The 72089-nt window shown below is 40.0% G+C and overlaps 1 pseudogene; it reads left to right on the forward strand.

Annotated features, from left to right (window-relative positions):
* The first annotated feature begins 32676 nt into the window (after positions 1-32676).
* LOC131249650 (annexin D3-like) lies at positions 32677-46886 on the forward strand (annotated as a pseudogene).
* The last annotated feature ends 25203 nt before the right edge of the window (positions 46887-72089 follow it).

Genomic DNA, 72089 nt, shown 5'->3' on the forward strand with positions numbered 1-72089 from the left:
GTACGTTTGTGGATACTATTTGGACTTGATTCTCGAGATGGTTGTCAAGCCCAGTAAGGCAGTCATAATCATATACTTTCATGGTAATCGGACTTTCGACGTGCGGTCCAGGTTCGATATAGAGTTTCAGTGTGCTCCCGAGTGCAACTGGGTTTTAAGATTGATCCTATGTTTTTAGGTAATGTTGGGTTAGCGATTCTACTGGATTTGGGTCTTGCAGTTCATATAGAAAGTAGCTCAAGCTAATCTGCTTATCAATTCATTTTAATACTAAATTAATTTTTGTCTAATTTCTAAAGGATTCGGTCCTTAGTGATTTCTGCCTGAGGTGATACTCGGGTCTTTGTACGGATTTTTTCGAGACATTACATATACATACATACATGCACACACACACACACATATACATATATATACATATACATATCTATATGTATATGTGTATATATATATGTAAATACATACGTATATATATGTGTGTATATATATATATATCTATATGTATAAACCCTACACATCCGGCCCTAACCTTTTCTTATCCTCTCTTTTCTCTATTTCCCTTACCTAACCTGCCGAAGCCCTCTCTCTCTCTCTCTCTCTCTCTCTCCCTCCTGATCTTCACTTGGCAACTCTGCCGGTATCTGCCCAACTCATCTCAGCCCACTCGGTCACTCATCCGACATATGCCCGGCTCATGTTAGCACGGCTCAGCACTCAGCCACTTGCTCCAGGTCTGTCACTCTCTCCCTCTCTCAACAATTAACACCCACCACAATGGTAGGTTACCTTCCTCTATCATAAATAATATTTTTTAATATATATATATATATATATATCTATATTAATATATGATTTTATGTTTGATTTGAGGTTAGGTTGGGCATTGGGTTGGGTCGGGTATGGGTTGGGGTCGAGTTGGGTGCTAAGTTGAGTCGGATTGGGCACTAGGTTGGGTTGGGTTGGGTGCTGGGTTGAGTCGGGTGGGGGTTTGGGTCGGGTTGGGTGCTGAGTTAAGTTTAGTGATGGTTTGGGTCTGGTTGGGCACTGGGTTGGGTGTGCAATACCAACCGGGTTTCAATTAAGTACAACACAACATTAGACTAATTAATCATTAACCTTAATGACATTTAATTCAACTAAATTATTGAATTATGGGTTATCAACATTATTTGAATCAATACCTAAATTTTTAATACATAATCATTATGAATTTGAATGAATAGATATTATAGATTACATTTGCATGAATTTTTTTAATTTGCTTATAACAATATTTTTCTTAACACAAAATGGTATGCAGTAATGTCTTCAGATGATCCATCAACTAATATTTGGGATTATGGATCCCAAGTTTACTCCCCAAACTCTGAAAGAACGAAGATTTAATGCAATTTATGTAGGGTTAGATTTGTTAATAAATAAATCAGCTTAGACTACACTTATTATGTCAAGGGAGATGTAAAACCATGTCTGAAAGCATCAAGAGAGGTATAATTTTTATTCCAGGCTCTTGTACACTACAATAAAAAGCGTTCCACCCCATCTCCCACACCGAATACAACTAGCTATAAGATAGACCATAACAAACATATTTTAATCAACAAAGAATCTGAAATAGAGAGAGTGAAGAGAATTAGTAGAGAAGAAGAAGAGAATGTAGCTAGGTTAAGAAGTTTGGAAGAAGAGTAATTACAAATAGCCTTGAAGTTAAGGAAGGAAGACCTCTGGTACACGGGTGTTACCTTTTAAACCTGCATCAACCAAGATCAGAATGGATTAACCAATTAGCTTAAACTCAACATATACAGGATGGGGATTCTGGTCGACATGAAGGCCATCCATCAGGATCTCCAGGAGCCAGAACGCGCCCTACAACATTCTAGAAGGTGAGGTTATTCGAACACTCTAAATTAAAACCCTTATGTTGATGGATACTATTACAACACACTTGTCACCAACACTTGAGAGTCAGCTAGTAACAAATCAAGCCTTCATCATAACCAGTACCTTATATTAACCGTTGAAAATAAGTATCAGGCCCACCCGATCAACAGATCCTGTCATATGGGCCGATAATAGCCCAAAGAAGTGTGTAACAGCCCACCTGGGCCTCACCATCGGCCCAAAGTGAGCCAGGATCCCTGTGTAGGGTTCCTAATGCAAATGGACGGAGTGGATTATGATACTAATGTCTCAGCGGGCCCTTACACGGTGCATGTGCATCGAGAGTGCTTGTGCACGAAGTGCACTGGAACCACTGGCTCGGTCAAATGATCTTTGACCAAGCCTTATTAAAAAAAGAGAGAGGTGGTTTCTCTCCCGCCATTTTTCTATTTCAAACAAAGATCTTCAGACCTCAAAGTGGCCCACCATGGCCACTTTCCGAGCCATCTGATCCATTCAAATTCTCCGTGGGGCCCAACTCAACAAAATCATATAGCCTTTCAATCCCTTGTAAACGGACGAAGGAGATGGGCTAGCACTGTCCAATGCATTACATGTGGAAGGCATCCGAGATGTGGGACCGTAATGAAATCTGTTGGATGGCTCACGATCGTTCCGATCGTGCAATCCTATCCATCCATTTTCCCGTTGGAGGCATGCTCTTTCTTTTACCAAAAATGGCCAGGCAAGGCCTGTGGAAGGAGAGAGGAGAGAAAACCTTCCTCTCTGGGAAAGATAGGGGCTAACACGATCTTGGCCATCCCTTGCCCACATGCAAATCCGACCGTTGGATGCTCTCTCTCGCTCTCTCTCAATGCTATAAAGAGCACTGTAGCTCTTGGGATTGACGCCAAGGAGAGAGAGAGGAGAGAAGAAAGAGAGCGGAAAGAGAGAGGGAAAACAGGGAGGCCGTTTCCTCCTGTTGCAGCTCGAGTGAAGGGGACAGTGTCCACCCACCTCAGGTGACCATTTTTTCTTCCGTCTCCTTATAATTTCGACTAGGATGAAGCAACGCTTGCTGGACCGAAGCCCGGCCCGGTAATAGTTGTGATTCGGTCCAGCAGCAGTGGTGTTTGGGTGATGGAGTCAAGCTAAGCAATGGCCCCGCTTCAGGCTGTAACGCAGTCAATCAGGAGCACTATTTCAGGCCCCATTTGAGCTTTGTTTTGAGCTCTCAGTAGAGCTTTGAAAATGGCTTAGGGACCAAGCCAAATAGTGGCTGTAGCTCGGGTTGAGAATAAGCCAATCCATGGCTGTATTTTAGACCCGAAGCAGAGCCAAAATATTAACATTTTAGGGGGCTGGAATGAAGCCATTTTTGTAGTTTCATTTCAGACCAGAGTTGGGGCCTTGAGACACCTTGTTTCAGGCACAAATCGGGCCAAACTTGCGGCAGTATTCCAAGCTGAAGCTTAGCGACGCATGAGCCTTGTTTCGAGCTGGATCTAGGCCAAGCTCCCAGGCTAATAATAGCAGCATTCGTGGGTTGGAACCAGGCCAAGTAAATGGCCGTGTTTCAGACCCAAACAAGGCCAAACAGTGACCTTGATTCAAACAGAGGGCCAAGCCAAACAGTGACTGGTTCTTGGGCTAAAAGCAGGTTAGGAAGTGTCTCCATTTGAGGATAGAACTGGCCCAGACAATGGCCGGTTTTGGAACCAGGAACGGACCCAAGTCCAGATCCTCACTAGGCCTCTCTCTAAGCTAAAATCAGGCTTGGAGAAGGTAGTGGGAATCAGTTCCAGTTGGGCTGAAATCGAGCTCTAATGGGCCATGTTTTTGGCTAAGAGTCGATGCCTAAAAGGGACCTAGGTTGAGCTCTCGGTAGAGCTTTGAAACGGGCCCAATCTGGACCGTAAATGGGTTGTAAATGAGCCCTAGATCAGGCCTCAAACTCAGCCGCAATAGGTCCTGATTCTGCCATCCAGACAAGCTAAAGATGGGCCCCATTGGGCCGTAATCGGATGCAAGTCAAGGTTTGTTCCAGCCCTTGCTACCCCAGCTGTGAACGACCTTCAATCTACCCTTAGAACGGGCTCTGAAATGAGCTGCGAACTTGACCGGTGATATGTTTTTCACCAGCCTTTGAGGCAAGCTGCAGTCGGCCCTTTATTTGGGCCCTGCGCAGGGCTCAAAACAGCCCTGATTGGGCTCTAAAATTCAATCAGAACGGGCCTTAAAATGGGCCACATGAGACGCTGGTGAGCCGCACCTTGTATTGAAACAGGTGGGCCGCACCATACTCAAAGCAGGGTGGGCCGCACCATATTCAAAGCACTGTGGGCCTCACCATGAATGCTGTGGTCCTCACCTTCCACAGCTAGTCACACCATATATAGCAGTGGGCTGTACATTGAATGTTGTGGGCCTCACTTCTTGGTGGGTTAAACCACAACACTTGTGGGCTGCACCTAGCATAAAGCTCAAGTGTGTTACAGCATGGCAGGCCCCACACTAACGCCTATGGGCTAGTGTCATGCCCCAGACTCGGTAACCGAACTCACAAGGAACCCGATGGCCGGTTCTAGCTGTAATAGCCTCCGTAGTACCCCATTCTCGGCTCCTGCGGTAGGTTCCGATCCTGGGATCCTACAAAGAGAATTTTCATAATAGTATAATCATTTTCGATGCGAGCGTACCTAAGATCACAACAAGTACATCTGAAAATAATAAATGATACACATCACAAAATCCATTAAGAATTTGAACTTTTACAAGCTTACATCAGGTCCAAAAGGACATACATAAGGTAATAAGAAAAGAGAGAGAAATCAGCAACATTGGAGTCCTCAAGCTCAGCTCTACTCCATGCTCTGCTGCTACGACGCTTGCCTAGGGTCTCCTGCACGCATCAATCGTGCATAAGCTTATAGAAGCTTAGAGGGTGGTGTTAGTGTGTGACAAAGGTGCACAAAAGAATAGCAGGAGGTACAGGGAAATAAACATGCTCAAGAAAATATCACTAGCCTTACCAAGGCTTATCATGAATACGATGTAATGAGTACTAGATGCTATACCAAGGTAATGCATGAAGGGGCTTACACAGCCAATGCTAATGCGATGCAAGTAATGCCAGTACTCATATCCAAACCACATATCAAGTACATTTCCAATCATAAGGAAATCACCGGGGTCCATTACACTGCTAAATGACTGCTGCTCTATAGATCTCGCACAGTTAAATGTGCATAAGAAACCTCACTACCCGCTTGTGGACAGCCAATCACCAACAAGGCTTGAAGGTAGTGGACCCATTTATGATCTGGTCAGACTCAGCCTAGCAATGCCTCCTCACACCAGGCAGGTAAGGCCACACCCCTATTCAACCGACTACACGACAGTGGGAGTCATGGCCTGACGATATAAGGCCCTCGTGCACTCACAGTTTTCACTCGGTCATGGCGTTGGAGCCGATCCTTGGTACCATAGAAGTTTTAGAAATTTCACCCATGGGCATCCTATGCACCCGGTATGCTTAAGTAATATTTCTGGTGTCCACACATACGGACATCCACGAATGTCCCTGTGGAGGCAAGGCCCTTATAAAGCAAGGGCAGTATCATCATGAAATGCGATGCTAATGCATGAGTCACATATACAGATCATGCGTAAGCTTCAGGTACTCAACGTGCACAAGGGGAGAAACTTCTTCTCTTAATGACCACTATACAATGTAATCAATTCATATAGATGATGCATATGGGTCACAATGATGTAAGTGTGCTACCTGTAAAATGTATTCCTCCTTCCCAAGGAGGGACAAGGACAAGATCTATGGACAAGTACTCTAAGGAGAAATAAAGTTCTCTTAGTGGGGGCCTAACAATTTGGGATGACTCACAAGCTAGGGGAGTCCTAAAACCTCAAGGAGGAAATGAGCCTAACAAGGTCCAAGGTGGGCCTTCAACCACCTATCAAGTCCTTATGGGCCTACCTTAGGGCCGCCAAGGAGGACGTCTAACCTCAACTAGGTCCCAAAAAAGTAGCCTGCTACGTTTGTAAAGAAAAGTCCAAGGCTCAAATCAATCCATGGCCTAGTGGGCCATACATTAAGCCCAATACATAGGCAACCTGGTGGGCCTTTAAGCAAGGTTAGGGCCCAACCTTAAGGGTCATGGGGTACTACGGAGGCTGTTACAGCCAGAACCGGCCATCGGGTTCCTTGTGAGTCCGGTTACCGAGTCTGGGGCGTGACAGCTGGGTATGCAGCACGTGGGCTGTCATGCTCAGGCCAAATAGGGCCCCCTATGGCCTAGTTTTGGATTGTTAGGTGTAGCAGAAGTGGGCCCTGATTGGGCCTAGTTTACACTGAAATAGGGGGCATGTGTTTGGTGGGCTTGATCGCCCTTGGTTGCAGCCCAAACAACCTTGATTTAGGGCCTTCCAACCCTCCCCCAATCCTCATGTATTAAACTTTGTGACTCATTGTCTAATGTAAATGAATTTGTACAGGGAGTTATGTTAGTGGTATAAAGTCACTATCTTTTCAAGAAAACTTGCATCTAGAAGCATTCTATGCTTTGTCTGGTGATGATTTCCTCCCCTTAAGCTTTCCATCCTTAGTTAGACTAGAAATAGTAGCTTTATTAATTTAATGGCTAGTTAGACTAATGATAAACTATGTGGAAATAAATTGCATTCACTTGACCTATTTATTTAATATGCTTACTATCATTTAGACTCTTGATTACTCTGAACTGCCTAGGTGAATAATCTAACCGTTTATGTCATGTATCTTATGTTAACTCAGTTAGTGTGTATGGATAGAAATATATGTATTATTCCTTATTCCCTATCCATGTTAAGATCTATGTTGCTGTTGTGATGATATGACAAACATACTGTTGGAATCTCTTCATGAGAAGTTCTAAGCAAAGGAGAGTCCGTGCTTAGGGTGTAATCGGACTAGTTGTGATGTGAGTAGGCCCCTGACATGGAGGTTTTGGTTGTTGGTATTTGACCATGGGGTTTACCATCCATGTGTGGTTTCACCTAACTAACTTGGGATGAACTTTACAACCTTTCTAATACCGCTGTTTACTCGTCTTTGAACCATTTATGTCGTCATGTTTTAATCGCCACATCTGGTAATTTTAGCATTTCATTCCCAGTCGGTGTTGGTGGTGGCCCCTTTATATTGAATTGATTGACCACATGTTGGTGGGTACTACACACACCCTAAAACAGTAGCCTCATGGGTCGGGGATGATAGTCATGGGATACTATGCCGGAGCTGTAGACCTACACTGGGCCACGAGCTCCCCGTAGTGACCGTGAGCTTCATTAAATTGGCTGAGGTAATTGGACTAATAATGGATTGGCTAACCATGCATACATGGCATAGACCAGCATTTATTGCTATCGTACGTAATGTACGTATTTTGTCCGACTGGATGAGAATTCTCAAGTCGATGATTGCATGGGTGACGAGCCCACTGTTCGCACGGATGAGCATCCCCGGGGTGATGATTGCATTTCATACATCCATGCACTTAATAAGACTGCATCTACTGTATTTTGGATTACCTGTATGTTTTTATGCTATTCCTTATTTAGGGCAGCAGTATGCAATCTTGAGGGGAGATCACACTGAGCTGGCCACTCATTCATCAATGTTCAACCATATAGAGGACACAGGTACATGAGCCGATGAGTATACGACAGACTTGGAGGGTGTGGCGGTTGAGGAGGAGCTCTATGACAAGGAGCCGCAGTAGGAGGCAGCCGCCTATTTTGGGCTGAATCAGTAGATTAGCCCTTTATCTTTATTTCAGTACATTTAGAATTTGAGAAACTTGAGGTTATATAACTTGCCCTCAGCTGGGTGGGCCAGAATATTGTTCCCATCTTTGGATCACATCTATGTTATGTGTTCATTTTTGCCATTTGTACTTTGATTCACTTATTGGTTATCATTATCATCAGTTAACTCCTGGGTTTTTAGAATGCGAGTCACGTACTCGGGTTCCGAAAACCGGGGCATTACAGTGTAATACCCACTGGGTTTCAATTAAGTACAACACAACATTAGACTGATTAATCATTAACCTTAATGAGATTCACTTCAAGTAAATTATTGAATTAAGGGTTATCAACATTATTTGAATCAATACCTAAATTTTTAATACATAATCATTATGAATTTGAATGAATAGATATTATAGATTACATTTGCATGAATTTTTTTAATTTCTTATAACAATATTTTTCTTAACACAAAATGGTATTTAGTAATGTCTTCAGATGATCCATCAACCAATATTTGGGATTATGGATCCCAAGTCTACTCCCCAAACTCTGAAAGAACGAAGATTCAATACAATTTGTGTAGGGCTAGATTTGTTAATAAATAAATCGGCTTAGACTATACTTATCATGTCGGGGGAGATGTAAAACCATGTCCGAAAGCATTAGGAGAGGTATGATTTTTATTCCAGGATCTTGTACACTACAACAAGAAGCCTTCCACCCCATCTCCCACACCGAATACAATTAGGTACAAGATATACCATAACAAACATATTCTAATCAACAAAGAATCTAAAATAGAGAGAGTGAAGAGAATTAGTAAAGAAGAGGAAGAAGAGAATGAAGCTAGATTAAGAAGTCTGGAAGAAGAGTAATTACAAATAGCCTTGAAGTTAAGGAAGGAATATGTAGAGGCATCTAGATATCAACGATGTGCTTCTCAACAACATGACACAAAAGCATGATCGAGCTCGACAAGTAAAAAGCCATTAAAGTTTATTCCCAAATTTGCCTCATTCTACAAGATCTTGGGTAGTCAGTATGAATCAATTCACCAAAAAAGTTTGAAAAAATTAGTTGAATCTATACAAGGGCATGGTGGAAAAGTCTCCCCACCTTCTGATTAAGTAGATGCTAATGAGCATATTAGAAAGGATACCACCAACCCGAACTTGGACGACGAAAATTATGGATCCAATCCAGGATCAGGAGAATATTAAAACTTAACTTTGATGTATTAAGTTTTTTAATTGTAAACTTGTAGTTGTATAGAGTAAATACATTAACTTAACTTTCCTACTATAATTCACTAACTTAACTTGCCTACTATAAATGTATTTTCTTGTTTGTTCTTAAGTTTTTTACTTGTATACTTGTAGTTGTAGGGAATAAATAGATTAATTTAACTTTCTTACTATAATGCACTAACTTAACTTGCCTACTATAAATGCATTATCTTCTTATTTGTTCTTAAGTTTTTTAATTACTCATAGACTCGTAATTGTATGTAACGCTCTGACTTTTCAGGACTCAAGTATACGACTTGTTTCCTAAAAACCCGAGTGTTAACCTTAAAGGATGGTCAAATTTAAGTGTGTGTATATACATATATATATATATATATATATATATATATATATATATATATATATATATATATATATATTTCAACTATCATCAGAGTTAATAGATGAGCGTAGGATGGACAAATCGACGTAAACGAAAATTTGCATTTACATTTGAAATATACAAGAGCTGCCCGTAATGACTTATACAAACCAATGTCTCAACGTTAACAATTACAAGATTTACATACATGAGAAATATAAAAATATATATATAACAAAGCCACAAGGTCGCGCAGCTTCCTTGACAGGTACAACCACGCATCCTTGACCATCATAACGGCTCCTCATCAGTCTGAAGCTGCATATCACTTAAGCCACCTGTACTACCTGTACGGTTGTATATTTGATGGATGAGTGACCAACTCAGTGTGAATTCCCCTCAAGATTACGCACCGCCGCATTAGGTAAGAAATAGTATAAAACATCCAGGTAGCTAAAACAGAGTAAATGCAGTCTTATTATCTGCATGGATGCATGAATGCAATCATTGTCTTGGGTAAGACATTCAGACGGACATTAGGCTCGTCGCTCATGCAATCATTGTCCCAGGTAAGACATCTAGACGGACATTGGGCACATCGCCCGTGAAATCATCGAGCTAGGTAAGACATTCAGACAGTCTGTGCCCTGGGTAAAACATCCAAACGGACAAATACGTACGATAACAATAGATGATGGTTTGTGCCTCGGGTAAGACATCCAGTCAGGCGAATCTGTATGTCACGTACAACAACAATAGATGTTGGTCTATGCTATGCATGCATGATTAGCCAATCCGTTATTAATCCAATTACAAACAACCAATTTAAATAAGCTCACGGTCACTACGGGGAGCACATGGCCTAGCGTAGGCTGACGGCTCGGCATACTGTCCCATGACTACCATCCCCGACCCATGAGACTACCATCTTAGGATGTTTGATGAAACCTGTGGACTAGGGGCCAATCATATTACAGTATATGGGGTTTACCATCGCATGGTTGCATAGAATAAAACATTGAACCCGTCTAGGGCAAGTACCAAAACAAAACCCATAGGGCGAGTATCAAAATATGTCACATAAGGCCGATATCAAAATCATACGATAATGACCATCCTTAAAAACCATTGGACACAACAATCCTAGATGGTAGGCCCACTTCAATAATCCATCTAGACCACCACTCAATAATCACTAGATCGAAGGTCCATTGCAATCACCGTTAATCGAGTTACACCCAAGTATGAGTGTACATTTATAAGTGAGGGTTTGCCACTAATATACCCGTTTAAGTTCCATAGCAATCTATAAATAGTCCACAGGCATGAAATAAATATGCAGGATAAACATTAAGCATGTAATATAGCAATTCAATCCGAACAGTTAACATGTGTGATTATAAAATGGAGATATCAATTATAAATTTAAATAAAACTATAACTTAAGCTAATGGAAAATTGAAAAACTCAAGGGGAAGAAATCATCACCTTATACTTTGAATCGCCTTCTAGTGTCGCTAAGTGCTTGCGCCCTTAGGATTTGTATCCTACCACAAATCATGAATTTGTACAATTAGGTCCAAGTTCTACGCACTACTTAGGTTTAAGATCATGACCTAGGATTTGCACATTTTATATTAGGGTTTAGTTTTAAATTTAGTTTTTAGGATTTGAACTCTAGTATTAGTTACCATTTAACGTTAATGATATAATTATTATTTGTGACCATGGTATTAGTCAGTATTACAATTGAAGTAAAATAGTACAACCTATTATTAGAGATAATATTTTCAAGTGATGGATACCATGCTAATTTCACTAAAAGTAGTTTCATTTTAGGGTTTAGTTTTAGGTTTAGATTTTAAGTGTTGATTATGAAATCCGAACCCTATTTTGTGTGGCCGTTAACGATATTATTAAAGGGACTAATGAATGAATAAAAATAATCAAATGGATTAGTCATTAATTTTTAGGAATTTTAACAATGCCTACTACCATATTAAATTATCTAACAACAACCCATGATGAATAATAATGCTAATAATTCCAAACAATTATCAATATTAGCAATATTCCTAATATTAGCTAACACAACCCTAATAATCATTTTGGTGAAAATGAATCGTATGTTCTAACGTCAATACAAATATTTAATAATGATAATTCTTATATGTAATAGCACATATCCATATAGATAGTTTATCAACTGCTATCCACTTCATGATTCTAATAGTGATAGAAATGACAGCAATGGAAATTTTAATTGAAAGGATTTCAATCTGGGAGGGGAAGGTGGGCTCACCTTGATGACTCGGTTCAACCCATGAGCTAGTTGGTTCGAGTTGAATCAACTTAGCTTGGCACCCGAGTTAACTCGGCTCAACACTTCCACCAACATCTCTCCTTCTCTTTCTTCTCTTCTTTTCTCCTTTTCTCTTCACTCTCTTCCCCTGGTTTCTCTTTCTCTCTACCCTGGAGTTCCAGCCAGACCCGGACTGAGTTCCAACTTAGTCAGCGACTCAGCGGTGGTAGGGTCGAGATGGCACGGTACAACAGCCACACCACCATTGTTTTCCTTTTCTTCTCTCTTCCTATTTCTCTCCCTTTCTTCTGCTATTTCTCTTCTTCTTTCTTCTCCCCGCTTACTGCTGGAAGCACCCATTCATGGCTGTCGAGTTCGGACAGACCCGACCGATTTGGTGTGGCGCAACGACAACACTTCCATCCTGCTCCTTCTTCCTTTCTTCCTCTAGTTTCTTTCTCTCTCTTTTCTTTCATGCTTCTCCTCTCTCTCTCTCTCTCTGGACTAAGACAGCTCGAACGATCACACCAAAATGTGCTAACTGAGGTGGGGAAGACGACCACTGTTAATGGCGGATTGTAAACGACAGCGATCTTCCCCCAATTCGGTCCTTTTAGAAGATTCGTATGGGTCTTAAGAAGCTTTTGGATGGGTTCTTTCGAAGCTATAAGAGGGTTTGGTTGGTGGGTTCGGATCAAGAAGATGGCGGCCGATTTTCGAGCGTGGCCGCCGAAAATGGAGAATGAACTCTACTTCTCGACTTTAACACTCTTATAATGGATTACAGATCTCGCTAGAGCCATCATATTGAGCTTAAACGGTCAAGATCCACTCTGACTGAAACCACCTCAAGTATGGCCGGCAAAACTAAAACCAGCGCTAGTTTTCTCTCTCTGGCATTGAGGGAGTGATGCTGGTTGAGATTTCTTTGCTTGGGACAGTCTAGATCCACCCAAACATCGCTCACGCGGAATGTCAAGCTGGCGCACGGAGACAATTTCCATTTCTGGAAACATGATTTTCTACAGTTCGTATGTGACTGGATTTGTGGCCACACACGTGCACATCTCCATGTGAAATAGCTAAGGTTTTGGCGGGGCCCAAGCCCCGGACACGATGGACGGATCAGATCTCCCATCTGATCTGAGATGGTGGGCCCCAATGCATCCCAAACGAATTTTGTCCGTCGACTGGCGCAACGAGAGAGAGAGAGAGAGAGAGAGAGAGAGAGAGATTCTCTCTGTTTTGAGAAGGCGCGGGTCAGCCGCATTTGACACGAGTCAACAGTCCGGTGCACCGCACATGCACACGCCCTATACACACACATCATATGAGTGGGGTCCACAGTGATGTTTGTGATAAATCCACTCCGTCCATGATGCCCTATGGGACTAAATGGGTCTCATGACCAAAGATCAGGCATTTTTAAGTCTTAGGTGGGCCATACTCTTAACTATAAAGCCCTAATTGAGGATTTCTGTTGGATCGGTGATCGGACCGTTCTGAAATTGGACATCAACGGCTAGAATGGTCTCAGGAATTTATCAGACGACTGGGTCCACCTATATTTTGATTTTAGGATATTAGTTGTTATTATTAGAATAAGTCTTAATGTTTTTCATTATTATTATTATTATTATTATTATTATCATTTTTATTTTTACTATTAATTTCATATGTGTGCACTGTTAATCATGTTGTGGGTCCTGCTCCATAGGTTATTAGGACTACATATCTCATGATTTTACATTATTATTATTATAGTACTTATTGTATACATCACTATTATATGTGTATTCCTAAATACTTATTTTGTTTATTTATCTATTTAATTTTTCTTGTAAGATCTGCCTTTAATCGAAGTCATAAATGATTTGAATAGTTCCATATCAAGCCATGTGCACACGCTACTCCAAAGATTTATGGTTGATTTTATAATCCGATGGTTGATTTATGAAAGTCGATCGTTAGATCGATCATTGAAACGTTGCAGACCTAATGATGGTGAAATATCTCTAGGGAGCCCTATTAGTGTGACCAAGCCACGTGTCAAGGGACAAGATGTCGTGGCCCCATTGATTCATACTTCACAACCTAAGATGTATGGTTAGGTTTAGCCTAATGAAGGTGAATGTTCAATGAACTAGGTTTACGTTACTAAATTAGATCTCCATGATAACACCTGAGTACTGGGAAGTACGGGGTGTTACATTGTATGAAGTAAATTTTTCTTATATATTTTAATATTTATTCTTTAAATGTTAATGCTTATGATTCTCTATGTCATCTGATGTTGTTAATTACTATTTATGTCACTTAGTGGTTTAACAATGTACCATCCATTTAGGAATTTATATTGAACAAGTATAGTCATTTGACTGAAAATGCTTGTTCTTTATATATATATATTCCTAAATTATCTCATTTTGGATAGTTCAGTACCATACTATATTCTTAGGTTGTCCTCATTTTCAATTTACATGTAGTTAGAATTTTAGTAGTGTCTCCCTATATTTTCTCTGGATATGTGGTTCTTTACTAGTTGATTTTCACTATCCGTGTGTAATGGATTATATGTGGCAACTAATTAATATTGAATTTTATATATATCTAGATAATATGGGGAGGTACTACCAAAATTTCAGCGCACATATAAACTGTATGAGGACAGTACATGGCTTGTTATCAAATGTGATAAAGACAATTAACACCTCTAAAAAGAGACAAGTAGGACTATATGAGATATTTAGAGATAATTAGTAAACAAAATTTGAAATAATTATGGACAATATATAGTTATGTATATGTATGTACCCTGTTGGATTTATTTATCAGGGAACTGTTTGAGACACTTGTGTCTTGTAGTTTATGGAGGGGCCTGATATTATTTTTATTATATATTTATATATATATATGTGATTGACTGATTACTTCAATCTATAAAAGCCCTGATCTTACCTGACACTACCCCTAGTGTTGGTGTGTCAGTCACATTTCCTTTTATCATGGAGGGAAATAAATTGGAAAACATAGTTGAATCAACTTCAAGTTCAGTGAAAGGGAAAAAAGATCAGCGGTATGGAGATTTTTTGATGAGATCATGCTACAAGATGGTTCAGTCAAGATTAGATGTAAGTATTATAAAACTCATTACAGCAAGCATTTCGGTTCTTTTACAACTCATTATCAGGGGCATCTTGATAAACATGTGAAGAGACTAATTAAGAATATTGAAGGGTGGAGTCCAGTAATTGCTTTCATTTACCGCTCCTGAAAATGGCAACTCTCAAGTTACTCTCTCCACCTATAAGTATGATCCGAAAAAGCTGAAAGATTGGTATGCAAGATTGGTTATAGTTAATAAGAAGCTATTTAGTATGGTAGAAAGCAAAGTTTTTATGAAATTTTACAAATTCTTTAATCCCAAATGTGAGAAGGCTTCTAGTATTGCTGTGAAAAGAGAGGACATGAAAATATATGCGATGGAGAAAGAAAACTTGAAAGCTCCTTTAGCATCCAAATCAAGAATAAGTTTGATTTCGGATATGTGGATGACATCGAATCAAAGAAATGGATATATGTCATTAACCAAAAATTTTGTTGATGTAGATTTGAAACTACAAAAGAATATTATAAACTTCCGCTACATTGCTCCTCCTCATACTGGTATGGTAATGTTTGACTGCATTTACAATTGTCTTTTTGAGTGGAACATTGAAAAGAAAATCTCTTCAATAAGTTTATATGATGCCTTTTCCAATGACACTTTGGTTTCTTTCTTACATAATCAATTCATGGTAGCTGAAAATTTATTCTTTTAGGGTAAAATATTCTAAGTCAGATGTTGTGCCCACATACTAAACTTGATTGTGCAAGAAGGGTTGAAAGCAATTGACTCCAGATAACCAACATACAACATAGTGTTAAATATATAAAGGGTCACCTTCAAGACTGAGTACATGGAATGATATAGTCTAATGTTTGGATTTAAAATCTAAAAATTAGTTGAAGTTGAATGTCTGTAGATGCTGGAATTCAACTTATGAAATGTTGGATACAACTTTAGAATTTAAAGTTGCATTCCCTAAACTTGCGACGCACGATTAAATGTACACAGACATACCTAGTGATGAAGACTGGATAAAAGCTAAACATGTTCATCAGTTTCTCAAAGTTTTTTTTCATGACTGTATGAAGATTTTTTTATAAAATAAGTATCATATGACAAATCAATTTCTTTCATAAATTATTTTCATTATAGACGCTAAAAAAGTGTGTTGATAAGGGTCTAAATTTTTTTACGGGTGATGGATCTAGGAATGCAGATGAAATTCGATAAGTATTAAGCTGATTGCCACTTGTTAATAGCCATTGTAGTTGTTATGAATCCACAGTACAAGATGACACTGGTTAGGTATATTTTTAGATCACTTTATTCCAATTATGAAAGAGTTTCAACGGAGACCGCCATTATTCATGTTGTAGTTGAATAGTTTTTCACTTCATATGTTGGTAGTTTGGCCGCAACATCTAGTGTAATAGTTACTCCTCAATCTACGGGGTCGGTTAGTACTTCTACTAGAGGAAAGCAACTTCGTGACTTTATTTCTTTTTTAGACGAAGAAGAAACGGAGACACATAAAACTTAATCAGAAGTGGAGAAATATCTAAAGGAACTGGTTATAAGGTTATAGGAAGATGATTTTACTACCAAAAAAAGGGGTAAAGGCTACGAATAAAATCCGTAGCCATAGACCTATGGCTACGGTTTTAGTCCGTAGCTAGTCCGTAACACGACCGTCGTTGTAAATGCCGTAACAATAGGTCTGGAACCTATGGCTACGGATTTAATCCGTAGCTATAGGTTAAACAGCTACAGATATAATTCATAGCAATTATATCTGTAGCGAAAACTTCAAATAACTACGGATATTATTTGTAGCTAAAAGTCCGTAGCAATATGCCAAAATTGAAAAGGCTACACCTGTCTGATTAGTGGCTACGGTCAATATCCGTAGCTATATTGTACACTGAAAAATTAAATCCTTTGTTCATTCAATTACCACCTGTACAATCATTCATTCATTCAATTACAATCCTTCATTCATTCAATTACAATCCTTCATTCAATCAATTACAATTACAATCCTTCATTCAATCAATTACAATTACAATCAATTACAGTTACAATTACAATAATGCTGAAAATACAAATCTTTGGCTTCATTAGATAAATGTGCTCGACTTCACCTTAAAATGTCAACAGCTTCGTATATTCCATCATCCTACTGTTCACTCCCCAAGTATAGGGTTATGATGTAGTAATAAACTCGGTGAGACGAGGTCGAATCCCAAGGGACTGATACCTGTAGGTAATCTGAAACTAAATAGAACTAGAGTTAGACTAAGATGTAATCTAAATCAAGCGAATATGAGGGAATAATTGTGAATAGATTAATTAAAAACTAATAAAATTAAAGGTGGGAACTAGGGTGCCAAGGATCCACTTGTAACAATTGGGAAGTTACCTTGTATTGATTCAAGGACACAACTGGAATCAGAGTCCCATCCTATCCAGTTGGTAAGAAGAGATTTGTCAGATCTCTGAATGTCTCATGGATCTAATCATCAACAGATACGATTGGTGTAGATTTGGAAGTGATTCCATCACCTAACCATGCCCAGGAGACTATGGCAAACAACAGTAATTTACCAATACCACAGCCAATCACAAGAGAATTGTGAAAGTTAGGAAGGGGTTCCGTCACCCAACCATGCCAAGGAGACAATGGTGAACAACAGAGCCTCCTAAGTTCATAATCTCATAATGAAAAGAACATACTCAAAGCTATTACAGATCTACTGTAATTTGAGTCACAATAAACCATTAAAAACTAAAAGTATTCCTTAATAATCAAACTAAAATCCACAAGAGTTCAATAACCATGAATCAAAGCAAAGTTAACAATCCAATCACACCATAAGCTTCACCTCTTAGCCCTAGCTAAGAGGTTTAACCTATCATAATCATGATCAGACTAAAGTCTCATAAAGCATTAAAAGAAGAAGAAAAACTAAAAGGGAAGAAAGAAGAAGATCTTGGCCGACCACTTTGCCTCCACGGCTGCCCACTCTCTACAGTCCAAGAGATCCCTCTCTCTCCTATGCAGCCCAAAGATGATCCTTCTCACATTCTCTCTCTCTGTTTTATAGGTGCTAGGGGCGGTGGAATCGGTTACACAGCAAGAGTCGGTAGAACCGACACTATTTTCACAATTTGCAGCGGAACCGAACTGCGCATGCAGCGAAAACGCATGGACAGTTGTGTTTGGCCTAATTTTTAAGATAGTGCATGGCTTCACGTTGTAGCCTAGCTCCATGACTAGGGTCGTTTCTTACTTAACCTTCATCTGGATGGTCCGGATCGGCCATCTAAACAACGGTGGTGGTCCACTACTTCCTGGATCGTCTGGAACTTGCGGACGCGCTCCGTGCGCACAACAGCTGCGCGGAAGGAAAACGGAAACTTCCGTTTCCATGGATGAGGTCGGTGGGGTCCACTTATACTGACTTTATGGTACATCAAATCTAGTATTAGAGCTTCTGTATTCATGCATGATCACGGGCTCAAATTTGGAGTGAATCTGTTATTCATATGGACCACACCATCAATAGATGCAGCAGCGTTTTCCTTACTACTGCAGTCTTGAACGTGTGCATGGAAGCTTGGAATTGCTCAGGTTGCGGTTGAATTTATCTTCTGAGTGCATTGAATGGTTCGGATCATGAAAAAGGATGGTGGATGGGGCTCACTGGCAAAACCCAATCGCAAGCACATCCGTCACTGGATGTTTTTGGCACTATTTGGATGTTTTGTACAAAAAATAGGTGGGGCCCACTTCTGATGGTATTCTCGAAGATCTAATCCATTCATCCTCTTCTTAGTAACGTGTAAGCCCATGAGTCAAAGTATGAAGTAGATCTGAACACTAGGTGGGCCACACCATCCACATGTGATGAGTCACTACCCATCGTTAAAGCAAGCCAATTCTCAGTTACGTTCATGGATATGGAGTTCATTATATTTACAACTTTGCCACTCTCCCTTTTAGAAACGTCTATCGTTCATTTCTCCCTATTGTATCATCCAAAAGAAGTAAAATTTGACGGGTATCCACCGTTTTTCATGCTCTTTCCATTGGTTCAGTTTGGGTCCTGATCTCCCAAGGATGTCCAAGATGCTTTCTTAATGGTTATTGTCTGATCTTATCCATTAGGTCACTTACACACTGATTCAAGGGCTGAATTTTGACGTGTATGGTTAATTTGTGATCCCTTGGCCATATATGAAGTTTCGAGCCGAACGGAGGTGGGAACCCCATGATCTTGCATTCTGGATAAATTTTGGGCTACTTGAGCTTCACTTTTCTGATTTTCTCAGATCTCTGGCATGTAAATCTGTCGATCTCAGTCCCTTGTAGTCTCGTCCATTGCCTTGGTAATTCCTGAGTGTTAAATCCATGCTTTTAACATCCTTTTCGGTCCAGGCTCGTAAATACACCTTGTACCGAAAATAAGATTAAAGCAGGGCATTAAACATTATCATGTACGTAAAATCAGGTAATAATTAAGGTCTAACATGTAATATTTGACCCTCAACACCTACAAACAGTCATGTCATTCATAAATTAGAATGCCCATTGGGGAAAAGAAAGACAGTGAAAGAAGTGCATCACGTATAACCACTTTTTTTTTCTTAATGAATTAAAAAAAAAAACTCAAAGAGGAATGAAATTGACACAAGAAAAATGGTCTCACCATATGATTATAGGTTTTGGTTTAGGTTTAGGTTATAGGTTTAGGTTAAGGTTCGGCTATAGGTTATAATTAAGTTTAGGTTATAGGTTAAGGTTTAGGTTATAGGTTTTGGTTTAGGTTTAGGTTATAGGTTTAGGTTTAGGTTATAGGTTATAGCTTTTGGGAACTTGATTATAGGTTAAGGTTTAGGTTTAGGAAATCGGGTTCGGGTTCGGGTTCGGGATCGGGATCGGGTTTAGGTTTGGGTTTTCAAGTTTAGGTTTAGGTTAAGGAGTTGAGATTAGGATTAGGTGTAGGTTTGAGTTTAATGATTTGAGAATACATTTAGGTTTTAAGTTTAGGTTTAAGTTAAAGGTTTAAGGAAACGTTATAAGTTTAGATTAGGTTTAGGTTTAGGTTATAGGTTATAGCTTTAGGGAATTGAGAATGGGTTATGGTTTAGATTTAGGAAATCGGGTTCAGGTTCGGGATTGGGTTTAAGTTTGGGTTTTCAAGTTTAGGTTTAGGTTTAGGTTAGGGAGTTGAGATTAGGATTAGGTGTAGGTTTAGGTTTAGGGAATTGAGTTTAGGTTATAGGTTTAGGGAGAGATTAGGTTTAAGTTATAGGTTTTAGGATTTGGGAATAGTTTTAGGTTATAAGTATAGGTTTAGGTTAGGTTATAGGTTAAGGTTTAGGGATTTGAGTTTAGGTTATAGGATTAGGTTACGGTTTAGGTTTAGGTTATAGGTTTTGGGATTTGAGAATGGGTTCGGGTTTAGGTTATAGGTTTTCGTTTTGTTTTAGGTTTTCATTTTGTTTTAGGTTATAGGTTTTGGTTTTGGTTATAGGTTTTTGGATTTGAGAATGGGTTCGGGTTTAAGTTATAGGTTTTGGTTTTGGTTTTGGTTATAGGTTTTGATTTAGGTTTTAGGTTATAGATTTATGTTAAGGTTTAGGTTTAGGTTATAGGTTTTGGGATTTGAGAATGAGTTCAAGTTTAGGTTATAGGTTTTGGTTTTGGTTTTGGTTATATGTTTTGGTTTAAGTTATAGGTTTAGGTTTAGGTTATAGGTTTTGGAATTTGAAAATGGGTTCGGGCTTAGGTTATAGGTTTTGGTTTTGGTTTAGGTTATAGGTTTTGGTTTAGGTGATAGGTTATAGGTTTAGGTTAAGGTTTAATGTTTAGGTTATAGGTTTTGGGATTTGAGAATGGGTTCGGGTTTAGGTTATAGGTTTTGGTTTTGGTTTAGGTTATAGGTTTTGGGATTTGAGAATGGGTTCGGGTTTAAGTTATAAGTTTTGGTTTTGGTTTAGATTTAGGTTATAGGTTTTTGGATTTGAGAATGGGTTATGGTTTAGGTTTAGGAAATCGGGTTCAGGTTCGGGATTGAGTTTAAGTTTGGGTTTTCAAGTTTAGGTTTAGGTTTAGGTTAGGGAGTTGAGATTAGGATTAGGTGTAGGTTTAGCTTTAGGGAATTGAGTTTAGGTTATAGGTTTAGGGAAAGGTTAGGTTTAGGTTATAGGTTTTGGGATTTGGGAATAGTTTTAGGTTATAAGTATAGGTTTAGGTTAGGTTATAGGTTAAGGTTTAGGGATTTGAGTTTAGGCTATAGGTTTAGGTTTAGGTCTAGGTTTAGGTTTAGGGAATTGAGTTTAGGTTATAGGTTTAGGGAAAGGTTATGTTTAGGTTATAGGTTTTGGGATTTGGGAATAGTTTTAGGTTATAAGTATAGGTTTAGGTTAGGTTATAGGTTAAGGTTTAGGGATTTGAGTTTAGGCTATAAGTTTAGGTTTAGGTCTAGGTTTAGGGATTTGAGTTTAGGTTATACGTTTAGGTTTAGGTTTTAGGTTTAGGTTTAGGTTTAGGTTTGGGTTTTGAGATTTGAGAATGGGTTCGGGTTTAGGTTATAGGTTTTGGTTTCGGTTTAGGTTATAGGTTTTGGGATTTGATAATGGGTTCGGGTTTAGGTTATAGGTTATAGGTTTTGATTTTGGTTTTGGTTATAGGTTTTGATTTAGGTTATAGGTTAACGGTTTAGGTTAAGGTTTAGGTTTAGGTTATAGGTTTTTTGGATTTGAGAATGGGTTCGGGTTTAGGCTATAGGTTTTGGTTTTGGTATGTAGTGTTATTCGTTAGCTTCCGCGGTTTTGGTTTATTCGGTGTTGCGGATTATACGTCGGCTCGATCCGAAACTTATATCTTAGTGAGAACGCCGTGACTTGCGCACCAAACCAATACTTAGGCTTTGAGAATTGTTCGGGTTTAGGATATAGGTCCCATCAATCAACCATTAAAGCATCCCATACCTCAAGTACAACAACCCATCTCCATCTTTTTCAAAAGTCTACCATCTTTCCACCTCACCATTCCTCTTTTTCTCATTTTCAACCACAACTATCTCTCTTCTCCACCAATTTCAAACTAAACCATACCTCTCATCACTCTTTTCTTACAACCATCACTCCACCCATCCCTCCATCCATTATTTCTATCTCTCCCTCTCATTCTCTAGCAATTTTGCCAAATCACTGAAAAGTTCAAGTGTGGTCTTTGATTAAAAGTGAAGGTAAGGAGCTTAGGAGGTCATGTTATTTTAAAGGTTTTAGGTTTTGGTTTTGGATTTGGTTTTTATTCAAGAGGGCCCATAGTGGCGGGGTTCCTCTATCTAGGTATCTCCCTCTCTCTCTATCTCTCTCTCTTTCTTTGTTATATGTAGTGGTACAATATGTGTTATATCTCCCCGTCCATCTACATCAGACGTTGCACAACTAGTTTACTGAAATGGAAGTAGCTATACATATATATATATATATGTTTAGGTTTATAGATATATATAATATATATAATTTATATTATTGTTAATATAGGTTATAGGTTTAGGTTAAGGTTTAGATTTAGGTTTAGGTTTAGGTTATAAGTTTTGGGATTTAAGAATGAGTTCGGGTTTAGGTTATAGGTTTTGGTTATAGGTTATAGGTTTAGGTTAAGGTTTAGGTTTAAGTTATAGGTTTTGGGATTTGAGAATGGGTTGGGCTTAGGTTGAACCCCAAGATTCAGCTGTATATGGAAATTCAAGTGACAATATTTCCATATTTATCTATCTGAAGAGGAATTATTTGATCCTTTGCCGGAGAATGTGTACATTGTCCTCTGTCCATGACTTTATCAAATGGGCCCACGGTTTAACGTTACAGATTTTATCCGATGGATGTCCACCATGTAGGGAAAAAAAAAATCTTGGTACCTCTCCTTGATGGGATAATCTTAGCCCTTGGATCAGTAGCTTAAAAATAGAAGGTTGAAGAGAAGAATAAATCAATGGTTTATGTTAAACTGAAAAAGAGGCCCAGTCATTGGATGGCCTTAGACCTATCTGAAGATTTTGGGGTCATGTCGCACTACAGTAGGGACATCATTTCAACAGTCTGAAATGATGGCCCACCCACGAAATATCCCAGCCATCCATTGGCGGACCTCACCATGTATATTTTACTGCCCCAAAGATAAAGGCAGTCTTTCCATTACGTCCTAGAAATGAGGTGGTCTGGCCTCCACATTGAGTTTAGTCCGCATTATAGGTTTAGGTGGTAAGTAGGTCTAGGTTTAGGAACCCATCTTTAGGGAATTGAGTTTAGGTTATAGGTTTTGGGATTTGAGAATAGTTTTAGGTTATAAGTATAGGTTTAGGTTAGGTTATAAGTTAAGGTTTAGGGATTTGAGTTCAAGTTATAGGATTAGGTTTATGTTTAGACGCCCCGGTGAAAATCCCTAAAGATTGACTGAGATATTACCAGAGGCCGGTCTATAGTGTTTATGTTACTAAGTTTGTTTCCGCTAGGTTTAGGGACTTGAGACGCTTATGGGTTAGGAGAGCGGGCCATTTTTAGAACCCCTGATTATTAGAATGAGAAGCATCGTACATTTGAGGATTGGCATGCTTGGCATCTTTTCGCATGGTTTATGGCCGATAAAGTTATACCGCATAGTTACTACGCTTGCATTCATGAGGATTTCGCATCACTCGACCTTGCATTTTGAGCACGTTTATTGGCACACACTTACACCACCCTCTAAGGCTTCCATTTTGATTGATGCGTGCAGTGAGAATAGAGTTCGAGGTATTAGTATTTTCCCCTTTCACGCTCATAGTGGTTGTTGGTGTTTTTTGGTTATTAGGTTATAGGCTTTTGTTATGATTTGATCGAATGACTTGATTTGGGTTTAGGCTATAGGTTTTGGCTTTGGTTTAGGTTATAGGTTTTGGTTTAAGTTATAGGTTTTAAGTTTAGGTTTAGGTTATAGGATTTGAGAATGAGTTCGGGTTTAGGATATAGGTTTTGGTTTTGGTTTTGGTTATATGTTTTGATTTAGGTTATAGGTTATAGGTTTTGGTTTTGGTTTTGGTTTTGATTTAGGTTATAGGTTATAGGTTTAGGTTAAGGTTTAGGGAAAGGTAATAGGTTTTGATTTATGTTATAGGTTTAGGTTTAGGTTTTAGTTTTGATTTAGGTTATAGGTTATAGGTTTAGGTTAAGGTTTAGGTTTAGGTTTAGGTTTTAGTTTTGATTTAGGTTATAGGTTATAGGTTTAGGTTAAGGTTTAGGTTTAAGTTTAAGTTTAGGTTATAGGTTTTGGGATTTGAGAATGGGTTTGGGTTTAGGTTATAGGTTTTGGTTAAAGGTTATAGGTTATAGGTTTAGGTTAAGGTTTAGGTTTAGGTTATAGGTTTTGGGATTTGAGAATGGGTTCGGGTTTAGGTTATAGGTTTTGGTTTTGATTTAGGTTATAGGTTCTGGGATTTGAGAATGGGTTCGGGTTTAGGTTATAAGTTTTGGTTTTGGTTTAGGCTTAGGTTATAGGTTTTTGGATTTGAGAATGGGTTATGGTTTAGGTTTAGAAAATCGGGTTCAGGTTCGGGATTGGGTTTAAGTTTGGGTTTTCAAGTTTAGGTTTAGGTTTAGGTTAGGGAGTTGAGATTAGGATTAGGTGTAGGTTTAGCTTTAGGGAATTGAGTTTAGGTTATAGGTTTAGGGAAAGGTTAGGTTTAGGTTATAGGTTTTGGGATTTGGGAATAGTTTTAAGTTATAAGTATAGGTTTAGGTTAGGTTATAGGTTAAGGTTTAGGGATTTGAGTTTAGGCTATAGGTTTAGGTTTAGGTCTATGGTTTAGGTTTAAAGAATTGAGTTTAGGTTAGGTTATAGGTTAAGGTTTAGGGATTTGAGTTTAGGCTATAGGTTTAGGTTTAGGTCTATGGTTTAGGTTTAGAGAATTGAGTTTAGGTTATAGGTTTAGGGAAAGGTTAGGTTTAGGTTATAGGTTATAGGATTTAAGAATGTGTTCGGGTTTAGGATATAGGTTTTGGTTTAGTTTTGGTTATATGTTTTGATTTAGGTTATAGGTTATAGGTTTAGGTTTTAGGTTTTGGTTTTGGTTTTGATTTAGGTTATAGGTTATAGGTTTAGTTTAAGGTTTAGGGAAAGGTAATAGGTTTTGATTTAGGTTATAAGTTATAGGTTTAGGTTTTAGGTTTAGGTTTTGGTTTTGATTTAGGTTATAGGTTATAGGTTTAGGTTAAGGTTTAGGTTTATGTTTAGGTTTAGTTAAAGGTTTTGGGATTTGAGAATAGGTTCGGGTTTAGGTCATATGTTTTGGTTATGGTTTAGGTTATAGGTTTTGGTTATGGTTTAGGTTATAGGTTTTGGGATTTGAGAATGGGTTCGGGTTTAGGTTATAAGTTTTGGTTTTGGTTTAGGTTCAAGTTATAGGTTTTTGGATTTGAGAATAGGTTATGGTTTAGGTTTAGGAAATCGGGTTCAGGTTCGGGATTGGGTTTAAGTTTGGGTTTTCAAGTTTATATTTAGGTTTACGTTAGAGAGTTGAGATTAGGATTAGGTGTAGGTTTAGCTTTAGGGAATTGAGTTTAGGTTATAGGTTTAGGGAAAGGTTAAGTTTAGGTTATAGGTTTTGGGATTTGGGAATAGTTTTAGGTTATAAGTATAGGTTTAGGTTAGGTTATAGGTTAAGGTTTAGGGATTTGAGAATGGGTTCGCAGGTTATAGGTTTTGGTTTAAGTTTAGGTTATAGGTTTTGGAATTTGATAATGGGTTTAGGTTTAGGTTATAGGTTTTGGTTTTGGTTTTAGTTTAGGTTATAGGTTAACGGTTTAGGTTAAGGTTATAGGTTTTTGGATTTGAGAATGGGTTCAGGTTTAAGCTATAGGTTTTGGTTTTGGTTTAGGTTATCGGTTATAGGATTTGAGAATGTGTTCGGGTTTAGGATTTAGGATATAGGTTTTAGTTTAGGTTAAGGGTATGGTCCTTGCAAATACAGATATAAACACGGCCATCCGACACAAATGGCCAGGCCCTTCCAATGCTGTCCATAAAAAATGGACAACTTCATCACGGTCATAACAATGGTTCCCTCCTTCCAGGGACCCCCGCTCATCCGAATAGCTCCGACGCACATCCGGGTCTGCTCCATTAATTTCGAGCAAATACATAAACATGGCCTGTCCAAATGGCCAGGCCCCTCCAATGCTGTCCAAGGAAATGGACAGCTTCATCATGGTCATAAAAGCGGTTCCCACCTTCCAGGGACCCTCGCTCATCTGGATAGCTCCGACGCACATCCGGGTCTGCTCCATTAATTTCGAGCAAATTTAATAGAGCAAATATATAACCACTTGGCCCCAAATACTTACTTTATAAAAGAAAATTTCTCCTGTTTTCTCAAAATTTCCATTTCGATCTTTTTTTGCCCAAATCCAAGTCAATGCATGAGAATCATACATAAACATGGATTTTAAGCAAAATACATGAGGAAAATTACAACATAGATATTATGCACACGATATCACATAATGTATTGTTTGATGAACTGCACATGTGCATTATTGACAAGAAACGTACTATCCTTATCTAGTTTGAGGGAATGACTGCTTCCAAATGATGAAAGAATGCGCATAACCGTCATGCTTGAGTAATCAATACAGGAATGTACAAGTAAAACCATAAAATCAGAGATACTCACCGCATTTTCAGGATCTCCTCCATAATTGACGATTCATTCTCAAGCCCTTCTCCCTCCTCCTTTACCCGGGCTTGGGACCGGCAATGCAAGGAGTTGCATTGGCGGAGTTAAAAAATGGCTTAGGCTCCATTTGGTTTTCAAAAACAAATGTTTTCATAAATACTAATGTGATGACCAAATGGAGCCCAAGACTATAAATATGTTCAAATATAGAGTACAAAATTCATTCAATATTAAAAAAAATAAAAAAATAATTGCCAAATTAGTTCAAAATTAATTCAAAATGCACACAACAAGTTCAAAATTAGTTCAAAATACACACAACACATGTTCAATTAACATTATAACGACAACCACATTAGCTTTAGCTACCTAGATACAGATTATGGGCAGGTAGAAACCTAGTTATCCTTTAGCTAATGACAACCAACCTGAATTCACACATTCACTGCAAGGCCCACCTAATGGACAAGACCTATATTTAAAACAAGCATAAATCAACTACACAGCACGAGAAGACTTATTTCCGCAAGCACAGGGTATTTTCCTGCTATTATGGTAAGCTTAAAACAAGTGGAGAAATTTTCAAAAGCAAATAACAAAAGCAACATTTCATAAGCAGGATTTATAAAAACAACATTCCTTCCTAAAAAGCATAAATCCCGTAAAAAGTTTGTTTAAAACAAAACAGAATCACAATTTTTTTTAAAAAAAAAGTTAGGTAAAACAGGGTATATATCCTCATCCCCTTAGAGCATGTACATAGACGAAACTCTGGATAAAAAAACAGCCACTTGGCCAACAGAGACTGGCAGCATCTGAACCAAACAAGATCATATATCATGTACCTCATCATCATCACCTTTGAATTCTCCTGTTGTTGTTCTTTGGGAGTTAGTAGTGAAGAGTCATCATCATCATCACAACCACCACCTTGTCCCAGCAATTTTTGTTGGCTTTTGGAGTCCTATTTCACCAATCATTCCTATCTAAGGCCCAGATCAGAAACAGGAACTCTCATGATTGCTTGGTGAAATTTTGAAACAGTACAGGATGATATGAATTGGATAAAGTCTTCAGAAACTAGTTGTTCAGACCATATGGAGAAGAATACCTGTACTTTAAAGCAAATAGCACCCTGCCAAATTAAATGCTTCTTGGAAGTTGAAGTTATTAGAGATCCATATACTTTAAAGGTATTAATAGATAACACCAAATCTGGCCACTGTTGACATTTTTAGAAGAATTAGATTCATTAAGCACCTCAAAAATCCAAACTGCAAACTGAACCTGAACTGAACTGAACCATGACTATGAAAACTGTGTGACATGACATCCCAGCCATCTTTCATATGGGCTCACCACATAGATGACTTGGTCCTAGAGTCAGGTCATTCTACTCATCGAAAGATTAATTCATCCAGTGGCATCAAATTGATAAGATAATTGGAATAGTCCAATCGTAGTAAACTACTAAACAGAGGCAGGTGAATGCCAGTTAATTATCATATAATTGAATGATACATGTGCCAATGCTTACATGCTAAGGCAATGTAACTGTCTCCCTTTCACCAGGAAGCACCAACAAGCATGCATGTATTTTATCCATATGTTCACAAATTTCAACTAACTGATTTAATCCTTTCTCACTTTTCTTTTCCTTTTTTCCCAGAAGAACAAGGAAAAGATCAAAGGCAATCTCAAATAGCTGGTGGAAAGTTATGACAATGGCAATGATGGTGGCCAACAAGGAAAATGCTTGGGCCAAGAGCTTGTCTAGTGAGCTTGGGCTTTCAGCATGAATAGGTGAGGCCCATGCATCAGTGATCGAATTATACAATGCTGGGTCTCAACATGGATGGTCCATGCGCTGAAAATCCTGAATGTGCATCTGCCCATGCATATTTTGCAGGTGGGCCCCACATTTTCAACATATTGGTTAGCTCCACTATGAGCATGACTGGTGCCAAAGCTTAGGCCCGATGTGCCTGAGAGAAATGGATGATAGGAAAAATATGACCAATGTTCTGCAGTCAACATACATGAAGAACGAGGGGTGAACCTCATAATTATCATGCTGAAGCTGATTTACTAGTTTATATAACATCATTTCCACTTATAATAGAAAAATAACAAAGTAAATTATTTTGAAGTATTTTATTTATTCATTGATCCACAAAAGCATAGCTTATCAATAAAAATATAGTTACCATTCAAATACGTACGGAGAAATTAAGTATTGCACAAACAGTCTTTAATAGAATAGTACATGTACCTTCTTTTGGATCCTCCTGTCTGTTGTATCAACATCAACATAATAACCTGCTTGATGAATCTGATCCCATACCTGTGGAAATGTAGGAATAACATCAAAATCCATTCAACTTCTACATCATGCAGATAGAAAGAGGTAAAACTCTTAGTTGATATTAAAGTTCTCAAAAGCATTGTGTCCTAGATCCTTTACGTTTTTTTTTTTTTGAAGAAATTACTATCTCAACTCCAAGGAGCATTTTCTGGAAGGCTACTCAACTTATATTATTATTATTTTTTGAAAGATCTCATATTAAAGAAAAAGAAGAAGAAGAATAGAAGATGATGAGAAGGCCTCCATTGCAAGTACAAGAAAAAAGCCAAAACATGACCAAAAAGCCAGGCAAAAAGGAAGGGGGGAAAAAAGATCAACCTGCATAAAAGGACTCCAAGGTGGAATGGATTCAAGGAAAGAGACATCCTAAAAGTAAGGGAAGACATTGCCCATCCTGTAGCCATGAAAAGGATTCTCCAACACAGCATGTCAATCTGCCAAGACTTGCTTGCAAAGATTCTACAACATCTTTCATTCTAGATTCACCAAAATACAATAAAAGAAAGCATCTTCCAAGACCACATCTCCATGATTAAAAAAAAAGTGTTGCACCTCCATACCGCATGCAATTCAGCAATCAAGTGACAAGAGAACCAAATAAAATAGAAGAGCCTTAAAAAAGGAATTTTCACACACCTTCAGATGCCACACAATGGATATTTGTCAATTCTTCTACCTCCCATAAAGCACGTGTCAATTCTTCTGCCTCCCATATTCTTCTGCCTCCCATAATTAAAATTTTTTAATATACACATTAGGTTGGGCCCCGCCGTGATGCATGTCAAAGCTTAGCGTATAGATCATCATTTTCATATGAAATCTGAGAACTAAAACAATTTCATACATCTATAAATCTTGTGAAATATAAGAAGATGAAATTGGTGTTGAAAAAAGAGGCCCCTCCAAAAGAAGATCCATGATTCTTCAGACTGATCTAAATTAAGGGCAACCCTCTGTGAAAGAGCATACAAAATGCCTTTCCCAAGGTAGAAATAACCCAAAAATATTCTAGATTATTAGAACACCATTGTATGAAAAAGCAAAAGATACCAATACAAACATACATATATACAGGCTGGCTAAATGCATTTACTTCAGTCATTCAAGGGAGAAATAACCCAAAATATCCTACATTAGGACATCACTATATGAAATGGAAAAAGAATACAATGCCACAACTATACATGCATACATGACACATGCATGCATGTATGCAACAAAAAGGGATTGGTTGAGTCTTTGAAGGGAGAAATAACCCAAATGTGTCCAACACCACCTAAAGTGCCAAATCCACAGATTCATACATACATACATACATGCAATGGATGCAAGCAAATGGATATTTTAGTTCAGTCTTTGAAGAGGAAAATAACCCAAATGTGTCCTACATTAAGATGTCATTTCATGAAAAAACAACAACAAAATACAATACCATCAGCATATATGACTGAATGTGTCAAGCAAGAAAATGGGTATTCTTGTTTATTTTTCAAAGAAATGAAAATTCCCATTATATATATATATATTAAAAAAAGCTAAAAATGTCTAATCCCCAAGTGATCTTTTAATGTGGTAGATAAAATTTCATAAATTTCAAAAAAAAAAAAATCATATATAAATGTAACCTTCCTTACTAAACAAACAGAGGAAAACAAAAATTCATAAAAAAGCAAACAGAACTCAAAATATAAAATAATAAAAAAGCCCCTTATGACCACAAACACTAGTTTTTTTTTTTATGAGAGAGATAACTCAAAAACCAAATGGTATAGTTCATAACTAGCAATAACAAAATCCCACTAAACGCACTAATCATATATAATAATAATAAAAAGGGCAAAATGGGAAACAACAATGGGCAATCCAATATTTTCAAGCATGAAGGAAACTGAATACAACTCACACTGTCAAAGACAAAAATTCAACTAAAAGCACGAATCATGCATTGAAGCAGCAAAATTAAATCACTAACCCACTTGTCATCATGATCTCAGCTGAATTTTATTTTTTTTTTATAAGGTTGAAAGTAGAGATGATACCTCGTTTCTGCAGTGGAGCTGGATACGTAATAGGAAAGGAAGGATGGGAAAACTCCTCGTATATTGGCCGGAACAACCTCCGTAGTGGTTGATGCGTCAGAGATCAACGCTGAGAGGGATGGCTGGAAAAATCTGGCGGCCGTCTGTGTATTCCAGCGAGAGACATATGGAGGGATGACCCGTCTGCGTATTCCGGCGAGAGACAAATACGGAGGGATGACTGGAAAACCCTAACGGCGACATGAGAGAGAGAGAGAGAGAGAGAGAGAGAGAGAGGGTTTGGGTTTGGGTTTTGGGAGAGGGGCGGGCGCACGAGAGAGATTTGAGAGGGATTTGGGGATTGTGTTTTGGGAGCGGTGACGGACGACACTTTTAAGTGCTTAGTTTTAGGTCATGTGGGGCCCACCGTGATGTATGTTATTTATCTAATCTGTCCATTCATTTTAAAATATCATTTTAAGGGTTGATCCAAAAAATGAGTTATATCGAAGCTGTAAGCGGACCACATAAAATATTAACAATAGCAATTTATTTATTTTTTATTTCTTATGATGTGGTCCAATTAGACCTTCAATCTACTTACTTTTTGGGCTCATCTACTGAAATTATATATTAAAGTTTATGAGCGGCTTAGATAAAACACATATATTCCAATGAGCCCCTTAAGCACCATCCATCTCTAATAATATTCCGGTGGTAGCTAGGCTTTAGTTACAGAATAAGGAGGTTTTAGCTACGTATTAAATCTGTAACATTTTAGCTACAATTTTTATCCGTAGTTAAAAACTTCCAAAGTCCATAGCTTTTACTCAATTTTTTGGTAGTGTTTTGATGTTTTGCAGTGGTGGAAGTCTAATACCCTGAACTTTCGGTAATGGCACGAGACATATTATCAATTTCAATTTCGACCGTAACATTAGAATTAACTTTCAGCATGAGAAGTAGGGTTGTTAGCACACATCGAAGCTCACTTGCCTCGAAAACAATTAATGCATTAATATATACGCAAGGTTGGTTGCATCTAGTTTGGGGCAGTAGCAGTTTCGATGTTTAAGAGTATGAGGACGAGAAAGGAAGTGAAGACGAGGTCCAACATGCATCTAAAACTGCTTGAAGGAATGTAAGCTTTTGAACTTTTGTTTAAGCCTTTATTATTATTATTATTTTTTGTAATATATTTTTGTTTTTTTGGATTTGATGTTAAGGACCAACATATACTATATAGAGTTATATGTGACATTTTATTTTTTTTTTGTCTTAGTGATGTGGCATGTGAGACATTTTAGACTTAATATTGTTGACTTTTAATTTGTATTTTTTAGCAATAAAATAAAATAAATTAACGTGGGAACGGACTCAACTCGACTTTATCCACTAGCTCGACTCAAAAGCTTTGGCAAACAAGTCAAGCTCCAATGTTGAGCTCAAGGGTGAGCTTGAACTTGAGTAGAGCACGGATGAGTCAAGTTCAGATTGGCCCACCTCGACTCAACTCAACTCAACTCGATGTACAACCCTATCAGAAATCAAGGGAGACTTCACCATCTAGAGTACAGGGAAAGCAAGATGCACCAGCAGATCATGGAAGATATGCTAAGTAAAGGTGTTAATGACTATAAGAGACCAATGTCATTTTGAATTACGCGGATGCTCCAACCAAAGTGGCTCAAGTAGTAGTCTCCCATGTGAATATATAAGCACATGGATCACTAAGATATATCAAAACAAGCAAGATGCAAGCATTTGTCCCCAAGTTTTCGGTGATCCACCGTAGAAGCCACGCTCACAGGATATTTAAAGGAGATGAGAGGTGGAAAAAAAAAAACAAAACAAAGATGACAGGGCGGATACCAGCACAGATAAGAATCCAATCTTCTCCGGGTCCTGATGTGCTATGCATGTGGAGACATGGTTCATTTGATCCAAACCGTGATCCTATAGGAAACGGTATACATGCAAGCAGACCAAGAAAACTCATAGGCTAGAAGATTTTAGCAATTGGATTATCCGACTTACTTCTCGACCATTGATGTATTTTTAGTATTTGTTTATTTGTACGCTTCTAATAAATCATAAGATCAACGGTCTGGATGAGACGGTCTAAGAAATGTGATTGAGGAATTCCCATCCACTCTATAGATCATAAGATCAACGGTCTGGATGACGACCTAAACATAGTCTTTATACATAACTGTACATCTGGGGTTATGATAATGCATGACAAAACGTGATTCAGGTGTTATGGAAAGAAGTTAAGTAGGACGTACAACATTAATTCAAACTACTATAATAGTTAACCATCATCTTGAAAAGTGGTAGAGGCCTCCAGGATAGGCACGGCAGGGTCGCATAACAATCCAGACCGTCCTATCCGCTGGTCCAATTGCAGAGAGACCACAATTTAAAAGTAAGGTTGATCAGATCATATTAACCATCTGATTTTACTCTCCATGATTTGGCCCACTGGAGATTTCACTTTCAACCGTCCATTTAATAAACCATCAACCGTACACTTAAGATTGCCAGATAAGCATGATTCCTGACTTATGGCCCATCCAACTGTAGCCCACAATTTGGATGGTCTACATAGAAACACGTGCAAAATGCTAGCAGGATGAATCACCACCATTTAAAAAATGGAGTGTGACGTATCACAGAAGTCTTGGTCTTCGTCACTCCGTTCTTAGTTACAGAGAAAATCTTCAGCCTTTGGGAAATTTGCGACTGTACGACCCATTTATGGCTCTATTTACGAGACCAAGCACGCCTTTTTTTCCCTTGCGAGAATACGCCCCAGCTGTACGGATAGCTTGCCAAAGGTCGAAAATGCCCCCTGCTTGTTCCTTCAAGCGGACAGGTGGTGCTCGAAGACGAGCGCTGACACTCCTCGTACTCCGAGTTATACGAACGGTTCAAAAGATATCAAAGTTACATGGCCCCTACAGTTACGTATTTACTGCATCCACAACGGTCATCTATATTTAGAGATCATTTCGAAGCATTATCCAAGCAAAAAAAATCATATCCAAAGAGCAATGGGACCACACCACAAAGAGCAGCAGAAAATTAATTTTCACCGTGGAAACTTTTGTAAGGCCCACCATAACATTTATTTTCCATCCAATCTATTCATAAGGTCACAAAGACCTGGATGAAGAGGAAAAACAAATTTTGTAATGATCCAAAACTTCTAGGACCTCTAAAAGGGTTTCAATGGTAGACGTTCAATCTTCCACTGCCTTTTCAATCTTCCACTGCCTTTTACAGTGTGGTCCACTTGATAGCTAAATCTATCTTATTTTTCTTCCCAAGCATTAGTACGAGTTCGCCAAATAGATGGACGGTTTGGATATAACACACGCCTCATAAAAGGACCCACAAAGGCAGTGGGGATTACAACAGGGGAAAAAAAGAAGCATGGTATCTATAGCTACGGATTATAACCATAGAGATAACCACAACCAATGCTTTTTCATTATGTCCTCTACCACGCATCGAAGGTCTTTCGATATGTACTTCGATATATCGAATGTCCTTCGATTAATCAAAAAATGTCCAAAATTGTCCAGCAACTTTGCATAAAAAATCCTGCAATTTTCGATTAATTGAAGTGTATTCGATATGTATCGAAAATATAGCTACAGATTATAGCCGTGGCCATAACTGCAGTCCATAAAAGTTTATGCAAATTTTTTTATTTTTTACATGGAGAACTTTATTCTACCTACAATTTTCTCTAATACATATTTATATAAATATGTATATAAAAGCATATAAAAAAAAAATTCTCTCTTTTTTTCATTTATTTCTCTATTCATTTAACAAGAATATCTTCTAAACCAAAATTAGTTATTTGATGTACCGTATATGATTTTGGGGTAGGAGAAGCTACTTTAGCCAACTAACCTAGTTATTTTCCAAGATTCCATCAGAACGATGGTCGAAAATCTATTTCATTCACTTTGCAGTCACTTTCAATCAGTTCGTGGTCATTTCCATGCATTTCACCGTCAGTTCCCTCCACTTCACGGACAATTCCAGCATTTCACGGTCATCCCAAACTATTCGGTGTTGATTCACGGTCATTTCGAGACATTTCACGGTCAATTCCCTTCACTTCACGGTCATTTGCATGCATTTCACGGTCAATTCGCATCAATTCATGATCATTCAACTGACCGTGAAGTGAAGGGAATTGACCACGAAATGCCTCGAAACGACCGTGAATCAACACAAAATAGTTTGGGATAACCGTGAAGTGCATGGGAATGATCATGGTTTGAAGTGAATTAACCGCGAAATGCATGCAAATGACCGCAAAGTGAAGGGAATTGACCGCGAAATGCCTCGAAACGACCGTGAATCAACACGGAATTGTTTGGGACGACCATGAAGTGCATGAGAATGATCATGGTTTGAAGCGAATTGACTGCGAAATGCCTGCAACTGACCGTGAAGTGAAGGGAATTAACCGCGAAATGCCTCGAAACGACCGTGAATCAACACGGAATTGTTTGGGAGGATCGTGAAATGCATGGGAATGATCATGGTTTGAAGCGATTTGACCGCGAAATACATGCAACTGATCGTGAAGTGAAGTGAATTGACCTCGAAACGCCTCGAAACGACCGTGAGTCAACACGGAGTTGTTTGGGACGACCGTGAAGTGCATGGGAATGATCATGGTTTGAAGCGAATTGACCGCGAAATACATGCAAATGACCGTGAAGTGAAGCAAATTGACCGCGAAATGCCTCGAAACGACCGTGAATCAACACGGAATTGTTTGGGATGACCGCGAAATGCATGGGAATGATCATGGTTTGAAGTGATTTGACCGCGAAATGCCTCGAAACGACCATGAATCAACACAGAATTGTTTGGGATGACCGCGAAATGCATGGGAATGATCATGGTTTGAAGCGATTTGACCGTGAAATGCATGCAAATGACCGTGAAGTGAAGGGAATTGACCGCGAAATGCCTCGAAACAACCGTGAATCAACACAGAATTGTTTGGGATGACCGCAAAATGCATGAGAATGATCATGGTTTGAAGCAATTTGACCGTGAAATGCATGCAAATAACCGTGAAGTGAGGGGAATTGACCGCGAAATGCCTCGGAACGACCGTGAATCAACACAGAATTGTTTAGGATGATCGCGAAATGCATGGGAATGATCATGGTTTGAAGCGATTTGACCACGAAATGCATGCAAATGACCATGAAGTGAAGGGAATTGATCGCGAAATGCCTCGAAACGACCATGAATCAACACGGAATTGCTTAGGATGACTGCGAAATGCATGGGAATGATCATGGTTTGAAGCGATTTGACCGCGAAATGCATGCAAATGACCGTGAAGTGAAGGGAATTGACCGCGAAATGCCTCGAAACGACCGTGAATCAACACGGAATTGTTTAGGATGACCGTGAAATGCATGGGAATGATCATGATTTAAAGCGATTTGACCGCGAAATGCATGCAAATGACCGTGCAACTTAAGAGACTAGAAGAAGCACATTATGAACACAACTTGGATAATATGGAGTGTGTACCGACATGGGTGTGTACTAACAAGCTAACCTAAAAAAGCAAAACAAAAAAATATATATATAAAATAATTAAAAAAACAATTAGAAAAAAAATGGAAAAATTGCACTTCGATATATCGAATAGAACACGATATATCGAAACTCTTCGATATAATCAAAACCTAATCAATTAATGGTAGCGTAAGTTGTCGATTATATCGAAATCTAGTCGATATAATAGTAGTAAGTCATCCTTACAACCGACCGATATATCGACTATTATTCGATTGATCGAAAATGGTCACACACTGTCCAGCGACAAAATACTTTTTAAATTGTATTATCGATATAATCGAGTAGATGTCGATATATCGGGGTATCGATATATCGACTAGATTTTGATATATCGAAAATTGTCAGAAAATGTCCAGCATCGAACTGCTTTTTTAGTGCAATTATCGATTATATCTCCGATATTTCGATATATCGAAGTAAGTATATATCAAGTAAATATCGATATATCGAAAATGTACCTCAATGGTCCAGCAACCAGAATCTTATTGACTAAGGAAGGGTTTCAAGTGGAGGAGGTGGGCCACCATTCGCTGATCGAGAAGCTCGATTTGAATGAAGAAGGGGGAGGAGATGGTGATGGAATCGAGGGTATGTTGTTATATGGGTCAATTGAGAATGACTGTCCATCATCATCTGGTACAGAATCTCTATTGATCGAAGTGCTCAAAGAATGATATGATAATGGACTGGAGGATGTGATATTGCATCGGTCAATAGAGAAATCATCAGGTGAAGGATTTGAAGTGGAAGTGGACCACCATCTACCGATCGAAAGGATTAATCTGCATGAACAAGGGGTATGAGATGATGACAAACGCGAGGATATATCATTTGATGAGTTAATAGAGAGAGGGCCAGTTTCATCATCTGGTGGAGGATCTGAAGTGAAGGAGGTGGGCCACCATCTTAAAATTAAGGATATCTATTTGCATGAAGGGGGAGAAGGAGATGGTAGTGATTTAGAGGGTGTGTTATTCCATGGGTCGATAGAGAACGAACCACTATCATCATCTCAAAAAGTATTTGAAGCGGAGGGAAGCCACCATCCACCAATCAAGGGTCTTGATTTACATGAAGGGGCAGAAGGAAATGGTAATGCACTGGAGGGTATGTTACTCCATGGATTCATAGATAAAGGGCCGCCATCATCTTCTGGTGAAGGATTCCAAGTGGCGGAGGTTCCCTACCATCTGCCTAGTAAGGAATCCGGTTTACATGCAGGTGGGGGTACAAGAGATGTCAATGGGCGAGAGAGTGCATCATTCAATACATCAAATGGGAAAGGATCCCAACCGTTGCCTAGTACAGGAAGTGAAGTTTCGGTAGATGTTGATACTATGTACGAGGAACTTCTATCCAGAATGTACAGGATTATTAAGAGAACACCAACAGATTGTGATATTCTGACCAACAAAGGCATTGGATGACAGGAGGTAGTCGATCACAGACAATTTCGATTTCTTTCAAGTGTGGGAAGGTTGGACACTCGAAGTGCACGGAATTGTCGGAATTGACCGTGAAATGCATGGAATTGTCCATGAAGTGAAGGGAATTGACCGTGAAATGCATGGAATTGTCCGTGAAGTGGAGGGAATTGACGGTGAATGCATGGAAATGACCGTGAAGGGAATTGACGGTGAAATGCATGGAAATGACCGTGAAGTGAAGGGAATTAACGGTGAAATGCATGGAAATGACCGTGAAGTGAAGTGGAATCGTCGGAATTGACCATACATTGCATGGAAATGAGCGTGAAATGAAGGGAATTGACCGTGAAATGCATGGAATTGTCCGTGAAGTGAAGGGAATTGACCGTGAAATGCATGGAAATGACCGTGAAGTGAAGCGGAATCGCCGGAAATGACCATGAATGCAAGAAAATGACCGTGAAGTGAAGGGAATTGACCGTGAAATGCATCGAATTGTCCGTGAAGTGAAGGGAATTGACCGTGAAATGCATGGAAATGACCGTGAAGCGAAGCGAAATCGCCTTCATTGACCGTTCTATGCATGAAAATGACCGTGAAGTGAAGGGAATTGATTGTGAAATGCATCGAATTGACCGTGAAATGCATGCAAATGATCATGAAGTGAAGGGAATTGACCGTGAAATGCCTCGAAATGACCGTATATCAACACGGAATAGTTTGGGATGACCGTGAAATGCATGGTAATGATCATGAATTGAAGCGAATTGACTGTGAAATGCATGCAAATGATCGTGAAGTGAAGGGAATTGATCGTTAAATGCCTCGAAATGACCTGAATCAATACAGAATAGTTTGGGATGACCATGAAATGCATGGGAATGATCATGAATTGAAGTGAATTAACCGTGAAATGCATGCAAATGATCGTGAAGTGAAGGGAATTGACCGTGAAATGCCTCAAAATGACCGTGAATCAACACGAAATATTTTGGGATGATCGTGAAATGCATGGGAATGATCATGAATTGAAGCGAATTGAACGTGAAATGCGTGCAAATGACCGTGAAGTGAAGGGAATTGACCGTGAAGTGAAGGGAATTGACCGTGAAATGCCTCGAAATGACCGTGAATCAACACGGAATAGTTTGGGATGACCGTGAAATGCATGGGAATGATCAGGAATTGAAGCAAATTGACCGTAAAATACATGCAAATGATCGTGAAGTGAAGGAAATTGACCGTGAAATGCCTCGAAATGACCGTGAATCAACACAGAATAGTTTGGGATGACCGTGAAATGCATGGTAATGATCATGAATTGAAGCGAATTGATTGTGAAATGCATGCAAATGATCGTGAAGTGAAGGGAATTGACCGTGAAATGCCTCAAAATGACCGTGAATCAACACGGAATATTTTGGGATGACCGTGAAATGCATGGGAATGATCATGAATTGAAGCGAATTGACCGTGAAATGCATGCAAATGACCGTGAAGTGAAGGGAATTGACCGTGAAATGCCTCGAAATGACCGTGAATCAACACAAAATAGTTTGGGATGACCGTGAAATGCAGGGAATGATCATGTATTGAAGCAAATTGACCGTGAAATGCATTCAAATGATCGTGAAGTGAAGAGAATTGACCGTGAAATGCATCGAAATGACCGTGAATCAACACGGAATAGTTTGGGATGACTGTGAAATGCATGAGAATGATCATGAATTGAAGCGAATTAACTGTGAAATGCATGCAAATGACCATGAAGTGAAGGGAATTGACCGTGAAATGCCTCGAAATGACCGTGAATCAACACGGAATAGTTTGGGATGACCGTGAAATGCATGGGAATGATCATGAATTGAAGCGAATTGACTGTGAAATGCATGCAAATGATCGTGAAGTGAAGGGGCATGACCGTGAAATGCCTCGAAATGACCGTGAATCAACATGGAATAGTTTGGGATGACTGTGAAATGCATGGGAATGATCATGAATTGAAGCAAATTGACCGTGAAATACATGCAAATGACCATGAAGTAAAGGGAATTGACCGTGAAATGCATGGAAATGACCGTGAATCAAAACGGGATCGCTGGGATTGACCATGAAATGCATGGAATTGATCGCGAAGTAAATGAAATGAATGAAATTGACCGCGAAGTGAATGAAATGGATTTTCGACCATAGATCTAATGGAATCTTGAAAAATGACCAGGTTGGTTGGCTAAAGTAGCTTCTCCTACCCCAAAATCATATAGGGTACGTCAAGTAACTAATTTTGGTTTAGGAGATATTCTTGTTAAATGAATAAAGAAATAAATGAAAATTAGAGAGAATTTTTTTTTATATGCTTATATATACATATTTATATAAATATGTATTAGAGAAAATTGTAGGTAGAATAAATTTATCCAAGTAAAAAAAAAAAAAAATCATAAATTGGCACAGACTACAGTTATGGCTACGGTTATAATCCGTAGCTATTGGTCATATCACCTTCGATACATATCGAATACTCTTTGACATTTTCTGACAATTTCCGATATATCGAAATCTAGTCGATAGTTCTGGACCTTTTTCGATTAATCGAAAGACCTTCGATACATATAAAAAGACATATAGAAGCGGCAATGGCTACGATATGGCTATGGTTATAATCCGTAGCTATAGAAAACACCGTAGCCATAAGTTCCTGGTTTATTTATTTATTATTATTTTATTTTTTACTTTTGTAATCTCCACTGCTTTTTGTGGGTCCTATAATGAGGTATGTGTTATATCCAAACTATTCATATATTGGACGAACTCGTATTAAAGCTTGAGACGAAAAATAAGACAGATCTAGCTATCAAGTGGACCACACTTAAAAGGCTGTGGAGGATTGAACGTATACCATTGAAAACCTTTTAGGGGTCACAGAAGTTTTGGATCATTATGAAATTTTTTTTCCCTCTTCATCCCGGCTTTTGTGACCTTATGAATAGATTGGATGGAAAATAAATGTTATGGTGGGCCCTACAAAAAGTTTTAACGGTGAAAATCAATTTTCCCGTTGCTCTTTGTGGTGTGGTTCAGTTGATATTTGGATATGTTTTTTTTTTAATAATGCTCCCAAATGATCTCGAAATATGGATGAACGTTGTGGATATAATAAATACGTAACTGGGGGGCCGATGTAACTTTGATATCTTTTGAACCGTTCGTACGACCCGGAGTTCGAGGAGTGTCAGCGCTCGTCTTCGAGCACCACCGATCCGCTTGACGGAACAAGCAGGGGCGTTTTCGACCTTTGGCAAGCCATCCGTACAGCTGGGGCGTATTCTCGCAAGGGAAAATGGGGTTAAATGGGCCATAAATGGGTCGTACAGTCGTAAAATTTCTCTCAGCCTTTTGATAGCACTATAACTTATAGTGCTCCTAGTTGTATTCGGCCAGCTAGACAACCAATGATCGATCTGGACCGTCCACTAGGTCCAGCACAGAATTTGTAAGATACCATTCATATACACACCAATCTGACTAGCCTAACAATCTGATTATTAGCCACTAATATGGACGGTCAAGATCATTTACATGAAAATAGGTCCAATCCACTATAAAAAATTATTTGCGGGGGACCACTGTAGATTTCTTATAATTTAAAGAGTATCCGTTTTTTGGACAATCCCAACCATCCCATACATGGGTCAGAAAAGGGACGGATACTAAAATAAGGACAAATCAGGGATGAATTGGACCATTTAATCTGTGTGATTTTTGGGTGGTGACTAAGAGAATGTGTGCCGGACGTAATAGACGGTTCAGATCAATCGATTAGAGTGTCCAATTGGACAGATGCAACTAGGAGCAGTAATGCTTATAGTGCTTTGAGAGCAATGGAGCATTTCTCCAATTTATGAAAGGAAATGAAATCTCATTCATGGCTCTGTTTTCGTTCAATTCTATAGTTTTTAAAGAGGAGAGAGAGAGAGAGAGAGAGAGAGAGAGAGAGAGAGATGTTGGGTGGTACGATTACAGCTCCACACCCTCTTCCCACTCCCTCCCAAGATGCTGAGAACCTCAGAAAGGCTTCAAACGTCACTCTCTTTCTCTCTATCAATCTCTTCTTCTTCTTCTTCTTGTAATAATAATATTAAATAAAAAGGGGCGTTTGGTTGCACCAAATATCAAGAAATTTCATGATGCGGGTCCGAAATTTCATGATATTTGATGAAATTTGGTGCAACCAAACACAACCCAATTGGATTGTTGGTATTGTATATTAGTAGTAGCTGTCGGTGTGTATGATAACATCAGGAGGGGTGTGGTGGCAGGATGGGCGACGGATAAGAAAGCTATAATTTCGATATTGGGCACCGGAATGCGGATCAACGATTGAATATCAGCCAAACTTATCATGATTCGTACGAGGAGTCGCTTATCAACGATCTCGGATCCAAGGTTTCTGGGGATTTTGAGGTAAGAGCACAGCAACATATTTCCCTTTTTTTTTTTTTTTTTCTGATGTTAGATCCATTATCATTTCCCCAAATCTTTTATTTATATTTTTATGCAATTTCTCTCTCTCTCTCTCTCTCTCTCTCTCTCTCTCTCTCTCTCTCTCTCTCTCTCTCTCTCTCTCTCCTTTTCAATTATTGGGTTATTCTTTAAATTGCAAATTAGGGGTTTTTAGATTACATACTTTGGAATGATAACGATATCTGGCGTCTGCGGATGGATTGATCAGGGATTTAATTTAATATTGTTTTTTGCTCAATATCAATCACATTCGAGGAAGGATTGAAGAGGCGACGATGAGTAGAGCGCAAGTGTACAATAACCAGCCCATTCATACGGTGGGGTTCACATAACCCCACCCATGCACTCCCACCTAAAATGAAAAGAGAAAAAAATAACATGCCTCCATGGTCCATGATCAGGTTGGTTTCTTCATCAAGTGGACCATGGATTGGTGACTCACTTGAGTCATATGTGACTTGACTGAGTCAACTTGGACTCGGTTGAGTCCTATCTGGTTTGACACACGAGTCAGTATTCAAAATAGTGGTGACTTGGCTCAACTCGGCCGAGTCGCATATCGACTTGGGACCAAATGAGTCGGCTCAAATTGTAGCCTTAAAATGATGAGGTGGCTGCCACTGTTTACTAAAGATAAGGAGCCAACGGTTAATTCTCGACATGGATGTTTTGCCCACCTGATGGTTCAAGATCTTACACTGGCTAGGTGCCAAATCATGGCTTTGATGGCAATTTTACCTGGGAGGAAACCGCTTAACGACTCTGATTGTGGCCGGTGATTTTAGAGATGAGGACAGTCAAAATCATTGATACAAAACATCCATTAGGTTCACTTTACTTTTCATGGCCCACTGTCAAAATATCACACAGATAACGTGAACTTTTCCATCTGATTGGTGTCATACAATACTGGAAGATTTGGATCAAAGTTCAAATTATCAATAGGAATAGTCCATTAGAAGGAATCCACCTCCCATAACATGTCTCTAGGGAACTATTTTGATCAGATGACTATAACCATCGCATCAATGGCTTGGAAAACTGACATTAATGAAGTGAGAGTCCAATATTTAGAAGATTAGCATCCTCTGATTCATGTTTGCGTATGAAAAGTGTGGCAAAGCTAATGGATGGTTCACATTGATGATTTCAACATCCACGGGTCCAAAAGCACCAAGCACCGATGCATACTAAAACCATCACTGCACCTTGGGTGCACATGAGATTTTCCCATAATACCGTGCAGCATTCAGGGAATTAAACAAGGTGATCCTGCCCATTTATCCCCAAAGCTTATAAATGGACTTTGTTTTGGTGAGACCCTGGCTTAGTAGTCAGTGGGACTACCTGAAATAATGGTCCCCTAGACATGTAGATGGAGTTAATTTTCAAGGATCAAAATAATTCATCTACTGGGAGTCTGGGACCCACTATAGATGGTCCATGGTGCAAAAGCTAGTTACATCTAACAGTCCGAACCAACATAATGGATTCTTTTCTCTTCTATTAGGAACATAGGCCCTGTTAGTTTCACTATCCGTCTGCAGAACCTTGTGGGGCCCATTGAATCATCAAATCAAGGAGGTTTCGTTCCGTGGATCATCATTCAAGCATACTGAATAAACATTCAGACTGCAAATGATGGGCTCTGCATGCAGGACAGAGGTCCCACAAACTATGCTGCTGACACCAGCAATGGACAAGCCTAGAATGGCTTTAGGCCAAAATATTGAGCTTCTTTGGCCAAGCTGTCGGGATGGACCTATTCAAATTTTAAGTTTTGCTCAGCCCAGCCCCGTCCCATTGCAGACCCAACTAAATCGTAACAATCATGTGTTAAAGTTACGAGTTGGAATTCAGTTCTTGAACCATTTCTACCATCTAATCAGTAAACATGCCCACCAATGCAAGCCATCCGCTCAGGAGGGTACCTTTAACATGGTTTGTAAACCACAAATCAGATTGTTAAAGTGGTCCAACCATCAAACCAATTTCCCACATTTGGATGGTCATCAAAAGCTGCCAGTGGAAGTTGTGCCAACATCCACCGAAGTATCCATTACTTGGATGGTGAGGATAATTGCATTGATTTGGTTAAGGTGTATTATTGGGTGGACTGGCCAGATCGATAATGCCAGTGATACCACATTATTTCTCTTTATATTTTATCATAACTTGCTGCCATATTCTACCATAGGATGCGACAAGTAGCATGCAATAGTGTCAGATGAGTTAAGACTTTTTATTTTTATTTTCATCTTGTCATGTAATCAATGTATTCTCTTCATATGTGAGCCTCTGGAATCAAATGCATGCAATTGCAATGAAAGTCCTGACAGATACCTTTTGATCAAACAGAAAGCAGTGATCTTATGGGCATTGGATCCTCCTGAAAGGGATGCGAAATTGGCCTGGGAGGCACTAAGGAAGAAGGGTGTGAAACACGTAGCGGTGATAGTAGAGATAGCATGTGCTTCATCTCCTCACCATCTGATTGCTGTCAGACAGGCCTATTGTTCGCTCTTCAACTGCTCCCTGGAAGAAGATATCACTCTCTATGTGGCCCAACCGCTTAGAAAGGTAATTAAAACAATGACATACTTGTAACAAGCTGTGTTAATATGGTAATGTTCTATATGCATTTCTGATTGAACGGAAAATGCCTTGGTGAAATACAATCATCATTTTGAAATTAATATCCATTGTTCTCAAAATAATGGCAGTTTTAAATTTGTTATTAAAAAATCAGCTGTTTTTATTCAAAAATTGCTAATTTTTTATTGCTGTATATGATGCTAGATATGCCGGCTCGCTGAAACTGTTTGTGTGTGGCATACGTTAACTCAAATTGAACCATCTAAATTTTGGAAATCAATACAGCCCCAAAATCAGATTGCTTGAACAGCTAGCCTTTGATTTGTGTGGACACTTGTTTTTGGAAATGGGACCATTGGATTTTATTATTATTATTATTTTTTCCATTATTAGCCATCCAATAAATGTCCACCAATCCAATAGTCAGATAACTGAATAGGCACTTATGATACATCTAAACTTGGACCCGTGATTTGGGTAGTTTAGGTTTGAATCACATGTGCTCCATATATCCAATTTCCAAGTAATTTCTAACTGCCTGCTTATCGTCCATCACACTTTCAGAGTATCAAAGTTTCTCTCAAGATAATATAAGAGTTGTGTTATTAAAAAAATAAATAAAAATAAATAAATAAATAAATAAATAAATAAAAAAAACCAGTTTTAATGTTTCAATGCTTGGTTGGGCTCACATCTTTCTGTTTTCGACTTCCCTCTTTTCTCGATGCAATGGCTGTTACCATCATGGAACGGGAATGTTTGTTGGGTATTGTATGGTTATAGTGCCCTTTTTTGTGAAGTTTGAATTGTAGCACTTTTATTGGGTTGTGTCATGGATTTGTCACACGACCATGTGACAACTTCAACCATTCTTTTGAACTGAGTGCATGGATAGGAGTCGTTTTTGGAATTTCAATTGATTTGTCATGTGGTGGTTTTTTCACAGCTTTTGCTGGCTCTGGTGAGCTCATATAGGTATGACAGGGAAGAGGTGGATGAGAATATAGCCAATTTAGAGGCAGATAAGCTACATGATGCTATCGAAAAGCGGCAGTTGGATTGAGAAGATGTTATTTGGATACTGAGCACGAGGAACAAGACCCAACTCAAAGCTACATTCAACAGTTACAAACAAGTCTATGTGAAGCCCATTGACCAGGTAGCCAACCTAATATGGCAGAACTTATCCTGTAGATGTCTTTCTACCATCCTATCAGCGTAGATGTCTGTCCATCTGGACTGGGCCACCTCTTGGACGGACTGGAATGGATGATCCTTACTGTAAAATCAATTACTTGCTTTTGGACAATCAAGGATGGTTATGGGCAACAATCAGAGAACTCCACTGATTCAATAGGACGGTGTTGGGCAACTTTATGTATAACGACCCACTAAAGAGATGGCCCATTTATCGGATAATCCAAAACTCAGTCCAATCTTAGCCAATGGTTTATAAACAAAATAATCCCTCAATGATAAATACTTACTGAACCTGTATAGTGTTGCTTGTTGTTTTAGTATGTAATATCTACATTGATTTTGGAGAGTCGTGTGTGAACAGGAAATTAAAGAATGCGGCGATAGCGAGTTCTTGTCACTGTTACAAACGGCAGTTTGGTGCATAGAAACCCCCGAAAATCACTTTGTGGAGGTGATTTGAAATGCCCGTCGTTCAGAAAAGAAAAGAACGATTCTTTTAACATCATTGATTTATATCTGTAGTTCCTACTGATTTGTTATCCTCACTAATTGTGTTGATTGTTATGTGGAAACAGGTCATTAGGTCGTCAATAGTGGAACTTGGGATTGATGAAGATTCACTAACGAAAGCTATAGTTACGCATGCTGAGATCGACATGTTGAATGTCACGCTCCAGACTCAGTGAACAGACTCACAAGGAACCCGATAGCCGGTTTTGGCCGCAACAGGCTCCGTAGTACCCCAGTATCGGTTCTTGGCTCAGGTTTCGATCCTGGGATCCCACAAGGAGGATTTTCATAGCATAAATCTAATCCGATAGAGCATACCCAAGATCATAACACAGTAATCTCAGAAAGTAACCATAGGAACGCATTACAAAATCCATTAGAAATTTAAACTTTTACAGGTACATAAGGCTAAAAAGGAAATACATAAGGTAAGAAAGGAAGAGAAAAGTCTACAACGGGTCCTCAGCACACTCCAATCTAATGCCCCACCACTACTGTGCCAACCTAGGATCACTTGCACGCATCAATCGTGCATGTGTAAGTGTGTGACAATGGTGCTCAGAAGAAATATGAGGATGCAAAGGGAACCATAAATGATACCAATGCCACTAGCCGTACCAAGGCTAAGCTATGAATGCAATAAGCCATACCGAGGCTATGCAATGCAATACATGAGTATTGGATGCCATACCGAGGCGATGTAACAGAAGGTTTATACAGCCGATGCAAATGTAATGCGAAGTAATGTCAGTCCTCATATACAATTCACATATCAAGTACAGTTCCATCATAAGGAATCCACCGGGGTCAAGTACACTGCAGGATGACTACTGCTTTTCAAGACCCACACAGTCAAACAAGCGTAGAAGACCTCAGTACCTGCCTGTGGACAGTCAATGACTAGCGAGGCTCAACGGTAGTGGACCCATTTACGAGCTGGTCAGACTCAGCCTAACTATGCTCCCTTACTCAGGCGGGTAAGGCCAAACCCCATCTCAACCGACCTCGCAACAGTGGGAGTTGTGGCCTAACGGTATAAGGCACTCGAGCGCTCATGATTTCTACTCGGTTTCGGCGTTGAGGCGTCTCCTCGGTACTATAAAAGGTTTAGGGGCTTTCACCCAGGGACATCCTATGCACCTCAAATGCTCAAGTGTCATTTTCGGTGTCCACACACGACCATCCACGATATACCTGTAGAGGCTACAGCCCTGGTGAAGCAAGGGCGAATATCCACATGCTATGCAATGCTAGATACATGATTTACATAATCACCCACGCATCAATCCCAAGCATCCATCGTGCTCAAGAGGGAAAACTCCATCCTTCGGAGAGATACCAACATGTCCTACGTAATGGCACAACCATGACCAATCATACCTCAACGCATCTTGCATATGATGCGTATGAGAGTGGGCCATGAAGATGAATAGGTGTGCCAATAAGGTAAAAATGAACTCTCTACCTAACCATGAAGGGTCTAAATACTAAACCAATTCCTCATAAGGAATACAACTACTAGTGGGGGGCCCATTTACCTGGGGTAGCCCACGAGATTAAGCATACAAGATACGGGCCTAAATAATATAAAGATGGGCCTAGTAAGAGTCTAAGGTGGGCATTCAACCACAATTAGATACAAACGGCCTAGAGGGGTCCATAATAGGAACATTCAACCACCATTTTTCAAAGGACATAACCAACCATAATCCATATAGCTATAAGGCCCAAGGCCCATATTCAAACCACATACATAAGCCCTACATAAAGGCATAAGAAAAAGGGTTCAATACGACCTTCAACAACATAGGCCCAAAGAGGGGAATCAAGGCCCAAGGCCCAAGTCCCAATGCCCATATAACCCATACATCTAGTTGAACTTAATGGGCAGCCCATGAGCACAAAAACATGGCTCAAAACTAAGTCTAAGCTGGGTGAAATGGGCCCCACTACATCAGCCCAATAACTAGCAATTTAAGTAGGCACTCACAGGCCCAATTCTGTGCTCACCTCAGCCCACAAGTCCAACAAAATGGTGGAAGCAGCCCTTCCATATTATTGGGCCAAGCTGGGACGTCCCAGCCCAATTTGAGCCCATTAGAAGCCCCAAAATCTGGTCTATATTTGGGTCCCACAAATGATCATCTATGGTAACCCCAAAATGCATTAATTGAGCCTAGAATATTCTAAAATATAAGGGAGCAACAAATACCCAAATTCCTCAATATAGTGGGCCCCACATCCAATAAAAATCTAGGAATAAGAATGTTTATTTGGGGCTCTTGTTGGACTTTCAACCCACCCAATATCCTGGGCCTGCTGAAGTCCAAAAACTTCTTAAATCATGTGGGAATTAATCCCATAAGGGCCAACATTACTCATAGGGGCCCCCTACCAGATGGAGGAAGAGGATTTGACACACAAATCAAGTGGGCCTGCTGCTGGATGTGCCATGGGCCTGGGCAGTCCAAGGCCTGGATGGCCTGGGCTAAGGCATACGTCAAGGTGGGCTCCACATAAACTGAGGTGGGCCCCACAGGGGACGTCCACCATGGGTGGACCCTCCCACGTGGGCCACTCAAATGGGGAACGACATGGATGAAACACGTATCATGGTGGGCCTGCACGCTGGACGGCCAGCCATGCTGGACGTCTAGCAGGGGTGTTGGTCCAGCTCAGTGGCCCCACAATTATGGCCCAATGGGCTCTCTATAATATCAAAGGTGGGCCCTAAAAAAATCATACACCAAGTCTAGTAGGTTGGGGCTCAAAAATTTATACACAACAAAGAGGACAACAAGGTTTGAAAGAAAATTCTGCTATATACATGTTGTTGTCGTTAATTTGAGCACTCCATTGGAGTGGTTCCCGGGCCTCTAAAATTCTGAAAATTGGGGGCCAAGGTCCCTCAATATGTATACAACAAGATGGAGTCTAGAAAAGTGGCCCACCTATAGTAGAAATATTTATGAATTAAGGCTTTTATCAGACTATATTGCTAGATTGCACAGCAGAAAATCTAGCAGTCCAACCATCTTGGCCCACTCTTTTGGATGCCCAAATGAGGTCAGTTGAAGCTAAAATTTGACATGCATATAGGTGGTGTCCACACCTTCAAGAAACATATATTACATGGGACCAAACACCCTACCAAATGTCTAAAAATATGGGCTCAAGATGACTCAAAAATCTGTCCAGACAGTTTCTGGACAACAATAAATAACTGAATTAAAATAATTATAAACATCATAAAATGGGGAAATCACCCCAAATAATTTGTGGTATGGACCACCCCAGTGGGGCCCACAAACATCCAGACCATCCCCACCCTTAAAAAGTTCTTTACGTGTATTCATTTTGGAGCATTTTGGGCCACAACGTACAAGGAGTGGACTGTCAAGAACGTCCACTCCCTTGCGATGGTCTGAATATTTTTGGACCACAAGGTAGGCCGCATACACATGATCAGAGATGTTAAACAAGAAAAGAAGGAAGATTCAACCACAAGGGAAGGGGCTCCGCCCTTCATCACACAAGCTCAACACATCCACTATTACAAGATTACAAAGATCTACATGATCATGGGACTTTCTACTTGAGATCTATGGTAGAGATGCAATCTCCACAAAGGATCAAGGGTCTAGATGACCCAAGGATCATTGATCAAGGAAAGAAAAGCCATGTAGGTGTTTATGGAGAATGGCCCCTTGCATGGAACATGCATGCACGTAGGATGGGCTATAAGCCACATCCATGAAGTCTTGGGGGTCACCACCATCACTTGATGGGCCCCACAAGCTTCCAAATGAAGGAAAAGAGAAAGGACAACTAGGAAATGAAGGAAATCAGAATTTGTAACTTCACGCACACCCACCTCAATGATCTAGCTCCAAATCTATACTACCATGATCCTCAAGTTCTAAGGAAGAGGTTTCTAAGGGTGAGATGGGTTAGAGAAGGTTGGATTGGAAGGGATTTGAGGTAGAAGGGGTTGGAGAAAATGGAAGGGGTGGGACGTTGAAGGGGGTCGCTAGTAAATGGAGAAGAGAAGGAAAGAGGAGAAATGAGAGGGAAAGAGAGGTAGCTAGGGAATGGTAGAAAAAGTTAATCATTTTCTCTCTAAAAGAGACTACCTGGATTAGAGAAATGAAATAATTAAGCTAGGGAGATACAACCAATGTTGCTAGGGACTAGGCTCTAGCTATAGGGTTTCTAGAAACCTACACTTAGGCAATGATATCACCTAACGCATGAGAAAACATGCATGACCATGGTGTAGTCCATCAATCACACATCAATGGTCCATATCGAGCGTGGCATATAACTTGTGATGTACGTGTCGAATTCACGTACGGGATGCGGCGTTGGAACCGCAGTGCCGATGAGGGCACAATGGTATAGGTTTCGGGTCTATCCGAGTCGGGTCGACGTGATCGAACTTGAGGATGACCACAAACACTATCCGTAGGTCACGGGTGGTCGGTATTTAACCGGCAGGACCACGAGACCTAAAGGAATGGCGTGCACATTTGGATTAGGGTCTTACAGCTCTCCCCACCAAGAAAGAAATTTCGTTCTTGAAATTTACCAAATTAAGGACAAATAGAAATGCAGAAACACCATCACATATAACGATCAGCAATCATAAGAGAAGGCAATATATAGAATCATACAACAATGAAGCATCAAATGAATGGGGATAATGCTCTCGAATTTCGGTCTTGCGTTCCCAAGACACCTCAACCTCCAAATGATGACCCCACTAACCTTCACCAAGGGAATGACCTTAGTCCTGAGAATCTGCTCATTCCGATTAAGGATACGAATCGACTGCTCAATATAAGAAGCATCCTCACGGACCTCAAGGGGCTGCCAATCAATCACTGGAATGATGTCCGACCCACACTTCCTCAACATAAATACATGGAACACATCGTGGATCTTGGACAATTCTGTAGGTAAGGCGAGCCTGTAGGCCACAGCGCACATGTGCTCAGTAATCTCGAAAGGTCCAATGAATCTTGGGGCAAGCTTGCTCTTCGCTCCAAATCGAACCACGCCCTTCATAGGCAAGACCTTGAGATATACTATGTCCCCAACTGCAAACTCGAGGGGTCGACGCCGATGATCAGCAAAACTCTTCTGTCGACTCTGAGCTGTGTGCATCCTCTGCCTAATAATATCTACAACCTCTGATGTCTGCTACACAAGCTCAGGACCTAGGAGACAACGCTCTCCAACCTCGGTCCAACAGCTAGGAAATTTGCACGGTTTACCATATAATGCCTCAAAAGGAGTCGTGTCGATAGTCGCCTGATAACTGTTGTTCTACGCAAACTCGGTAAGGCGCAAATGCTCGTCTCAACTGCCCTCAAAGTCAATCATACAGGCTCTGAGCATATCCTCAAGGATCTGGTTGACCCTTTTGGTCTGCCCAGCGAATAATAAGCGGTATTGAGATATAAAGTGGACCCCATCGCCTGCTAAAAACTCCTCCAAAACTAAGACGTAAATCTGGGGTCTTAGTCAGATACAATCGAAACCGGAATGCCGTGCAATCTCATTATCTCCTCGATCAAGATCCTCGCCAACCGATCCATAGTCCAGGAAACATGCATCTGAATGAAATCGCCGACTTCGTTAGACAATCAACGACAACCCAAATGGTATCATGACCGCGCTGAGTCCTCAGCAAACCCACGATGAAATCCGTCGACACATGCTCCAACTTCTAAACTGGAACGCTCAACAACTGCAAGGGACCATGGAGTCTCCGGTGATCGGCCTTGAAACGCTGGCAAATGTCACACTTGGCTACGAAGCTAGCAATCTGGTGCTTCATCCCCAACCAAAAGTACTGCCTCCTCATATCTTTGTACATCTTCGTGGAGCCTAGGTGGATGGTAAGTCTCGATCGGTGTGCCTCGGTCATCAGATCACAACGCAACTCTGGCACGTCCGGGATATGCAATCGGCCTTTGAAGCGTAATTCACCTTCGAAACCAATCTGCCAGTCTGACTGCTCCACGGATGCTGCCTCTGCTCGGTACTCCTGAAGTGACTCGTCCGTCTGCTGAGCCTCGATCACCTTAACAACCAAAGAGGGTTGAATCGATAAGCTCGAAAGCTGAACCATGGAAGAATGCAGATCGATCTCAAAGTCGAACTTCGAAACATCCTCGAGCATCTGCCACTCTTGAACCATCATATGTACCACCCGGCCTCGTGGCTGACGGCTGAGCGTGTCAGCCATCACGTTCGCCTTACCCGGGTGGTACTAAAGGTCGAAGTCATGATCCTTCGACAATTTCATCCATCGCCTTTGTCGCATGTTCAACTTGGACTGTGAAAACAAATACTTCAAGCTCTTATGGTCCGAGAAGAGCTCGAACCTGACCCATACAGATAATGCCTCTACACTTTTGGTGCGAAGACAACTGCTGCTAGCTCCAGATCATGAGTTGGGTAGTTCAGCTCATGGACCTTGAGCTGGCACGAGGCATACAACACAGGCTTCCTGTGCTGCATCAGCACAGCACCCAAGCCAACTCTGGAGGCATCCGTAAACACAACAAAACCATCACTCCCATCAGGAAGAGTGAGGACAAGAGAAGACGTGAGGCAGTCCTTCAACTCCATAAATACCTCCTCACAGGCATCACTCCAGACTAACTTAGCGCCCTTCCGCGTCAACTGAGTTAGCGGTGCTGCAATACGGGAACAACCCTCGATAAATCGTCAATAATATCCTACCAAACTAAGGAAGCTACGAATCTCAGACGCATTTGTGGGCTGACCCCACTGACACACTGCATCAACCTTCGAGGGATCCACAGCGACACCCTTCTTCATCACCATGTAACCAAGGAATTTCACCTCCACTTGCCAGAACTTGCACTTCTCTAGCATCACATACAACTGGTGGGCACGGAGGGTCTCAAGCACAACCTACAAATGCATTACATGGTCCTCCTGGGTCCTCAAATACACCAGAATATCATCAATGAATACCACAACAAACTGGTCGAGGTAAGGTCGGAAGACCTCGTTCATCAGCTACATAAACACGGCGGGTGCATTGGTCAGTCTGAACGACATGACCAGAAACTCAAAGTGACCGCAGCACCTTCGAAATGCTGTCTTTGGAATGTCCTCCTCTCGGACCTGAATCTAATAGTAACCGGAGCGCAAGTCTATCCTGGAAAAGAACTGTGCACCCTGCAGTTGGTCGAACAAATCATCGATCTTGGAAAGCGGGTATCGGTTCTTGATAGTGATCCTATTGAGCTGTGGTAATCCATACAGAGCCTCAACGAGCCATCCTTCTTCGCGAACAATACCGGGGCTCCCCACGGCGAATTGCTGGGATGAATAAAACCCAACTCCCGGAGCTCATCCAACTGCTCCTGTAGTTCCCGCAACTTCATCGGTGCCATCCGATAGGAGGCCTTCGAGAAAGGCGCTGTACCGGGCACCAAATCAATCTGAAACTCAATTTGCCGACGCAGTGGCAAACCCGGGATCTCCTGGAACACATCCAGGTACTCGTAAACTACTAGCAGCTGCTCAATACACCCTGCCACAGACTCCTCGATAATACAAGCCAACAAATTGGACAACGGCTCTCCTCTTGGCTCGATAATGAACTAGAACACTGGCAAGTCAAGAATATGAAATGTAACTGTTCTCGCGGCACAGTCCAAGGTACAATGGTACTCAGCAAGCCAGTCCATACCCATGATAACATCGAACTCTGTCATCAGCAACACAAACAAATCGGCGGGTAAGAACATATCGCCAACCAAAACCGGATAAGAAGGCAACAACAACACAAAACAGTGGACTTCCCCAAGGGAGTCAAAACGGCCAAAGCCTCAGACACAGACTCTGACGGAATACCGGTCGATGGACAAAATCCTTGGCCACGAAAGAATGGGAAGCGTCGGAATCAAACAGAATATGATCAACACAAGCATAAATAAGGAGAATACCATCGACGACTCCACCAGAAGAAGACTGCGAGTCCTGGCCCTACGCCTACTACACGGAATAAAATCTACCGTGAGTTAGTGTAGACACCTCACCCAGGATAAAATCTTGAAAAAGGCTAAGACAGGCCAGGAACCATGATCACACCTTAAACCAAACTCTAATCCTAGCCTAAACTTAACCCTGCCACAAAAATCTCAAAACTTCCAAACCGAGACCCAAAACCTTGATTGAAACGTTCAATTCACACACAGCCCCCACCTATACCTTATACCATGACTAGAACCCGTTACCCAAGCCCCAGCCAACCTGGCCGAGTCATAAAACCCTAGAAGAAAGCCACCGTTCGATCCAACACATCAGATAAAGCCCACACGTGCAAACCTGGCCCGAACAGAGCCCGGGCAGTAGTTTGACTACCGCCGGTGGTACTCAGAGTGCCGCCACATGCGGCTCGCGTGTAGACAGCTGTCCTAGAGTCTAAAAGTCAACTTTCTCTGGTATTTACCCTCCTCATCTTCACTATTTACCATTTTACCAGCCCCCAAAGCCAATGGGAACACGCCATGTGGCACTCCTCTCCCCCTAGCCAATCACAAGCCTCCATTTCCTAATTTTAACCCTTACCTACCCCCTATTTATAACAATGCCATTGGAGAAGGCTAGAAATAGCCCTCACCTCTTCTCATTTGAGCCATCCCTAACAAGCCACTTCACATTCCCAAGGCTAAGTGAGAAAGAAAGGGAGAGAGTGAGGAAGAGAGTGAAGGAAAGGGAAGGAGCTCCTAAGCCTTCAACGATTCAAAATTTTCAGTCGCCCCCTAGCCTTCCTCTCAACCTTTCTAATCCATAAATCTAGCCTAGATTGATCATGGTTCAATCCATACCTTAACTCACTCAAAGATCAAGCTAAAGATCCATTCATTTTACATATAAGCATTCACCATGACATCTATTCCCTTCTCAACCCCCCTGCTCCTCTTGATCTCTAGTGAATGTATGCTCTGTAACTTGCCGTACACCTGATCTTGTCATATCAGAAATTCCTAGTAATCTAGTCCATTCTTCTTTACCTTTTTACATAAGCATCATTACATTCGCCTTCTAGACATGCCTTGGACATATGCTCTGTGGCTTGCTGAAGTCTTGGATCTTGCTACATCAGAAATCCACGTGTGTGCTTAGTCCCATCTCGACCACAGCATACATCATCCCTTGAGATTGTTTTACTACACTAAGTAGAGACCGTACATTTGTACGGGCAGAGAGGGTGCCTAACACCTTCCCTCTTTGTAACCGAGATCCCTTACCCATAATCCCGGATAGCAGACCAGGACTCAATCTAAGGGAGGGAAGTCTTCAAATTTCTCCGACTTTACGTATTCTGCAGTTCTAGCCGACTGTGGGATTCTGAGATTATTCGGCTAGTGGCGACTCCAACATCCATAATCATCCATATTAAAAACACTAATCAGCGTGGGCGCTGATTTTTCCTTGTTTACAGCTGGCAAAGGAAGTAAGCTTAAAGACTGTGGATCCTGACTCTGCACCTGTTGTGTGACAATGTATACTCAACTCAGGGCCTATAGGGGAGGTACATATCCCCTCCGCTGATGTCTCTGCTGCTGTTGTGGCCGCTATGGAGGCCTGCCTAGCTATCTCTATTGCCGAGGAGGCAGCCTAGGAGCAAGAGCCTGATGCTGTGCTCGCTGCTGATGCTGCTGCTGCTGAGGAGGATGGGGAGGAGGCAACTGCGGTGGCCTCTGTTGCTGCAAGGGGAGAGGGCAATCATGCCTCCGATGCGCTGTCTACCCACATCCATAGCAAACACTAGAAAATGGCCCGGAGGAAGGAGCGGCTAGCTGTGCTGATGATGATGTTGTTGACTGCGCTGTGGATTGCCTAGACTCATATCAGCCTCTCTGCCTCTGCTGATGGTGCTGTTTGGAGTTGCCGGAAGGTGCCCTCCTCTTTCGGTCTTTGCAAGAACTTTGATCTCGGGTCCTTTGAGACATGGCCCAGTCCTCCTTCTACCAATGTTCTGTGAACGACCTGATCAAACGTCGTCAAGCAATGTCCCACCATGCGGTTGCGAAGAGTGGGACGCAAGCCGCTCACAAAACGGCGAGCTTTCCGCTCCTCATCGTCGACGAGGTAGGAAGCGAATCGGGAAAGCACTACAAAATGGGCCTCATACTGGGACACCGTCATATCACCCTGAATTAGGGTCTCAAACTCAATCGCCTTCTGCTCCTGAACATGCTCGGGAAAGAACTTCTGGTCAAAACGATCCACGAAGTCCTTCTTGGTCCAAATAAAACCTGGCCCGACCATCCTCGATACTGATGACCACTAATGTCAGGCCTCGCCCTGCAGAAGGAAAGTGGCTAACGAGACTCTCTACTCACTCGGACACTGTATGGTGTCGAATATCCTCTCCACCTTAGTGCGCCATAACTCGGAGGCAGAAGGTTCGGGCTCACCCCTGAACCTAGAGGGTTCATGCTGCCGGAACTCACGGAATATCATGCTCGCTCACAGCTAGTTAGACTTCTCAGGAACCTCAGCGGCAAGCTGACAGGTCTACAGGGCAGCAGTGACAGCCTGCATCAATTGCTGAAAATGCTCAATCCCTAAAGGAACCGTCGGGAAAATAGGGGCGGCACTAGCCTCAGGCGGAGGCACAGGAGTGGCAAGAGTCTCAGAAACTAGAATAGCAGGCTCAGGTGGGGGAACAGATGCTACTGGGGGTGGAATCACAACCTTAGGTATAGGATTGAGACTAGAGTCTACAACGGGTGGAGCAGGATGTGCTCGGGTCGATCGGGTCGCTGGAGCAGAATGAGAACCATGGCCACGGGAACCTCGCTTAGGCGGCATCGCCTACACAAGAACAAAGGTAATGAGCACCTTAAGATTAGAATCCTCGAAGGCTCAAACGAAAACAAGGGAAACACACTCGGGACATGACTTGTCCTAAGCTCGCAGCAGACATGCAGTGTTATCTCAAATTATGTCCAAGATTACTTGTTATGCTCTGATACCAACTCCTGTCACGTCCTAGATTCTGTGACTAGACTCACAAGGAATCTGATAGCCGGTTCCGGCCGCAACAGCCTCCGTAGTACCCTATTCTCAGTTCCTGGTGTTCACGCCCCAAGTATAGGGTTGTGATGTAGTAATAAACTCGGTGAGACCGATGTCGAATCCCAAGGGACTGAAACCTGTACGTAATCTAAAACTAAGTAGAACTAGAACTAAACTAAGATGAATTCTAAATCGAATGTAATTGAGGGAATAATGCTGAAATATTTATCTAAAACTTAGAGAATTCAGAGGAAGGGAACTAGGGATTCAGAGGATCCACTTGTAGAGATCTGGGAGATCTTATGCCTGTTTAAAGAACTCAACTGGATTTATAGTCCCATCTTCATCCAGTTGCAGGGTGTAACCATAAAAATCGAACTGAACTTTCTTTGATATAGTTTTCAATAGATGAAAGGTATATGAATTAGAATGGATTCCATCACCAAACCATGCTTAGGAGACAAAGCAAACAACAGAATTAAACTAATTAATAACCAATCATAAGATGTATGAAGGTTAGGAAGGGTACTGTCATCCGACCATGCCCAGGAAACGATGGTGAACGAATAGAGCTTCCCGTCATAATCATAAAAAGGAAAGGAACATGCTCAAAGCTATCGCAGACCCATTGTAATTTTACTCACAACAAATCATTAAAAACTAAAACATTCCCTTAATTAAACCAAAATCAACAGCAGTTCAGTCTAAACAAAAGGCATAAGCAAAAAGTTCTCCCATCACGCTACAAGCTTCACATCTTTAGCCCTAGCTAAGAGGTTTAGCCCAACATGATTGGACTAGCTCTCAAAAGAAATAATAAGAAGAAACAGTAAAAAATAAAATAAAATCTGAAATACTCTCTTTGCTCTCGACGTCCCAGTCGTGGATGGAATTTTCAATTCCTTCTCTCACTTCTCCTCTCTTTCTTTTATAGTGGTAGGAAGGTCGGCTAGATGGCCTGGAGTTTTCGCAGAATAGGTTAGAAACTGCCTGCGAAGGCTTTTTATGCAGCTAAGACAACTCTCTTTTTTCCGTAGTGATTTTTGGAAGTTTCTTGCGTCAAGATTGGAATCAACGCAGTTAATAGTGCGATCCTCCAACTCGACTTCTTGGTTGGATTCAGAATTGCTTAGGAGGTGGTTTGGACAGTCCTGATCGTTCTAATGAATATGATGGTGATCACTGAATGGCTTAGATTGATGGTTTCCTCAAGAAACGGTCTCCCTTGCGCCCGTTGTTATACGTGCCACATCTTGCATGAACCTTGGGGATTCCCGGGTTTTGTTTCCTGGGGTGTATTACACCTAATGGACGGTCTAGATTCCTGTCCCGAAGATTGCAGCACGGCCCATCTCGATCGTCCGCAGATCTGTTTGCGAGCAGAACTTGCGGACTGATGCGCTGGTTCTTGATGGGGCCCACTTCAGCTGACGTTTGAGAGATCTACGCCGTTCACCAGATTCAGCTCAAAAAACCTATCGGGAATGGATGGTTCTTGACTGCTTTCAGTGTGGCCCACGGACTCTTTCATTCTGTCATCCATCCTGCATTTAACGGCTAGGATCTTTCAATCACTTGCATGGTGTCAGAAGGCAAGCATCGTTAGGGTCGTCCCTACCATAGGGACTCAATTGATGGTCCAGATTACATATTTGGATGATCGGTGGGCCCCACTACTCAAACCTAGATGGATAGGCACGTCCGTTAAATGTTTCACGCATGAGGACGTGAAGGAGGTCGGGTCAAGGCATTCAAAGCTGCCTTGACATGGTGGTGTGGCGTGGGCATGTGTACTCCATGTACATGTGCTGTACATGTGGGGTCCACTGTGATGTACATATAAGATCCGCTCTGTCCATTTGTTGTACCACCCCATTTTATGGGTTGAGACGAAAATTGAAGTATATCCAGATATCAGGTGGGCCCCAATTCACTGTTTTATGGGCTGATCTGTCCGTTGGGCTACTTCCACCAAGTCCAATGGCTGATTTTTGATGTGTACGGTTAATTTATAGTCCTCAAGCTATATATGAAGTTTCGAGCCGAACGGATCGTGAGAACCTTGTGATCTTGCATTCTGGACGTCTTTCAGGCCACTTGAGCTTCAGTTTCTTGATTTTCTCAGATCTTTGGCGTGTAAATCCATAAATCTTGGTCCCCTGGGTCTGTCCCTTGCCTTTTGTGTCATCAGAGCGTTATATCCATGCTTTAAGCACCCTCTTTCAGTCGAAGCTCGTAAATACACCTTGCATCACAAACACGATTAAATTGGGCCATTAAATAGTATGATATTCATAAATCCAGGCAATAAATGGGGTCTAATATGCAATATTTGATCCTCAACACCTGGCTCAGGTTTCGATTCTGGGATCCCACAAGGAGGATTTACATAGCGTAAATCTAATCCGATAGAACATACCCAAGGTCATAACACAGTAATCTCAGAAAATAACCATAGGAACACATTGCAAAATCCACTAGAAATTTAAACTTTTACGGGTATATAAGGCTCAAAAGGAAATACATAAGGTAAGAAAGGAAGAGAAAAGTTTACAACGGGTCTTCAGCATGCTCCAATCCAAGGCCCCACCACTACTGCGCCGACCTAGGATCACCTGCACGCATCAATCGTGTATAAGCTTATAAAAAGCTTAGAGGGTGGGTAAGTGTGTGATAATGGTGCTCAGAAGAAATAGGAGGATGTAGAGGAAACCATAAATGATACCAATGCTACTAGCTGTACCGAGGCTAAGCTATGAATGCAGTAAGCCGTACCGAGGCTATGCAATGCAATCATGAGTACTAGACGCCATACCGAGGCAATGTAACAGAAGGCTTATACAACCGATGTAAATACAGTGCGAAGTTTAGGGGCTTATCTTGCGGCCTAACAGTATAAGGCACTCGGGCGCTCATAATTTCCACTCAGTCTCGGCGTTGAGGTGTCTCATTGGTACCATGAAGGTTTAGGAACTTTCACCCAGGGACATCTTATGCGCCCCAAATGCTCAAGTATCATTTCCGGTGTCCACACACGGCCATCCACGATATACTTGTGGAGGCTATGGCCTTGATGAATCAAGGGCGAATATCCACATGTTATGCAATGCAGATGCATAATTCACACAGTCACCCATGCATTAATCCTAAGTATCCATCATGCTCAAGAGGGGAAACTTCATCCCTCAGGGAGATACCAACATGTCCTATGCAATGGCACAACCATGGCTAATCATACCTCAACCAAGCATGCATATGATGCGTATGGGAGTAGGCCATGAAGATGAATAGGGGTACCAATGAGGTAAAGATGAACTCTCTAACTAACCATGAAGGGTATAAGTACTTAACCAATTCCTCATAAGGAATACAACCACTACTGGGGGCCCATTTACCTGGGGTAGCCCACGAGACTAATCATACAAGCTACGGGCCTAAATAATATAGAGATGGGCCTAGCAAGAGTCTAAGGTGGGCATTCAACCACACTTAGATATAAACGGCCTAGAGGGGTCCATAATGGGGACATTCAACCACCATTTTTCAAAGGGCAAAACCAACTATAATCCATATAACTGCAAGGCCCGAGGCCTATATGTGAAAAATGAAAAAAAAAATGATGGATTTCGAGACGGTTCTGGACCGTCTCTAAAATTGCTTGGTTTAAAGACGCTTTAGAGACGGCCGTAAACCGTCTCTAAAATTTTAGACAGCTCCTGACCGTCCTTAATATTGTCTTAAAAATTTGAACGTCCACAAATCATTTAAGACAGTCGTTGACCGTCTTAAATGCGGTCATCTGAGACCGTCATTGACCGTCTTTTACTTGTAATCTGAGACTGTGAAAGACCGTCTCTATTAGAGACGGTCCTTAGCCATCTTATAGCCCTGTTAAAGACTGTATCTATTAGAGACTGTCAAAGACCATCTCTATCAGAGATGGTCAAGGACCGTATTTATTAGAGATGGTCCTAAACCGTCTCTATTAGAGGCTGTTAAAGACCATCTCTATTAGAGACGGTCCTAAACCGTCTTATAGCCCTGTCAAAGACCGTCTCTATTAGAGACTGTCAATGACTGTCTCTAATGCCCAGGTCAAAAATTAAGAAGCTCAAAAAAATTATGAATCAAAAAAAAAAAAAAGTTGAGAAGCTTAGAAAAATAATTAACAATGTTTAAGAAAAATTTTAATTTTTAAAAAAAATTGTAATTTTATAAAAATCTAGATTTTGAAAAAAAAAAAATTAAGAACTTTGAATAATGTTGATAATTTTGAAGGAAAAAAATTCGATAAAAAAATGATATTTTGAAAAAGAAAATTTTAAAAATTAAACAAAATTGAGAAAAAATTGACAAATTGTAAAAAAATATATTTTTAAAAAAGACAACTAGATTTTGTATTTTGACAAGAAAAATTAAAAAGTTATATAACAAGATTTCGATAAAAAAATGATATTTTGAAAAAGAAAATTTAAAAAATTAAACAAAATTGTGAAAAAATTGACAAATTGTAAAAAAGTATATTTTTTAAAAAAGAAAACTAGATCTTGTATTTTGACAAGAAAAATTAAAAAGTTATATCACAAAAGTGAGATTAAAAAATGATATTTTGAATTGAAAAAGAAAAATTAAAAAATTAAACAAAATTGTGAAAAAATTGACAAATTGTAAAAAAAATATTTTAAAAAAAAAAGAAAACTAGATTTTGTATTTTGACAAGAAAAATTGAAAAGTTAGATAATAAAAGTGAGATTTTGATGATGTGTTGTATATCCTTGCCGCCCCATGTTTCTCCAACCCATTTTTGGGCCGGATATAAAAAATTGTGTAGATTTAAATCTTAAGTGGGCCACACCACTGGAAAGAATGATAATATAGTACATCGCCATTAAAAATTATAAAGAGCCCATCGTAAGGTTTTACTAATGTTTATTGGCAATCCAATTGTTGATAATGTAAAGAATATCTAGATGAAGGTAAACTACAAAGATCAAATTGATCCAAAACTTTTGTGGCCTTCAAAAGGTTTTTAATAGTTATTCATCATTGTTTTGATTGGTATGGCCCACCTAAGATTATTGAGTTCTTATGATTTGAAATCACATCCTAAGATATGATGGAAAAATATATGGACGGTGTTAATATACGTAAAATATATCAAGGTAGGCCCTACACAGTTAGAGTAACACCCATGAAGGAGTTACCTAAATAGTGAAATGGTACTATAAGGTCACCTCATGGGAACTTCCCATGAGGTTAATTTGTGTGTGCCCCACATATAAAAGCATTTGGTGGGGCCCACATGAGTTTTGGGTGTGTATGAAACTTGGTTTGACTCCTCATCCAAGTGGGACACACATAATAAATGGGCTAGATCTATGAACCACATCTAGGTGGGTCCAATAAATAATTATGAAATGTTTTAATGGGAGGGTAATCCTCTCAACTATAGTATGTGGTGTGGCCCACCCAAGTCATGTATTGACTTTATTTTTAAGCTCGTGGCCCACCATGGAATGGTGCATCTGACTGACGGGGCAGATCCAAAGTTCAAGTGGACCCACCATAGAAAAGAGTGGGATAGTGACACCCACCATTGAAACCTTCTTAAGGCCCGCCACAATGTTTATTTAAGGTCCAACCTGTTTATGAGTTAATACAGACATGGATGCAGTTGAAAATTGGTCCGACCCCTCATCCAAGTGGGACACACATAATGAATGGGTTGGATATGTAATCACATTTAGGCAGGCCTAATATATGATTATGAATGTTCTAAGGAAACCCCTCCATTATATTATGTGGTGTGGCCCACATTGAGGCTGATGTTTGTGTTTTCCCTTCATTCATATTTTTTTGATATTATGAACATGTTAGATGACAAATAAACATTATTGTGGGCCCAAGGAAGGTATCAACGATGGAAATCATTATTCGACACCGTTTTGTGTGGCATGGTCCTCTTGGGTTTTGGATTTACCGAAAATTTAGGATCAACGCACACCGTTCATCCATTTTTCGAGATCATTTTATAGAATTATTTAAAAAATGAATCATATCCAAAGATTAAATGGACCACACCACAAATAAGGGGAACAACTTGGCTCCCCCCCCCCCCCCAATGGCTTGTGGGCCCAACCATGATGTATGTGTTTAATCCATGTCGTCCATCTATTTTTAAAGATCATCTTATGGCATGAGACCAAAAATGAGGCATATCCCAATTTGAAATGGACCACATTACAAGAAATAGTGTTGAATGACCGTCAACCATTTAAAACATTCTAGGGGTCATAAAAGTTTTGAATTGAGATGATTTTTGTTTTTCCCCTTCATCTAAGACTGTATGACCTAATAAACAGATTGGATGCCAAATAAAGAGTACAGTGGGCCTTACATAGGATTTTAATGATGGATATCCAATCACTATTGTTTTCATGTAGTGTGGTCCACCTGATATTTATATACCTCTCAATTTTGGGCCCCACCATGATGTATGTTTTATATCCACATGTTCCATCCATTTGGAGAGATCATTTTAGGGCAATATCCAAAGATAAATCCAAAGCTCCAATGGACCCCAACACAGAAAACAGTGGGGATAGTGACACCCACCATTAAAAACTGTTTAAGGGCCACGAAAGTTTTAGATCAAGCTGATATTTGTGTTTTAACTTATTTCATGTTTTTTTAAACTTTTGAACAGGTTGGATTTCAAATAAAAATTATGGATGCATTCCCGCGGTATTTTAAGTGTTACCCTTACGTTGGAGCCCACCTTGACGATTTGATAAATATCCATCCTGTCCATCTTTTTTTTTCAAGCTCATTTTAGGACGTGGTCCCAAAAATTAGGCAGATCCACCGTTAAAAAATTCGTAGGGCCCACCATAACAAATTTCTTATTGATCCAAAACTTCTGTCACCCCCAAAAGGGTTTCAATGGTAGACATTCAATCCCTCACTGCTTTTGATCGTGTGGTCCACTTGATAGTTAGATTTGTCTTATTTTTCATCTCAAGCGTTACGACGATCTCCTCATATGGACGAACGGTTTGGATATAACACATACCTCATGATGGGACCCACAAGACTTGCTAACGTCACCCACCCCATTTCCATTGGGACATGGATTAGCTACTGACAGGTTGAGTACAGAGACTTGCTACTTAAGTGACGTCACTAAGTTCTGTGGGCCCAACCATGTTGTATGTTTTGTATCCACATCGTCCATCTACTTGGAGAGATCATATTAGGGGATGATCCAAAGAATGAGTCAGATTAAAATCTCGAGTGGACCCCACCACAGAAAACAGTGGGGAGAGTGACGCCCACCATTAAAAAGTTCTAAGGTCCACAAAAGTTCTAGATCAAGCTGATATTTGTGTTTTCCCTTCTTCCATGTCGTCGCTAACACATGAACAGGTTGGATCTCAAAAAAAACATCATGATGGACCTTTGGAAGGTTTCACTGGTAGGCATCACTCTCCCCAGTGTTTTCTGTGGTGGGGTCCACTCCAGCCTTGGATCTGCATCATTCTTTGGTTAATACCCTAAAACGATCTCTAAAAATGGATGAACGGTGTGGATACAAAACATACATCATGGTGGGGCCCATATAACTTGGTGATGTCACTTCAGTAGCGAGTCTCGCTACTCACCTGTAAGTAGTTGATCCGCATCCAATACAAAGAAGGGTTAGGGTGTCGGCCCTAACCACTCCCTCTCCCTCCATCTCTCCTTCTCTCTTTGCGCCTCTCTCTCTCTCTCTGTCTACGCCTCTCCCTCTCTCTCTGCCTCTCTCTCTCTGCTCGATCTCTCTCTCTCTCTCCATCTCCACTCTCGAACCCTCCCCTCTCCCTCCGGCTCGGATGTCGTCGGCTTCCGTACCGAATCCGGCATCCTCCTCTTGCCAATTGCGCCCTGCAATAATCAAACGACGAAGATTGATCCAGAAGAGGCGATTGCTGGAGAGACGAAGGGCCTTCCTGGGGAATGCTGCAGTGGTTCTTTGTCACGAAAGAGAAGGCGGGGGGCGGTGCCTGGGCAGGGGAGTTTGAGTGTGATAGATCAGGTGCATGCATTGGTGGGCCACAAGTGCTTGGAGATTGTGGGCCCCATCATGATGTATGGTTAGGGTTTTGTTGAGGGCGTGGTCAGGTTGGCAGTTTCCGAAATCAAGGATAGCAGTTGCTTCTTTGTTTATGCATTTGAGGTATCCTGCTATTTCATCTCTCTTTTCTAAAATGTTTTTAATTTTTAAGTTTTTTTAAATTATTAATTTATGGATGAGGAATTTAGAGTAGTCTTCATAATATGGTAAACTGCATTTGCATGCATGCATCTGTGTTTTGGTTTGGCAAGTATTGCTACATTTAGAGGGCATATTTGGTGATCTAGACTGTCTGTTTGGCAGGCCTCATTGTCGATGGGTTGTGGTGTGAAGAATGTGTGCATCTGTTTGGATAAGAAGTCCAATCGTTTGGATGGCTGGCATTGTTTAGAATCCATTGATTGTGCAATGATTTGTGTATTGAAAATTTGACTATGTTGTGCATTTTTTGTTGAATGTCATATTATCTCTTTCATTAGATTGGTTTTTCTTTGATCTTTGCAATCATTCTCTACTTGTAAATGATTTAGTAACAAAGCCCCCTTTTCATTTACCACCAAAAAGGTGAATTTTCATTTACTAGTAAATGAGGAGAGGGTAGTGGCTTTATTTTTTTTTTGAATGAAAGCCTATGAAGTAGATTTCAATTATTTATTTATTTATTTATTGTTATTATTTTTAATACCAATCACAGGCTATTCAAACATTGTAAATGATTTATTAGTAAATCATTAACCACCATCCAAATGACCCCTAAAATAGGAGAGGCATTCAATTTATGCTGACAATATGTTTACACTTGCTTGGGAAGTGGATGATGTTGTGGCAAACTGTTTGCCTTTGCATTTCCCTCGATAAGGGGGTACCCCCTATATATATATATTTCAAATGCTCAAATGAAGGAAACGAGTTTGTTTTTGATGTGATGTTTTTAATGACAATTTTAGAGGAAAAATGTTTTATTTTGTGAGATTGCAATCCAAACAGTTTCAAATACAAAGGGAAAGCATTTTCTAAGACTTAAATTTTGCAAAACAAACAAGTGCAAAGGGTTTGGCTGATGTAGTTTACCTCTTGCCTATGTTGCATGTTTGTTTTGCTTTGCTTCCTTGATTTGCACTAACTGAACAAGAACTAAATGGAAATGCATTTTTTTGTTGTTTGTTTGCACCTATCTAATAAGCAAAGATTAGGAGCCTTTGGAAAGGTCTTGCTGGTGGTAGCTTGTTGAGACTCAAATATTGCATAATTTTCCCCATTTATATCATGGTTTTATGAACATAAATCATCTTAATATTTTATTTTACTCATGTATGTGTTGCAAGGTGAATTTAAGAGCTTGGATTGAAAAATGTTGCTAAAAAGTAAGAATTTGATGCTCAAAAATCACCAAGGCAAGGGATGGATCTTAGGAGACCAAGATTGAAGAATTCACATGTTAAAGATCCAAAAAAACTAAGTGAGGAATGAAGAGAATCGAAGATTTGAAGTGAAGAATGCTGAAATCGTCCTGAAAAAGTGTATTCTGAAGCTGTGAAGTTTATTTTGGAAAACTACGCAGCAGGAAGTCTGTTTTAAATGAACTATGCAGCGAGAAGTCTATTTTAGAAAAATACGTATATTTTAGACGGTTTCTAAGGTTTTTCAACTTTGTATAAAAATTGGAGTTCCCTACTTATAAATAGGGCTTCCTAGGGCATTCCAAGACATTATTTAAGGCATCTCAAAGCAAAATTTAAGGTTTTTAAAGAGTTTTTAGTTTTATTAAAGCTTTGTAAGTTGTTTTTTTAAGATCTTTTCTATTTACAATTTTTTTTATTTCTTGTTGCTTTTTATTTCTGCAATTTAATTATGTTTTTCTAAATTCCCTCTAGCCCAAGCTAGAAGGGAAGCACATGGGTTTAATATTTCTTTAAGATTATGATGATTGATTGTTTTAATGATGAGAAGAATAGTGTATGCATGTTATCTATTATTTAGGTTTTGTTTTTTTATCCTCTTGTGAGATTCATATGTTTCCATCATATAAGATCCACATTGTTAGATAGGCTTACCCTAGATCAATCAGATTTCCTAGATAGGAGATGTTCTCAATCTGTTATATTTCTTTGATATTCATTATCCTATAGATATTGAATACTTAAAATCACTGGCGCTTGAGAATATACGCCAATGGTGCAAATCCATCATTTTCTAATCTTTTATATCATTTATTAAAATATCTAAACTGTTTTATTTTTCGATTAGGCTGACCATAGTGCTCAGATCCTAGTTGTGTTATCCAAGTCATCATGATTTTGGAACATTAACCTATGTGTGGAACTTTGAAGCTTGGGTGTTATTTTATTTAGTTGAATTACATCCATTTAAAAATCCCAAAATCAAATCACCAAATTAATTTTTATTACTTAGTTTGTTTTGTACTTGATTTTTTTCTTCTCACAATTCATCTCCTTGTGGGATCGACCATGTATTCACGGGATACTACTTACGAACCTTTGCACTTAGAGGCAAGCAATCAAGTTTTTAGCGCCATTGCTGGGGAGAGACTGAGATAGATCAGATCTGTGCAAGATAGCTAAGGTAAGTTTTCTTCTAAGGTAAGTTCTTTTCTAAACCCTCCAGATTTTCTGTAGATTTTTTTATTTCTCTTTTCTTTTTCTTTGAAAATAAATTTAGTTGGGTCTTTCAAGCACTAACTATGACATAAGGTTGCCCTGCTTGGGATTTTATCACCCAAGTGCTATTGTTGTCCTACAATTGTTGTTTGATCACAAAGATCATCCGCTGAATTTATTTTCCAGATTAGCATAGTTTAATTTCTACATTAGTTTTACTTTTTTTTGTAGACTGAACCCTCATAGTCGGCCCTGCCACCTGGGTTGTTGATTTATCTTGTTTTGTGGACTGAACCCTCATGGTTGGCCCTGTCACCTAGGTTCTTGATTTATCTTGCTTTGTGGATTGAACCCTCATGGTCGGCCCTACCACCTGGGTTGTTGATTTATCTTGCTTTGTGGACTGAACCCTCATGGTTGGCCCTGCCGCCTGGGTTGTTGATTTAAGTTTTTATTTTTATTTTAAGTATCATACTTGCGATTTGAATTAGTGGTATTTGTTGTGTGGTGTAAATAGTTTATGTCCTGTTGGAGTAGGGATCAAAACAATCGACTCTCTAATGAAGGGGGACTAGTTCCAGGCCTTGATCATTCACTTAGAAGAGGCACTCAACATCACTTGGATTCCATGGCAGACCCAGTTGATAATCCAAATCCAAATCTGTCAGATCCAACTATAAATCAAAATAGAGAAAATCAACATAATCCTCCTCTTGAGGATGAAAATGAAGTTCATAGGAATGTGTTATACCAACCATGGACTTTACGTGAACATTTACACCCTGAGAGATCAACTTTACCATCTTGCATAGTGTTCCCTGCTCACACAGGGAACATTGATTTTAAACCAGGTGTGATTCAATTAATTCCTAAATTTCATGACTTAGATCCTGAAAGCCCCTACTTGCACCTCAAGGACTTTGAGGAAGTAATTGCAACGTTACAAGTAAACAATGGCAATAGGGATGTACTTAAGCTTAGGTTATTCTCATTTTTTCTAAAGGATCGGGCCAAAGCATGACTCAACTCTCTAAGACCTAATACCATCACTTCATGGCAAGCCTTAAGTAGAGAGTTTTTGAAAAAGTTCTTTCCCGAGCACAAAACAAATGCACTAAAATAAGAAATCATGTCTTCTCCTAAAAGGGGAATGAACTATTTTTTCAAGCTTGAGAGCGCTTTAAAGACATTCTAATTACTTGTCCACATTATGGTTATGAACCATGACATGTGATTGATGCTTTTTGAAAGGGGCTCACCATAGATACCCGTCAGTTCATAGAGATGATGTGTGGTGGAACCTTTCTTGACAAAGAACATAATGAGGCTTGGGATTTTCTAGATATGTTAGCAGAGAATACGCAGACATGGGATGTCTCTGCTAAATCAGACCAAACTAGACCCATTTCTAGAGAGAAAGCGGGAATGTATGTCCTAAGAGAGGAAGACAACCTTAATGCAAAATTCGCTGCATTGGTTAGAAAGGTCGAAGCTTTGGAAATTAGGAAGGTTGATATGGTTAAAACAAACACTACCTTAGGTAATTTTTGTAGCATTTGTGGTGGTACAGACCATGACACAAAGGATTGTCCAATAATCTTAGTTGTACAAAATATCACGCATGAGCATGATCAAGCAAATGCTATAAATAATTACCAAAGTTCAGTTATGCAACCAATGGGAAACACGTACAATCCAAATTGGCGTAACCATCCTAATCTTAGTTGGAGGAATGGACCACAAATTAATGTGCCCAATGCACCTCAAATGCCTCCGCAAAATAACTTCTTTAGGGCACCTAACAATGCACCATATGGGCCCCCACCAAAGTGATTATCTGTGGAGGATGTATTGACCACATTCATGAACTCTCAAGCTCAAATGAATCAGTCTCTAATCTAATCAAATCAGGAATTAAAGACAGTTGTGGCTAGGATTGAGACTCAACTAAATGCTAGGGAAAAAGGCACCCTTCCTTCTCAACTTGTGCCGAACCCTAGAAACACACATTTCATTGGAGACTCAAATCCAAGTGAGCTACATCATGAACAAGCTAAGGCCATCATTACCTTGAGAAGTGGAACAGAGGTCGATAACAAGATAATGCAACAGGTAGAAATACTAGAGGATGAGCCACTGTCTCAAGAAAATGATGAACCGGCTATGGTTCAAGAGCCGCAACATAAAAGGATAAAGAGACTAAGTCATATGAGCCTCCAGTTCCGTTCCCATCTAGACTTCGAAATCCAACTGTCCCCATGAAATATCAAGAGGTGTTGGATGTGCTCCAAAAGGTTACTGTCAATATTCCTCTGCTTGATGCCATTAGACAAATTTCATCATATGCTAAAATCTCAAGGACTTATTGTCACGCCTCGAAATCCGGCACCTGGGTATATCCGACCCCGATTCCGTACCCGCAGGCATGACTTATGTTTTGTATGTTTACACTTCATATTCCACGCATATATTGACAAAATAACCTCATTCATAAAATATAACAATCCAAAATTTTAATAATTAAACATTTATTTAAAGAAAAATGTCCATGTTCCGACTATTCAAGATTATCATCAAACACATATCATCGTAATGTTGTCATACTAAGTGTTCATTACACTTATTTAGAAAATGGTAAAGAAACAAAATAAATAAAAGAAAATCTCTTTAAGCTCCTCCATGTGATCCTGATCCTGAAATTTTAAAATCCCAACAGGGTAAGCTGCGAAGCCTAGTGAGTAATCTCAACACAGGTTTCAAAATAACTTCATATAACATGAATAAAAGTATTAAAAGATACAATATCTATTTAGGTAAAACAACAAATGAGGAGATCTAATAAACACCAAATTTCAACGTAAATTCAAAGAAACATGAATGAATGAAATCAACATATGATATACTCCATAATAAAGGTGTGGTTTATTCTTTTTAACACCAGGGCCAGTTTACACCGGTTGGCCAACACCCGCGCCAATACAACACCTAGCCTGACAATGGGAACCTCTTGCATGACATGCTCACCCATCCAAAGGGCACTTGGTGAGGGACCCATTTGTACGTTAGCTGGTCAAACTACTACCCTACCGAACCTGGCAGTGGGAACCTTTTGCAATCCTGACATGCTCACCCACTCAATGGGTACGGTAGATGTTCCAAAAGGTACCAATTGGGTTTCTGGGACTTTCAACCCAAGGGTCTTGATCGCCCCACCTATTTACGCTTTAGGGATTTTCAACCCAGAGGACTTGATCGCCGCACCTATTTTCTGGTGTTTCATAACTATTTTAATGATGCATGATTTTAATATTACACAAATCAAATATTTTTAAAAACATTTAACGACTCCTATTGATCAATTCATAATACGTGATGTGCACAATTTATTAAATTTAAAACAAAATTGTTAATCAATGTAAATTGCATATACATGATTAAAGTTCTACAAAAAAGAATTTAATAATAGTAAAAATAAAAATAAATAAACATGCAATATAATTTATTTGATTTAAGAATCCAAAATTTATAAACTCAAGATTTTTGCAATCATATCATGTTAATTAAAATAAAGA

This window comes from Magnolia sinica, chromosome 6 (genome assembly GCF_029962835.1).
Source record: "Magnolia sinica isolate HGM2019 chromosome 6, MsV1, whole genome shotgun sequence".
Taxonomy (NCBI): Eukaryota; Viridiplantae; Streptophyta; class Magnoliopsida; order Magnoliales; family Magnoliaceae; genus Magnolia; species Magnolia sinica.